This window comes from Zingiber officinale, chromosome 1B (genome assembly GCF_018446385.1).
Source record: "Zingiber officinale cultivar Zhangliang chromosome 1B, Zo_v1.1, whole genome shotgun sequence".
NCBI classification, from domain to species: Eukaryota; Viridiplantae; Streptophyta; class Magnoliopsida; order Zingiberales; family Zingiberaceae; genus Zingiber; species Zingiber officinale.
The window spans coordinates 56,122,878-56,194,966 of NC_055986.1; the positions used below are offsets into that span (position 1 = coordinate 56,122,878).

The following is a 72,089-nucleotide window of genomic DNA, read 5'->3' on the forward strand; positions in this document are numbered from 1 at the left end:
AGTTCATGATTTATAACCTTAGGTTAATTAAATCAATTAACTCTCAGTTAAATCATATTCCAAATAAGCTTCCTCCAAGCCTAATAGATTTATCCCTTTAAACATATCATACGAATTCGGTTTAAATTCTGAAAAAATTTAAAAAATCCCAAAAATTGTACAAGATAATTTCTTAATTAATACTTATCATTTTGTTATTATTTATTTGTCGTATCTTACATAAGTTCTCTATCATCTTCACCTTCTCCCTTACCCATTTATCCCTTATAAATATAAAATATTAATTTTTTCCTAATCATTATATTTGCTATCTCTATTTTTTTTGGTCTATAAGTGTTTTTATGTTTCATATTCTAAATATAAAATAATATCTAGTATTTTTATAATGTTTGTTCTTATTCAACTTGGGATATGAAAACTATGGTAAATTTAACACAAGGTCAAGTTCTCATGTAGTCCTTATTAAGACGTTGCAATATTCCTTCCAAAGAATAATCTAATTAATATATAATATTTATCTATATTTTAATTATAACTGACCACCTAATACAATTCGAAGGAAAACTAAAAATGCAAGCGCTTATTTTGAGAGAATGCTTTGGATGTCTTAATAATTCCAACTTATCCTCCAAACCCTTCCAAATTCATATTTATTAAAAGAATGAAAAAATGATAAGAAAAAAAAGGTAAGAAAATGAGTCGATAAAATTTCTATAATTTTATATTATTGTTATGATTATTATTGATGAAGTCACACATGACGTTCCTTCTTAAATTTCCCTTCAAAAACTCAGCACCATAATCAAGCCTAATCACACAATTCAGCAATGATTGGACATTAATATTATAAAATGACCATAATATTAGCACCATAATCTAGAAATAGGATTACAACCCAAGAGCTCAAAATGAAGATTACGCAGTGTATTATTGATGAAACATTGGATAAAAAAATTCTCTTATCTAAATTCTCTCTTAATTTGTGCATCCTTTTGCACATATGAATTATCATGTATAAAGTACTGTCGTTGGCTAAAGCATTTACACTGCTAGTTATCCTAATATCCTTCAATTAGGGATCAATATATAATTGTCAAATATAAGTCATTTGATGTTTATAAATATTTTGCTACATTAAAAGAGAATTTGAAACAAGATTAATGTAAAGGTGGAAATAAGATGGGAGTTTGGGATTTTGAGTCTACTAGAGGCCTCGGCCTACGCCCCGGCCAAACAATATATTTGTTTATTGTTTCAAAGATATATAATATTTGACTTTTGGGCTGCTAAGGATATTTTTAATATTTTAGCTTTATTTAATTTGATGTAGTCAGATTTCTTAAGGATTTTGAAAATTTATAGATGCTCCTTCATTAAAATAATAATAATAATAATAAATAAATAAATAAAAATCTCTTAACTGGCCTGTGGGCTAAGTTGTGCATTAATTCATGAAGCTTATGACTTAGACGAGGTCAAGTGTGGATTAATGACTTAGCACGAACAAGGAGACATGCTTCGTTGCTCAAGGCCCATTGAAGATTGGAGAAGGATGTTACGAGACATCTAAGGGACTACAAGATGAAAAGTATTGGGGTGTAATAATGAATGCAGTTGGAAGTAGGTGAACCATATAGATAAGAAGTGATGGATGACATATAAAGTAAGTCATAGGGTGCAATCAAGGGATATAAGATCTGACGAGAGATGACCTCGGTAGTAAAGTCAATCTGCAAAAAGCATGTTTCTAAATGAGCTGTGATAGTTGAGCGACCTATACTTCGGATGAGGGCATAGAGAAAGATTGGATCATTAGGATGATTATAACCAAGACTTATATCAACTAAAAGGTTGACATGTCAGCTGAGCCAACTAGGTAGTCGACTCAGGCTTAGTGTCTTGTTAATAGAATATTTTTATTTAGAAACCAGTCTATTAAATAGTCTTGTCTCTAGTGATAATCTAGATCACCAATTGCACTTATATGGGCTATCTGTTAGCTAGAGTCCTAGAGACAATCATTTGATGATTGTATTATGGACTTGTTGTATTATATTCTATATAAATAAAAGCATTTGGTTTTTGGTTATTATACTTACTTGTATTGGTGCCAAATAAACTAAGTATAATAACATCCTTGAGTAGAAGGTTCTTACCTATATCAATCGGTTAGCTGAACCGATAGTGAGATGATATAGGGAACACTATTCTTAATCATTCCTAGTCGAGTATTAACATTCAGGGATAATGTTAATGCAATAAGACTAGCATGTAGGTCAACTCGATGACTTGATCTCACAAGTCATGAATATAGAGATATCAAGTTGACACATGGGTATACATTAGAGAATGTATACTGAATGACCCGCCATGAGAAAGTATCATGGATCGTTATATGAGTGTCATATACTTTCTCATGTGGCTATTAGTATTACTACTAGTCCTTAGACCTGAAGTCACCATGGATCCCTACATAAGGAGTTATGTACTTTGGTTTCGTCAAACATCACCCGTAACTGGGTGGACTATAAAGGCGATTACTGGGTATGTAACGAATTATGCAGAGGGATGTAAGTGATGTAGATGGGATCTATCCCTCCTATATGACGGGAGTGACATCGATATTCTTGATAGAGTGAGACTACGAAGTGCATGGCCATGCCCAAATGAGTCAACATAGGATATTGAGCTCATTTGATTTAGTGAGTCTACTTGGAGTTCAAGATTTAGATTGATTAGAGGATGACACGGTCTATGCCTCATATTGATCAATCTAGATGTCTAGGATAAAAGGGCACTTGTCATATTTTGTGAGGAGTCACAATTAGTAGTCACAAGGTGATGTTGGATCTCAACATTCTTATAACTTGGGTAGTAATGATGTGTTGCTAGATACCGCTCATTACTTATGCTCCTAAATAGGTTTAGGTGTTGATGCGGGGAGCATCCGACGATCGAACCTGAGTTTTGATAATGGCAAAGGATTCAAAGTTAAGGTTTGTGGTGATCTAACGTGCTGAATAAGTATTTCAGGAAAGTCCTAGCTGCAGTTAGGCAAAGGGAAAATCCTAAGGGGTGGTAACCTTAGGTCCTAGGGGGCGGTAACCCTAGGTGGAGGAAAACCCTAAGGGACGGCAACCTTAGGTCCTAGGGGGCGGTAACCCTAGGTGGAGGAAAACCCTAAGGGGCGGCAACCTTAGGTCCTAGGGGGTGGTAACCCTAGGTGGAGAAAAACCCTAGGAGGCAGTAACCCTAGGTCCTAGGGGGTGGTAACCCTAGGCAGAAAGTCCAGTCGGTCTGGAGGACCGGACTGGCATCAGGTAATCTCTCCTGAGGGAAGTAGGTGAGGACGCGTTCCCCGTAGAGGGAACAATAGGCGTCGGGTCGACCTAGGGTTTCCGGTTGGGAATCCGAAGTCAGACTCGGACAGTCCGAAGACTGTCAGTTATTCCTTACTGTGTTTTATCAGATTCTAACACTGTCTTGCAGGGGATTTTGCTCGGACTAACCTGGTTTTGCAGGTGAGGAACCTGCTGGAAAAAGGTGGTCCGGGCGCCCGGGATGGATCCGGGCGCCCGGAGGTCCAGGCGCCCGGAACAGGTCCGGGCGCTCGGGATTTATCCGGGCGCCCGGAGGTTGGCCACGTCACACTCCAGGCGCCCGGAAGGGATCCAGGCGCCCGGAATGTCATATAAAAAGAGGGTCGAGGGTGCAGCCAAAGTACATCGAATTCCAAGCTGTCTTTTGTGAAGTGCTGCCAACGAGATGACCTTGAAGTGCTACTACTCGACATCGACAACCCGAAGCTCAGACTCTTCGATCTTTTGTTGTCGCTATTAATTTACTTATTGCTTTAATTGTAACTCAAATTGTAATCTTTCCGATATATAGTTGTTGCCCACCGAAAGCGGTCAAGGACCGCGGGCCTTCGAGTAGGAGTCGCCATAGGCTCCGAACGAAGTAAAACACCTGTGTCTCTGTGTTTGATTTTACTTTCCGCTGCGTTTCTATTCTGTGTTTTAAATCGCTAAAATAGCCACGAGCGCTATTCACCCCCCCCCCTCTAGCGCTTTCGATCCATCAATTGGTATCAGAGCCCTAAGGTCCAAGAATAAGTCAAGATTTGGTTTTGGTATTCTGTGTTTGTTTTTCAATTGGTTTTGAAAAATCTCTTCAAAATCAGTTCAAAATCTTCTAAAAATTCTTTTCAAAATTATTTGAAAAATATCTTCAAAATCAGTTCAAAATCTTTTAAAACTTCTTTTCAAAATTATTTGAAAAATCTTTTCAAAATCTTTTAAAACTTCTTTTCAAAATTATTTGAAAAATCTCTTCAAAATCAGTTCAAAATCTTTTAAAACTTCTTTTCAAAATTAATTTGAAAACCCTTTTCAGAAGTTATTAAATTCTTTGAAATTCTAAACTCAATTAATTTTTTAAATTTTCAAAATAATGGTCACCTATTTGGAATTCTAACTGATATTTTCAATGTTGTAAATTAAAGTAAACTCCATCTCACACTCACTCATATGCTAAACATGCTTGTTAATCTAGAATGAGTGAGATGGAAAATTAGGAAAATAATTTTTTAACCTCTCATGCTTGAACTCCTGAACTCAAAAATTTATTAAGGCATTAATTAAGGGGGAGTAATTTTGAATCGGTTTTAAAATTAGTTTTTCTTTAAATTTTGACTTGACCTCAAAATTAAAAACTATTTTTGACATATTTCGAAAATTCAAGCTGTTTTTTTTTAAATTACTTTATAACCTGACCTTTAAAACTAAGCCCTTATGTAAAACCCCTTTAAGCTAAGTACCCAATCAAATCCTCTTTAACTAAACTCAATTAAATTACACTCTAGACTTAGCTATTTGGCAAGATGTTCCCTAGAGGCAATATTAAAGTTTAAGGATGCTTGTACTTAAGGGCTCTGATACCTTACTAAAACAAAATTTGTAAACTATTAAACACTAAAGTTAACGCTTCTCCTTTGCCTTAAGTATCTTTGAAATTCATTTCTCTTAAGCAGTTTTTCAAACTTAAAACTTTTTCAAACTTAAAACTTTCAAATCTCTTCTATTTGAAAATTCTTTTTGGAATTTTGTTAGAAAATTATTTAAGTTGAAACTTTTTCGAAAATTCGTTAAGTTGAAATTCTCTTTAAGATGCAATTAACTTCTTTAAGTTGAAAATTTTCCTTGAAAATTTTTTAAGCTAGAAAAATTTTGAAATCGGAAAATTTCTGAAGTTGATTGAAATTTTTTTTTGGAAACTCCTCAAAATTCACTAAGTTAAAAAGAGTTGAATTCTTATTTAACATAGCACAAAGAATAATCTCCTCAAGCAAAATCAAAGGTTTAAAGTTTTTTTTAAACTATTTTCCTTAGCAAATTTTCAAAAATGTTGCTATTAAAAACCAATTCTAAGATGTTGCTTTTCTCTTAACCTTTTATTTGCCTCGTACCTAAGTTTTTCAAACAAACTCTGCTAAGTTTTGTCTTGAAAAGTTAAGTCTATTTTCAAAACTAGCTTATTTTTTATATATGGCAAAGGGGGAAAGTAGAGAAATTCAAAAGAGAACCCTAAATCCAAAGGGGAGGTTATATTAAGGGGGAGTTTGTAATGCCATGTCTTTCTTTACATCTTACTGCATATTATTACTTAACTTTGAATTTCGATTGCCATAATCAAAAAGGGGGAGATTGTTGGTGCGGGGAGCATCCGACGATCGAACCTGAGTTTTGATAATGGCAAAGGATTCAAAGTTAAGGTTTGTGGTGATCTAACGTGCTGAATAAGTGTTTCAGGAAAGTCCTAGCTGCAGTTAGGCAAAGGGAAAATCCTAAGGGGGCAGTAACCCTAGGTGGCGGAAAACCCTAAGGGGCGGCAACCTTAGGTCCTAGGGGGTGATAACCCTAGGTGGAGGAAAACCCTAAGGGGCGGCAACCTTAGGTCCAAGGGGGCGGTAACCCTAGGTGGAGGAAAACCCTAAGGGGCGGCAACCTTAGGTCCTAGGGGGTGGTAACCCTAGGTGGAGAAAAACCCTAAGGGGCGGTAACCCTAGGTCCTAGGGGTGGTAACCCTAGGCAGAAAGTCCAGTCGGTCTGGAGGACCGGACTGGCATCAGGTAATCTCTCCTGAGGAGAGTAGGTGAGGACGCGTTCCCCGTAGAGGGAACAATAGGCGTTGGGTCGACCTAGGGTTTCCGGTTGGGAATCCGAAGTCAGACTCGGACAGTCCGAAGACTGTCAGTTATTCCTTACTGTGTTTTATCAGATTCTAACACAGTCTTGCAGGGGATTTTGCTCGGACTAACCTGGTTTTGCAGGTGAGGAACCTGCTGGAAAAAGGTGGTCCGGGCGCCCTGGATGGATCCGGGCGCCCGGGACCAACATTTATCCCTACCGCGACTTCGCCACGTGGAGCATCCTGGTTGGTTGGCCACGTCACACTCCAGGCGCCCGGAAGGGATCCAGGCGCCCGGAATGTCATATAAAAAGAGGGTCGAGGGTGCAGCCAAAGTACATCGAATTCCAAGCTGTCTTTTGTGAAGTGCTGCCAACGAGACGACCTTGAAGTGCTACTACTCGACATCGACAACCCGAAGCTCAGACTCTTCGATCTTTTGTTGTCGGTATTAATTTACTTATTGCTTTAATTGTAACTCAAATTGTAATCTTTCCGATATATAGTTGTTGTCCACCGAAAGCGGTCAAGGACCGCGAGCCTTCGAGTAGGAGTCGCCATAGGCTCCGAACGAAGTAAAACACCTGTGTCTCTGTGTTTGATTTTACTTTCCGCTGCATTTCTATTCTGTGTTTTAAATCGCTAAAATAGCCACGAGCGCTATTCACCCCCCCCCCCTCTAGCGCTTTCGATCCATCATTAGGGGCATCGCCAACGTTACAAGAACCTATAGGGTCACACACTAAGGACAATTAGATGAAGATTAGGTTCATATGATGAACCAAGAGGATTAGATTCATTTGATGAATCAAATTGGATTAAGAGTAATCCTAATTGGGCTAACTTTAGTTGGACTCAAGTTGATTCATGTGTTCAATGAGTCTAATTTAGATTATGACTCATTGAATCAATTTAATTAAATGAATTAGATTCATTATATTAAATTGGCTTGAATTAAATGGTTGGATTAGTTCAACCATGAAAGAGATTAAGTCAAGTTTGACTTGACTTGAGAGGAAGAGAAAGAGTCAAGTTTGACTTGACTTTTTGCCACATCATTAGTGAATTGGCAAGATGTGAACCAATGATGATGCTCTACATCATCATGATTAATTAAGTGAGATGTCACCTCATGGAGGTTACAATTCTTCACTTTAATGGCTACACATTAATTGCACTTAATGCAAAATGGGAGTTACATTCTTTTGAATGTGGCCGGCCACTATGGTGTGGTGTGGAATGAATTTTTCATTCATGTGTGCATTCACTCTCTCTTCTTCCTCTCAAGCTCTCCCTCTCCCCCTTCTCCTCTCTTGCCGTGACCTATCAAGGTGCTATCACACCTTCGTTTAGGTCTTCTCCACCTAATTAGTTCGTGTGGATACTTCTAGAGGAGTATCTATTTTGATACTCTTGAGATCCGACACCGTTTGGACGAGCGGGAACGCGAAGGGCTTCGCTTCAAAGGTATAACCCTTTTCCATGTAGATATAGGAGTAGATCTCGGTAGAAACTCGTATTCATATTTTTTCGAAATTTTTCTTTGCACGGATCCGTTGGCTTTGGGGCTTTGGGGCTTTAGGGCTTTCGGGATTTCCGCGACGCGAAAACGCGGTTTTCGCGGCCCAAAAAACCCAGCAGTGGTAGGAGCCACGTGCGAAGAGGAATACGAGTTTATTTCGTGTTTTATGAAAATTTTTCAGTTCTGTAATATTCTGTAAATTTATGTTTTTTATAGTTTTTATGGGTATTTTTCTCGTAGAAGAGAAGCACAAGTGTTTCGATACTTGTAGGCTTCGACTACCAAGAAGAATTTTCCAAAACGGCCAAGTTTCGCCCCAAAACTTTTTGGGACAGCGGGCTAAGGCACTGTTAGATCGCAATGGAACCCTCGCGATGGTTAGATCGCGGGTAGGGGCGCTGCCCCTGGCCCCGCAAGGGGATTTGTTCCGTGATTGCGCCCGAAAATCGCTAAACGGAACCGCCGGGAAATTGTACTTGTAAAAATTGTAAAATTATAGAAAAATTAAAGAAAATTATAGAAATATATAATTTTGAATTATATATTATTTTTGTGATAGTCATGGCCCAAAGACCCAATTCGATTGGATAATTCGTGTTGTAATTCATAATACGGTCTGCGTGCCATGATGTGATGTGCGTGTTATATTTTTTTTTTTTTTCGCGACCTGCGCGTCGTGCCTTTCTCTTTTATTCTTGTTGTAAATTAGATTTAGACTCGAATGTAACTCAAGTTTCAAAATGTAATGTAAATTTTGAGGCGGTGGAAGGTCCACTCGAGAGGGAGTTACGAGGAGGGCGCGAGCAACACGAGGTGGTCAAAGGAAGGTGCTTGAGAAGCTGTTGACCTTAGGTTGACCATCCGATCTTCTCATTGGCTTGAGAAGATAGTAGTAGGGCCATGACATAATCACAAAATTATTTAATTAATTGCTTTTGTGTGTATGTGATGCATGCTAGTTAATTAAGTAATTAATTAGTGCTTAACGATTAGATTAGATCTAAGTCGTGCACATGATGCACCCTTCGATTAGATTAGATCTATCGAGTATATGATACGCATCATCGTTTAGATTAGATCTAAATCGTGTCAACTCGTAATGCCTACCATGCCGTGATACCTACCACTACCTCGATCGCATGTTGTTGTTGAATCTGCCAAAGCAGAGCAACACATACTATCTTGGTAGGGTACGGAGGGACAATTTTGGTCCCGCCTATCAACGCATGGGTGAGTACAACTCAATTAGATTGAGTAACTAGTGAGCTCAATTGGATCGAGTTTAACTATAGGCATTATCCAATGGTTGGTAGATACGTCAAAATCACGTTTATATTAACTCTTGGGCGTATTAGCCAAAGCTAACTCGAGTTTTAATATAAATGCGGATTTTGATCCTATAAACAAGAGTTGCATAGAGATGTAATTGGTAATCGTTACCTACCGATCATACTAAGTCTTGGGCGTATTAGCCAAAGCTAACTCAAGGCGTAGTATGATGTGAATCTTGTCCCACATGAATTATAGAATTCAGTGGGAGCATCATTTAGTTAAAGGCCTAATTAAATGATTTAAAAGGAATATGATATTTATTTCTGCATTTATTTCTGTTGTAGAATTTTCATGACGTCAAACACGAACAACTTCTCTCTGCGTTCTGTCCTTAAGAAGGACAAGCTCAACGGAGCAAATTTCCTGGACTGGTACAGGAACCTGAGAATAGTTCTCACCCAAGAATGTAAACTGTACGTTCTGGAGCAGCCCATTCCGGAGGCTCCTCGTGCCACTGCCACGCGAGCAGCCCGAGATGCTTACAAGAAACATTAAGATGACGCATTAGATGTGTCCTGTCTTATGCTCGCGACCATGAACTCTGAGCTTCAGAAGCAACATGAGTTGATGGGCGCTTACGATATGGTTGAACATCTTTGTCACCTATATCAAGGACAAGCAAGGCACTGGAAGAGGAACTCCAAAGAATACCTGGAAGATCTTAAGAAGAAGAGAAATAAGATTTCTACTTCAGGTATACATGTTATAGAAGTCAACCTCTCTATTTTTTCATCGTGGGTATTAGATACCGGATGTGCTTCGCACATTTGTACTAATGTACAAGCACTGAGAAATAGCAGGGCATTGACGAAGGGTGAGATAGACCTACAAGTAGGCAATGGAGCACGGGTTGCTGTTGTTGCTGTAGGAACTTATCATCTATCTCTGCCCTCTGGGCTTGTACTAGAATTAGATGATTGTTGTTATGTGTCTGCATTAACTAAGAACATTATATCAGTTTCTTATTTGGACAAGAAAGGTTTCTCGTTTACAATAAAGAACAAATGTTGTTCCTTCTATTTAAACGATATATTTTATTGTAGTGCACCTCTGATAAACGGACTCTATATTCTAGACCTTGAGAGCCCTATCTATAACATAAATACCAAGAGGTTCAAGTCAAATGACATGAACCAAACCTACCTCTTGCACTGTCGCATAGGTCATATAAATGACAAGCGCTTATCCCAGCTCCATAAGGATGGTTTGCTGGACTCATTTGATTTTTAATCATATGAGATATGCGAGTCATGCCTACGGCAAGATGACCAAGACTCCCTTTAGTGGGCACAGCGAAAGAGCGACTGATTTGTTAGGACTCATACATAGTGATGTATGTGGCCCTTTCAATGTCGCTGCTAGATGCGGTTATAGATACTTCATCACATTTACTGATGACTTCAGTAGATATGGTTATGTGTACTTGATGACACATAAGTCTGAATCCTTTGAAAAGTTCAAAGAATTCAAGAATGAAGTACAGAACCAGCTTGGCAAGAGTATTAAGATACTTTGATCAGATCGAGGTGGTCAATACCTTAGCCATGAGTTTCGTGACTACCTAGCTGAGTGTGGGATTCTATCCCAACTCACTTCTCTTGGAACACCACAGTGGAATGGTGTATCCGAAAGGAGGAATCGTACCCTATTAGATATGGTATGATCTATGATGAGTCACACAGATCTTCCGACATACCTTTGGGGCTATGCTCTAGACACGGCAGCTTTTATACTCAACCGAGTTCCATCCAAGGCCGTGATAAAGACACCATATAGGATATGGACTGGGAGAGATGCCCAGGTGTCTTTCATGAGGATTTGGGGTTGTGAGGCTTATGTTCGACGTCAAGTCTCAGACAAGTTAGGACCCAAATCCGACAAGTGCTACTTTATTGGATATCCCAAGGAAACTAAGGGATATTACTTCTACATTCCCAGTCAGCACAAGGTAGTTGTGGCAAAGACTGGGGTCTTTCTAGAAAGGGACTTTGTTTCTAGAAAGACTAGTGGGAGCACGTTCGATCTTGAAGAAGTTCAAGAAGCGAACAATAGTACTGATGCCTCAATGGAAGTTGAACTGGAACCACAAAGTGTTGTGGATGATGTTGTTCCACAAAGAGTTGAGGAACAACAACCAGTTCAAGTAGACATACCTCTTCGCAGGTCTGATAGGGTACGACGTCAGCCTGAGAGATACTCATTTCTCTTGTCTGACCATGATGACGTTGTGCTCATAGAGGATGAGCCTACCACTTATCAGGAAGCTGTGATGAGACCAGATTCACTACAAGAAAACAAGGCTTCAGAGACGAAAAATTCCGTCTCTGATAGTCATTTTTCCGTCTCTAAAGAATATTTGAGACGGAATATTCCGTTTCCAATATCCGTTAGTGAAACCCCCGTGGCTAAATTTGATACGGAAATATTCCGTCTCAAATTTCATAAACAAATTAAAAATGTGTTTGTGAATCTTTTTTTATTTGACCAAATGAAATTAATTGAAAATATAAATTCTGTTTCTAATTTTGTTTTAAATCCGTCATTAGTCTGTCTCAAATTACCTAAAAAATATAATTTTAATTTGTTTATAAATTCATTTATAAATTCTGTCTCAAATTTTGTTTTAAACTCATTATTAATTTGTCTCAAATAACATATTAAATATAATTTTAATCGGTTTATAAATCCGTTTATAATTTTATTTATAAATCTATATATAGCTCCATTTTTAAATTTATCATTAAATTTATATTATTATTTATATTTATCATCTACATGATACTTTTAACATGCACACATTTCAAATAAATTTAAAATTTTTAAAAAAAATAATTTCTAATACAAAAGTATCATAAAATTAATATTGAAATAAGTAAATATTCACATCATCTAAATACATTTAACCATTAATCAAAGATAACATCAATATTTAATCTTTATTTCACTTATCACGGCGCTCACGGGGACCAGATCCTCCTGGATATAAATGATTTGTATATCCCACCTCTTAAATCATTTTACGAACCATCTCTTTTAGATTTTCTTCTCTTTGCCTACCTTCCTCGATAAGTTGTTCTTCCCTCTATCTATTTTCTTTGATAACGAGTTCCAATTTATTTTTGCTTTCAGTAATTTCTTCCTCCATCCTCTTGCTAATAGCACACATGTCTTCAATTTCTTGAGATAATTCCTTGTTCTTCTCATGAGAGCACATTTCATTGGAATTTCCATTCTATGATCTTCTAAAATGTTGATTGCGTCCAAATCCATACACCCTCCCCTTACATGGGTCGCCCACCATATCACACCATGATTTGAGATTGAATGAAGGTCGAGTAGACTGATCATCAACATTTTGTCTCTCTTTATATTGTTCCTGTCCATATTACAAGAGCTTATATTAGTTTAACAAATATAAAAACCAACAAGTAAGAATTAATATAAGCTAATAGAAAATTAATGAATAATTAATTATGTTGACTTACACTAACTCGAGCTGATTTGTTATCCACAAACTCTCCAATACCTTGCTTTCTTTTATGCATTCGTTCAAAAACCTCAAATTCATCCACATTTCGTCCCAAATCTTTTTTCTACAATCATACATAATACATGTCAATATAAAATAAAACAAATGAGATACATTGAATTTATATCTAAATGTCAAATATATAATAAATTTATCGAATGTGTAAATTAATGGAATAAACATGTTAGAAAAGGAGAGTTACCATTCTCTCATGGTGTGATCCAAAAGAAATTGAATCCCCAGTATGCTTGGTAATAGACTCATCCTTCGCTGTCATTTTATTCTTCCGTGCAATTTCACATTTGATCTTGTGATCTTCTTTATTCCAATGAATTTTAACCAAGTCATTCCATATATTAGCTTCCATCCAATCAGGTCCTCTACCTATCATATCTAATATGTCTGGTTTCCTTCCTAAATCTTCTTGTGCAGATGATAATGCTACTTTCTTAGCCAAATGAATGGATGCCCTGTATCTCACTTGAATTTTCATTCCATACCTTTTTCATTTCTCTGTCGGTAAAATTATCTCAATTATATCTCAACTGCATCAAAACAAATAAATAATCAATGATTATATATAATATCATATGTGAATAAATAATCAATGGCTGCTCTAATTAAAAAATGTATTACTTACCTTAAAAAATTTCCAAAGTAAATCTTTAATATCATTAGGCACCTTTTTCCACGTTGGCCATACTCCTTTAATCACTCCTTTTATATCATTTGTAATTTCACGAGGAACCTCATTTTCGACAAATCTAAAGATAACAAAATTAAGAATATTATAACAACAAAATTAATTTAATACAAAAGTATCAAAACTTAATAAATTTAAAAGGTTATATGACTTACTTATTCATAACCACATTTATTTGAGTCCGTTCATCAATATTGGTTGGAATTTGAGACCCGTGATTAGGTCCTCTTCGTCGAACTACTGATGAACTATCTTCTTCGCATCTTGCATCATTAATCACGTTATCATCTGAAATTTGTCTTCCCACCTCATCCTATGACCAAGGAGAACCAGGAGAACATGAGTGGAGACAATGGACTTGTGATAGACTTTGTTGGTGAAGCAATTAACTCATACTTTCTCTACGATTGAATAACATCAAACAATCAGACAGATTGCGATAAATTAGAAGCATATTGCTGCATAACCATACCTTTGTTCCACACATGTTAATAGCGCCTCCAGATAAGCTTCCACTACCAACTATACTTTCACTGTCATTAACAAACATTCGCTCATCTAGCTAAGGATTGCATCTTCATAATCTTTCTCTAAGATAAATATACTTGACTTTAATGACTTTTCCTCCAAGAGGTTATCAAAATAAGTCAAGCCATCTATAACATAGAAATAACTATTATGACACAAATATTAGAAAGTGTATGAGGTAAAAGAGCAGTAAAGATGGCTTAAGACCTGTGTCGATATAAGCCAGACATTCATTCCTTGCATTTGAAGCTTCTTGTGGTTTTTTTTTCAATATGCCCACTATCAAGTTATTTGTCATTTCCATTACTCCTCGCAGTTTGCCCTCTGAGGCATCATATTTTCTAGCATAGAGAAGCTAAAAGGTTGACTCCCTTATCTGACCGTTTAGCTGAAAATGGAATGCCATATTAGCAATCACAACTAAGATGAGAAACAGTATACAAATAATTGACTCACAATACTGGAAACAAAAAAAAAGGTACAGGATGTAATTACCAAAGATTGGTGAGTCTTGAATACTAAATTTCCTGATATGCTTGGGCTAATGGAGAATAAGTATAGCCTACATGGGAAAAAACAGTAATAAGGAGCTTTGGAAGTGAAGAAAATGTTTCTACAATAAAATACACTGGCATAGAAGTTTGAAATATATGTTCCACAGACTAACCAGTATAGAAACTAGTCCATTAGTACATGCCACAAGATCCTTGAAGCGTCCAAGTGCATGTATAAGAGAGCTAAAAATCATAGCCATCCAAATCGATGGTAATCAGAAATATAACCCTTTTCACAAGCAGAAATTGTTGAATCATGACCACTGCTTGTATTAGTTTGCATGAATAACTCTTGGTATGATGGTTTATACTTTATAGTACCTGATCCATCTCATCATGATAAGTTTACTTGAGATTATATAGTTAACATACAATAATTACAACTATGACAATCTCAATCTAGAATTAGATTATATAAGAAACAAGAACATAAAAAAATCAAGTTTTGTTACTGCTTCAATTGATGACAACTTGTATGCACAGCAAGAAAACAACAATATTAAAACATTGTTATAGTAATATCTTGTTGAAAAAACAATTTTATTAATAAAACAATAAATAAAAAAAACATGACCAAGGCCACGGCAGGGGAAAGACAGCAGCCAAGACGACCAAGGCAACCAATGTGGTGGCTGCGGTAGTGCCAAGGTAGCAACCAATTAGGTCGTGCAAGCGACTAGCTTCGTGTGCAACAGCCACCGCGCGATTAGGTCACACGAATGACCTCGATCGCATGAGTAGGACACAACTGGTGTTGCACGTTCTAGAACAGAGAAGAAGGCTGGAAAAGAAGAAAATGAGATACCTGAGCTTAAGCTTGTTCGGTGGATCGTAGAAAGAACACCGGAGAAGAAGATCGCGTGCGCCTTAAGCCGGAGGGTTGTGCGTGCGTGATTTGGAGACAGAGAAGAAGATCGCTTGCCCCTTAAGTCAGAGTCATGCCTGTCTTAAAGCCGTGCTTGATTTGGGACCGGAGAAGAAGATTGCGTGCAAGCCGGAGGAGAAATCGTGTGCGTGAAGCCGGAGGAGAAATCGTGTGCGTGAAGCCGGAGGAGAAATCGTGTGCGTGCGCCGACGAAGTAGAAAACGCGAGTGTGGGATTTAGGAGAGAAACGCTCAAATAGGTTTAGGCTTTTTTATTATTTAAAATAAAATATATTCATAATTACTTAATAATTTATTTCTCATATTATATACTTTATAAACAGATTTATTTTCTGTTTAAAACAACTTTAAACAGATTTACAAACAAAAACTAGTTTCGTATCAAATTTCGTTGCTAATTCGTATTTATTTTTGTTTATAAAAATTAATTTATAAATTTTGTTTCTAATTTATTTTAAAATCCGTTTTAAAATTTTTTTCTATATTATTTTTTTTTAAGTTAAACGAAATAATATTTCCGTAGCAAATCCGTTTATAATTTATTAAAATTTAAAACAGATTTTTGTTCCGTTTTAAAATTCTGTTTCTGATATCCTATTTTCTTGTAGTGATTCTGAGAAATGGCTAGAGGCCATGAGATCCGAGATGGAATCCATGTACACCAACCAAGTATGGACTTTGGTTGATCCACCTGAAAGGGTAAAACCCATTAGGTGTAAGTGGGTCTTTAAGAGAAAGACTGACATGGATGGACTTATATATAAGGGTCGCTTGGTAGCTAAAGGTTTCAAGCAGATTCATGGTATTGACTATGATGAAACCTTTTCTCCAGTAGTGATGTTTAAGTCCATTCGGATCATGCTTGCTATTGCAGCTTACCACGATTACGAGATCTGGCAGATGGATGTCAAAACCGCGTTTCTGAATGGAAACCTACTCGAGGATGTGTACATGACACAACCTGAGGGTTTTGTAGATCCACGGCATACTAGTAGAGTATGCAAGCTGCATAGGTCCATTTATGGACTAAAGCAAACTTCTCGGAGCTGGAATCTTCGATTCGATGATGCAATCAAACAGTTTGGTTTCATCAAGAACGAAGATGAGTCTTGTGTCTACAAGAAGGTTGTAGGGGATATAGTTGTCTTCCTCATATTGTATGTGGATGACATACACTCATTGGGAAGGACATCCCTATACTTCAGTCTGTCAAGACCTGGCTAGGGAGTTGCTTCTCGATGAAGGACTTAGGTGAGGCATCCCGCATTCTAGGGATACAGATCTATAGAGATAGATCTAAGAGATTGCTTGGCCTAAGTCAGAGTACATACATTGACAAGGTACTCCTACGGTTTGCCATGCAGAACTCCAAGAAGGGATTTCTGCCGATGTCACATGGCGTGAGTCTTTCGAAGACTCAAGGTCCCTCTTCTAGAGAGGAGAGAGACCGCATGGATCAGATCCCTTATTCCTCAGCCATAGGATCGATCATATACATCATGCTATGTACTCGACCTGATGTCTCGTATGCTTTGAGCATGACGAGCAGATACCAGTCAGATCTAGGTGAAAGTCACTGGATAGCGGTCAAGAATATTCTTAAGTAGTTAAGAAGGACTAAAGAATATTTCTTGATATATAGAGGCGATGATGAGCTAGCTGTAAAGGGTTACAGTGATGCTAGCTTCCAGACCGACTAGGATGACTATAGATCGCAGTCGGGGTTCGTATTTTGCATTAATGGTGGTGCTGTCAGCTGGAAGAGTTCGAAGCATGACACAGTAGCTGATTCTACAACAGAAGCCGAGTACATTGCTGTATCAGAGGCAGCAAAGGAGGCAGTTTGGATTCGCAAGTTCATCACTGAACTTGGGGTGGTTCCTAGCATTGCTGACCCCATTGAGCTCTATTGTGACAACAATGGAGCTATAGCACAGGCGAAGGAACCTCGCTCACACCAGCGGACCAAACACATACTACGGCGCTTCCATCTCATTCGAGAGATCATCGAGAGAGGAGATGTGAAGATTTGCAGAGTACCTATAGAGGCTAACATCGCAGATCCCTTGACCAAGGCTTTGGCACAGAGGAAGCATGAAGGTCACACTAGGTCATTGGGGCTTAGAGCCTACACTGATTGGCACTAGTGCTAGTGGGAGATTGTTAGCTAGAGCCCTGGAGCCAATCATTTGATGATTGTATTATGGACTTGTTGTATCATATTCTATATAAATAAAGGCATTTGGTTTTTGGTTATTATACTTACTTGTATTGGTGCCAAATAAACTAAGTATAATAACGTCCTTGAGTAAAAGATTCTTACCTATATCAATGGGTTAGCTGAACCGATAGTGAGATGATATAGGGAACACTACTCTTAATCATTCCTAGTCGAGTATTAACATTCAGGGACAATGTTTATGCAATAAAACTAGCATGTAGGTCAACTCGATGACTTGATCTCACAAGTCATGGATATAGAGATATCAAGTTGACACATGGGTATACATTAGAGAATGTATACTGAATGACCCGCCATGAGAAAGTATCATGGATCGTTATATGAGTGTCATATACTTTCTCATGTGGCTATTAATATGACTACTAGTCCTTAGACCTGAAGTCACCATGGATCCCTACATAAGGAGTTATGTACTTTGGTTTCGTCAAACGTCACCCGTAACTAGGTGGACTATAAAGGCGATTACTGGGTATGTAACGAATTATGCAGAGGGATGTGAGTGATGTAGATGAGATCTACCCCTCCTATATAACGGGAGTGACATCGATATTCTTAATAGAGTGAGACCACGAAGTGCATGGCCATGCCCAAATGAGTCAATATAGGATATTGAGCTCATTTGATTTAGTGAGTCTACTTGGAGTTCAAGATTTAGATTGATTAGAGGATGACACAGTCTATGCCTCATATTGATCAATCTAGATGTCTAGGATAGAAGGACACTTGTCATATTTTGTGAGGAGTCACAATTAGTAGTCACAAGGTGATGTTGGATCTCAACATTCTTGTAACTTGGGTAGTAATGATGTGTTGCTAGATACCGCTCATTACTTATGCTCCTAAATAGGTTTACGGGCATTGCCAACGTTACAAGAACCTATAGGGTCACACACTAAGGACAATTAGATGGAGATTAGGTTCATATGATGAACCAAGAGGATTAGATTCATTTGATGAATCAAATTGGATTAAGAGTAATCCTAATTGGGCTAACTTTAGTTGGACTCAAGTTGATTCATGTGTTCAATGAGTCTAATTTAGATTATGACTCATTGAATCAATTTAATTAAATGAATTAGATTCATTATATTAAATTGGCTTGAATTAAATGGTTGGATTAGATCAACTATGAGAGAGATTAAGTCAAGTTTGACTTGACTTGAGAGGAAGAGAAAGAGTCAAGTTTGACTTGACTTTTTGCCACATCATTAGTGAGTTGGCAAGATGTGAACCAATGATGATGCTCCACATCATCATGATTAATTAAGTAAGATGCCACCTCATGGAGGTTACAATTCTTCACTTTAATGGCTACACATTAATTGCACTTAATGCAAAATGGGAGTTACATTCTTTTGAATGTAGCCGGCCACTATGGTGTGGTGTGGAATGAATTTTTCATTCATGTGTGCATTCACTCTCTCTTCTTCCTCTCAAGCTCTCCCTCTCCCTCTTCTCCTCTCTTGCCGTGACCTATCAAGGTGCTAGCACACCTTCGTTTAGGTCTTCTCCACCTAATTAGTTCGTGTGGATACTTCTAAAGGAGTATCTATTTTGATACTCTTGAGATCCGGCACCGTTTGGACGAGCGGGAACGCGAAGGGCTTCGCTTCAAAGGTATAACCCTTTTTCATGTAGATCTAAGAGTAGATCTCGATAGAAACTCGTATTCGTTATTTTTCGAAATTTTTCTTTGCTCGGATCCGTTGGCTTTGGGGCTTTCGGGGTTTCCGCGATCCGAAAACACGATTTTTGCGGCCCGAAAAACCCAACACTATCAACAAATTGCTAAGATCTAGTATTATTTGGTGACAATATTCTTATCAGAATGATGGTACCAAAACACACACTCAATTTCACGTATTTTTTTGGTTTTCTTAATTTTATACAGTCTCTTTCTATGCATTTTGGCATATTGAGATTGCATCAGACCGTTTCTAGCCTATTTCTATAATTTAATGTGGTTGTGTTATACTCAATTTTGTTAATCTGACAGAAAGATTTGTTCAATCTGATCAAAGCCCATTGATTGTATCAGATTATTTTTTGACATTTTTTTTTATGACATGTGATACGGCGCATGATAATGGGGTCGGATAGTGGACGTGGTCGAAAATCAAGCTCACGGGGCGGTCAGAAGTCAAACTCATGAGGCAGTCAAAAGTCAAGCTCACGTGGCGGTCAGAAGTCAAGCATACGTGGTGGTCAAAAGTCCGACCTACGTGGAGGTCAAAAGTCCAGCCTACGTGGAGTTCAAAGGGTCAGGTCACAAGATGGTCCTACTCGGGCACAAGTGGCATTCCGGAGTTAGGCCTACGTGTCGGGTAGGAACTCGGAAGCCAAGGATTATAGGGCAGGATTTATAAACTTACAGCGCAAGATACACATACCAAAGCATACAGGTCGGAATATGCAAGCCAAGGATTACAAATCAGGAATTATAGACTTACGGCGCAAGATACACAGACCAAAGCGTACAGGTCGGAATATGCAAGCCAAGGATTACAGGTCAGGAATTATAGACTTGCGACGCAGAATACATGGACCAAAGCGTACAGGTCGGAATATGCAAGCCAAGGATTACAGGTCAGGAATTATAGACTTGCGACGCAGGATACATGGACCAAAGTGTACAGGTTGGAATATGCAAGCCAAGGATTACAGGTCAGAAATTATAGACTTGCGGCGTAGGACAGTCGGACCAAAGCGTACAGGTCTGGATATGCAAGCCAAGGATTACAGGTCAGGATTTATAGACTTGCGGCGCAGGATAGTCGGACCAAAGTGTACATGTCAGGATATGCAAACCAAAGATTACAGGTCAGGATTTATAGATTTGCGGAGCAGGATACACTGACCAAAGCGTACAGGTCGGGATATGCAAACCAAGGGTTACAGGTCAGGACTTATAGATTTACGGAATAGGATACAGGGACCCAGGCGTGCAGGTCGGGACACGCAAACCAAGGACAAAACACGCAGAACATGATACACGGACCAGAGACCTACAGGTCAGGATATGTGGACAAAGGCTTACAGGTCAGGGTAAGATACGGAACAGGGTCGTGCATAACAGGCAGGACTTAAGGAACGATAAGCAAAGGCCTTGATTGGCAAGGCGGTAGGCGCAGGTCTGGATTTACTGAAATAGACCGAATAGCAAATGCAGGACGGGGCGTACAGATTTGGATTTATGAGACAACAAACACAAACCGGGGATTGCGCCAGGGAATGCAGGTCTGGGCCTACAGGTCAAGATTTACAGGTACGAAGACCTAGTCTAAGGTTAACAGACCAGTGCGGACAGGCACTACACGACAATCAAGCCAGAGAATCGTAACAACCCGTTAGAGAATAATCACCACCTGTCAGGGAATATGCTAACGGTCTGTAGCTCGTTGCCTCCTGATCCCTCCTCAGACAGAAGCATCCACTGCCATACAAAAAGGGAGGCTTTGTCTCTACGCAGGTACGTTCACTCGTCTTTTCATTATCGTCTTTTACTTTTCGTCTGTTCACTGTCCTTCTGGGGAAAAAGTACCTGACTTGAGCGTCGGAGGGTCTGACCCGGGGACTTTTTCCCTGGTTCTTGGTCTCTAACGTGAGGGCAACTTGTCTGAGTGTGCGCAAAACCCTCGCGTTGTTGTCCCCGTCATCACCCTCCGTCATCCACTCGTGGGAACCCTTCCAAGAGGTACCCGGTCACCTAGGTATCTCAACGACTTTCCGTCAACACCAATGACAATATGACTAATTTCTATCCGACTCAATTTCCGGACGAGATCAATATATTTTGTTGCATATAAAATCTGCTGTTTCTGTGGTTCTTTCTTACGGGTACTTTTTGTTTGTGTTTATCCGTTTCAATTTATGAATTATTGAATCTAAACTTTATCTAATCTAATGGCCTACGGATCACTATTTGTGTTTATTTTTCATATTCCAAAATCAGCTTCTCAAATTCACTAAAAAAATACATATTGATGATATAAAAAAAACTATTAGTAAAATGTGATCATTTATCACCTTAATAGCAATAAATTTATATTTGAATCCATCATCTTAGTTTCATAGCTACGGAGCCAATCCATCTATCTCTTTCAAAGTAAACCTGAAACTCGCTAGTACTTATACTCTATAAAGTCAATTTCTTAATCCTGTTACCGACGGATCTTACCTGCCTAAAATAGGCACGGACCGAGAACTCAGATCTTATGAATCCAATCCATTTTTTTCTTCTCTTCCGAAGCCCTCCAGTTACTCTACTCCCGGTCCGATGCTCTGTCTTTCTCTACCAGACATCTGCTTCCCTTTCGGGCTCAACTAAGAAAAGAGGGGCGCTGTTATTTGGGTCAGGATATTAAGTATGGAAGGGAGGAGCGGTATCTAAGGGAGAGAGTCTCTTATCACAAGAGACTCTACTCTACTCTACTTTCTGTATTGAGCGAAGCAAAGCCCGAAATTACATTACAAACCGTACATAGAATCGTCTTCCTCCGTTCATACCTCAGTTGTGAATGAAGGGTAGAGTGAATGGCCCGTGCCATTCACGACTGTTAACGATGAAATTAGCTGTATCCATCATTAGATGTTACATTGCTAATATTTTTCTTCATTATTAATTGACACTAAATGCATTAGTTTTAAAGCATCATCATTAAAGTACCGTCACTGAATTAAGCTAAATAATTTATGTTGTTCCTCAAAAGGACTATAATTGTTACTTTCAAAACGAAAATATATCGAGCAATAGATTTATATTATCAAAAAACACGACGGTTCAATTGGATGGTGGTGGGAAGAGCGAATAACGTTCATACTAATACATATGCCACGGCAGGCAAAGAACTTAAGCCAAACATACGGAAAGATTTAGGTAGACTCCAAATCAGGTCTCTGAAGCTACATTTCTGCTGTACTTGGAGAAGACACCAGTTAGTACAGTCCTCTCCTTGATTTTTAACCTGAAACACATTTCCAGAAACGGCTCATGCATTCATTCAAGCAAAAGGAACACGGACTAAAGAGACGTACCTGGCCATGGAACCTGGCAAGCTCGGTTTGTTACCCTGGACTTGATAAGTCTTGGTGGCCTTCTTACTTGAAGATGTTCTTTCACGCTGTTTACGAATTTGAGGCATAGATTCCTTTTGGGCCAAATCATTCCCATGTTCCAGACAACCAAGAACAGGGATGGTAACATGTCCAGGACTATTTTCTTTGTCCTCAAGGTTTGTTGAAGTACCGTCACAAGTTCTCTTGGATAACATGTCTTCAACATCAGACTTCTCTGTTATACCTATACAAACAGACCCATCTTCAATTGTTCTTCCATCTGAATCTTGTGAGACAATATCAACGTCAGATGCTCCAGACAACCCAATTCCCCCTTTTAAGGATTTTGATAGAGAAAACCTGACAGAAACATCTTCCTGAGGCTCAGACGAGTCACGAATACCACGTGTGTTTATGACGGCACATGCAATCTGCTTCTCCACTTTACCAAAGCACAGAGTTTTCCTTGAATATGCTTGTACGAACCTGAAGTGAAAGAAAGATGAATATACTTGACGACGGTGAAAAGACGTACAAACAGTGTTAAACATATTGAAATGTATGAATAGCAAAAGGTGATTATGCTCACTCCAAGCATTCCTCATAGCCCGTCTTTAGATTATGTGAAGGGAGATAAATCAAGGAGGGGTTAGCTTATAACCAACCGCCAAGTTGACTAGGAGGCAGGAGGAATTTTTTTTCCCAAGAGCATGTATCCGTTAAGAATTGATACTTTGATTGAAATGTATGAACATGAAACAAAGGAAAAGAACACAAATACGTTACTCATTAACTTGTTTACCAAGCTAAATAAAAAATTCCGTGTACTCAAGTAAATAAAAATAGTTCTAAATACCCCGGTAAAAAACAAGTACACATTATTCGATAAATAAATAGTTCTGCAAAATCTGAAAAGAAAAATAATAGTTCTGCATGATATGAAAAATAAACAATTCCACAATACTAAAAATAAACATTTTCACTTAATCTAGAAAATACACAGCTCCAAATAATCTGAAAAATAGATAGTTCCACATAATCTAAGTAGACAGTTTCAACGTAATTGGATAAATAAACGGTTCACATAATCGGAAATATATTTAGGTTTAAAAAAATGACTGTCTTATTCTATTCAATGGTTCATTTTTAACATTCACCAGTCATTTCGTGTTTTACCTTTTGCTCACCAAATATTGCTTCTTTGGTAGTAGTACATTGTCTAAAACCCTTCACTCATCAAAGATAGCTTCTTTATCGACAGCTCGTCATCCACAAGAATCATTGATTATCTCTTGGACAAACGAGCTCATCTAAGGCTTTGGTGGCTTCTTCCTCATGTGTCTTCAACCAAAGGATTATCTCTTGGAACTTATCCTAAGCAACTGTTTGTCCACCAAAGAATATTGTTGACATTTGTATTTTAGAGTGTCCTCAGTAATAAATGTTGACTAAAGTTCCTTACCCTCATCCTTAGTAACCCTTGTGTGTTTCTCAAGCTTCTTCAACTAAAAGTCGTTGATATCTCCACTCCTCGTTCTCAGCAACCAACATCAGTGACTTAATATGTTGACCAAGACTTTATGGCTTCTTCCCTTAATAGGTAGTATTTATTAATGAAGAAGCTGAAAAGGAAAAAAGAAGAAAAGTTTATGCTAGATTAAGATAATGATGAGGATAATGGCATTTTAAGTGGAGAGAATATGGAGTGATTGTGATACAATATAGATGCCTTTATATATATATATATATATATTTTAGTAATTCAAAAGATGAAAATTTTCAAAAAATTTAAAGGTATTAATTTAATAAAACGATCATTAGACACTTTAGTTATATAATGCATTTTATTATTTATAGCAATGTGTTTTATAAACTTAAGATTGATACAACTCAGCAAAATCACCAAAATAAATCATGATTTGAACCTCGATTTAACAATCTTAGTTGAGACTAACTCAGACCTTGCATTTATATAAGATTACGCTCATGAGGAGATTTTAGAAGATTAATTTTCTAGCTCAGGAATACAATATACAATCTAGATGTGGAAGGACAAGATAATTTTCAAGAATAGGAAAAGATACATGGAACACTTAAACAATCATCTCTTTTATTACAAAAATAGATTGTCAGAATCTTATTAGTTCTTCTCACATGATGGAAACTTTCTAGTTTATAGGCAGTGAAACCATAACTTCTTTGTCACATGAATCATGGGCTTTGCAAAAGCATCTAGATGGAAAGCAGTCGTATAGGTTGTTCCAATGCAGATTGATGGTGTGATTATATTCAATAGACTAACAGTATGAATACAAACTTTTGTTTGGAAGTACAACTTTCTTCATTTAAGATTCTAAGAATTAATGACATCTTTGACATGCATGTTGCAACGCCTGTCTTTATTTTCAAGCATAATGATTGATATAATGAGGAGCAAGTAACAGATTACTCAGGAACTGGAAGACTAGGAATATGAGAGTATGAAAGCTAAAAAAAGTAGGAATCCGGTGGGAACAATACTTACAAAATAATCTATCATGTTGAAAGATATTTACATGGACATGAATTAGCCAGACTTCCAGCATAAGAATAATATACTATTTTTCATACGAAAGGTTGAAATGATAAAGAAGAAAATTGTTGGGAGTTAATTATTGATAGTAATAGTTTCTAGTACCATGAGCAAAAGTTGCAGTATTGAAAAAGTTGAAACCAGGAAGGAGAACTTAGACAAGATATTCCAAGAGAAACAGAGCACCATCCCATAAATGAGCAGAAAAAGCAAGATCACCTTACTAATAGTAGATTTCCATCTTTGGTTAGGCCCTTTTGTAATTTGTGATATTGTAACATAATAAAGATATAAAAAGGAGAGAGTACCTATTAGCAGCTTCCTTAGAAGCAAGACATACAAATGCAAAACCCCTGCAGACAGGCTCGCGAGTCTTTTCATTCCCGATAACAGCAGGGCTTATACTAACAAGCCCAGGGAAGCCTCTAAAAGCATGATGCAGGTCTCTGTGAATGTTCTTCTTCCTGGGGAGGTTCCATATACGCACACGGGTACCAGGTTCAGCTTCATCTGCTGCTGCAAATCCCCATAAAGAATCAATATAAGCTTTAAAGGTTTTTAGCAATAGGATGGCATAAAGGTTTGAAATGTCAAACAGAGTAAGGGTTTTGATTCTATGTCAGAATGAGAATTGGTTTAGTGATGTTGAATTTGCACAAAGTTGAACTTATTATTTAAGCTTAAAGAACATGAAAAGCTGCCTATGAAGCCCTCTGACCAGTGCTATCAGAAAGTAAATTCTGAGTACTCTTTACAAGCAATCCAAAGAAAGTGTTATTTAAATAATAGGCCATGATAAAAGAAAGTTACACAGACCAAAACATACACAGGTATTAACAGCAGTCACAAACATAGAAGATATCATGGTTAAAAGGGTGACATTTATTGGTGAAATCATGTTACAAGTGATCAAGTTTGACAAAGTGGTTTTGATGTATTTGGCCTAGAGTTTAAGTTAGCTTAATGTTGTGTTTGCTGATGAGGTTTTGTTAAATGTGCAGGTGAAAAATTCTTAATAGGTGAGTTGGAAAAGTCCAAATAGATCAAGGTTGATCGGACAGTTGACACATAAAGTTCAGTGAGCACCAATAGAAAAGGAAGTCTAATAGGAGTTGATTAATGAAGTCCAAGTCACTTGACAAATGGTGAAGTCTAATAGAAGTTGGCTAACAATAAATCTAGATAGGTTAAGATTGATCACATACTCAGCAAACAGAAGAAGTACAGGAGGCAAAACTCTTAGCAAACTAAAGAAGACCCGGAAATAAGTGAACCTGGCATGTGAGTTGACAGATTATGAGAGAACCTGAAACCTTGATTTTGGATAGTCTTTTTTCTAGGTTGTTATTAATGTTGGCATGCAAATTCTAGCTTTAACTTCAATTGATTGAACAATTGAACCGACTCAATAGGCAACTAAAGATGTTCTGCTCGCAACCAATAGCTCTCTGTTTCACGTTGATTTAAGTGAGTTTAGTCGACTAATTAAAATAACTTGCTCTATATTTATTTTGAGTCAACAGGGCAATCAACTAAAGTGTTGTTTGAATTCAAAAATAAGATTGTTCATGTGAATCTGATCCATTGGAGTCTATGTGACAGGAAATGTGTTTTTGTCACTAAAGATCTATTCTAGTTGAGTTGACAAATAGGTGTTGAATAGACATAAATGGATTTGAGTCGACTTGATAGGTTTTGAATAGACTAAAGACAACAAATGAAAGAATATTATTCCACTACTCATTTGTCAATTTACAGCCTTTTATCTTTGTTTGACCTTTAAGCTCTATTCTTTTTACAAGCTTCAATTTTATCTTATTGTAAAAGTTTTTACATGAGATTTCTCCACCTCTGTTAAGGAGAAAATATAGTGATTTTTCTAGGGGTGACTCACAAGTCCATAGCCATTGAGTAGAAACGTATGGGTTTCGAACCACATTAAAAGAATCATGTTATCATTACTGATTTGTTTTAGCTTTTATTGTTCCACCACATAATCTAAACATTTGTACTCGAGTTTTAATTGTCCATTTTAGATTTCTAGCTATTACCCATCTAGCACCCACACATTATCCTACATTTGATATTAGAGTCTACCTACTCTCAAAGGACGCACCAATAAGACGAAACCTACATATACTGACACAAGAGGAATTCAACACCACACAAGTTTTGTAAAAACGTCATGAGACAGTTCGGTCCATATCCGGTGCGGGCGTTAGAGCATTGAGAGAACCTTTCCCTAGTACGAGAGGATAGGACAATAATCTTGATCCAAAATATTAGTTATGATGCATTTATGTAGGCCAAATATCATCAACATATAAAATCGATGAAAAGGACCAATCATGAAGAAGACTAATGTACAAAACTATGTAGATGTAGCTCATATAATGATGACTAGAAATTTCCTTTTGCGCTTAGTTAAAAAATTCAAATATTTTAAAAAAATTGAAAAACAATACATAATTGTTGTTAGAAATAGTTGTCAAGAAAATGGATAAAAACACAACTGAAACCATTTCCAAGTTTGTTCTATCTTTCAAAAGTATAAAGATTTTACATCAAAAATTATCTTTTCATGTTAAATTTAACAATGCTACATATTTTCGCAAAATTTCATGGTTTTTCGACTTATGTGATTTTTTTTATGAATTCTAGAAACTCAAATTGCAAAATTTCTTCACATTTGACGGCCTTAATTCAAACAACTAATCTTAACTGAAAGTTCATAAATCAAAATTTTTATTGATTTTTATATTTTTACCTCCCCAGAAGTTAGACCATATTTTAGAACTTTTAAATTTTTTTTTTTTAATTTGTAATGCTTTAATGACATTTTTAAAGGGGAGGGGCACAAAGTAAAGGGAGGGACAATTTGCCTTAAGGGGTAGCAAATTCAAAATCATTTTTTATGTTCATACCCTAAATTTTTATGTACTTTCTTGTCTAGACTATAAGTTCAAACTCTTTCGATATTTCAATTTTTGTTTTTGATGTAAGTCAAAAGGGAGAAAATAAGAAGTTTTTGGTAGAAACTTTAATATTACCCCGAATGACTTGGGAATGTATTTTATTTTTTATTCATACTTAAATGGGTTATCAAACATCAAAAAATGAAGATTGTTGATGTAATCTATTAAATGGTCGAGTTCAACCAAGTGGTTTTGATGAGTTAGCTTTATACCATAGTGATTTTCATTCATTTTAGAACCAAACACAACTTTTAAAATTTTCTAGAAATTTCTGAGAGTAAATAAATGATGTTTAAACTTGTAATTTTAACAAAAAATATATCTATTTAAATTTTCATCTAAAAAAGAGGTAATTTCCTATATTAAAACAACATAACACTTTCAAAAGTATTTGAAACTAATGTTATATAAGTTATAATTTTAAAAAAAAATGAATATACATTTTAAACAAGTTATGGCATAAAAATTGATACTATTTTAAAAGATTAGATAAATATTTTTTAAGCATAAAACTATCCAAATGTTCCAACTAACTATAGTTGAGCTTTCTACTTTTTCTAAACTTGTTAACACACCCAAAACTAGTTTAATATGATAAGGTCATTCTTTAATATCCAAAATGTATTACTTGTAACCGGTTTTATTAGGTTTTTCCTTCGATACCTTTCTAACATTTTAGTCCTAAAGGGTTCATGATGATTTTATATTGAGTTTGAAATCATGTGATTTTGTATTGTGCTTGAAGTGAACCCCCTTATAGGTAGGTACTAGCCTTAGACATCGATTTGTAATCCAAACCAATTTTGTTTAAAGACCTTACACATTGGTTTGTAACCAAAAATCAATTTGTATACCCAGTTGTGAATTTTTCTAAGGTCTATTTATGTCATCAAGTTTTAATCTCCTAATTTTATGGTTCACATGCCCTACGACTCAAACACACATGTTTCTTATTTGATTTCACACCTAGTTAAGAAACAATCCAAAATTATAAGTTTTTGAAATCTCATATCGCTCATGTTATAAATCCTTACGTCTGAGTCTTCTTCCATTTGCCTGGAGTATCGCTTCTATGGTTTCTTCCACTTGCCAAGACGCCTCACCTAGGAAGACCCTTCTCTGGCAAGAAGTATAACTTTCGGGTCTTCTTTATCTATCAACTACTATTGGACTACTTCTATCAAATATTTGATCACCCTTGATTTATTTGGACTTCTCCTTCTACAAACTCCACCCTTAACCTATTTGGACTTCTCTTCTGCCAACTCTTATTGAACTTTTCCTTCCGCTAAGTATCCAATCAACTATAAGCTACTTGGATTTATTCTTCTACCAACTACTATTGAACTTCCACATTTGCTAACACCTGTTTAACTTCTGCCAATTATCCAATCACTATTAACCTACTTAGACTTATCCATCTGCCAAGACCTTGAGTTTTACCTGTTGGATCGAGAAAGCGCGCGTACACGTTCCGAATTTACTCGAAAACCCAAAGTCGTGCAACGGAAATTAAATAACAGGAAGTAAAGAACACTTTGGTTTTACCGGTTCGCAGCCTCGTGGCTACTACTCCAAAGCCCGTAGTCAGTTTGACCACTTTCAATAAGCAATCACCATCAATCCATTTCTTTTACAAAAAATTTTGTTCGATAACAATCTTACTGACCCTCAGGATAAAGCATACAAAGAAACGAATAAGCAAAGTAAGCAAACAACTAGCGTTACCAAGATGCTAGGCTAGTTTGAACACGTAGAGGCGTCGTGACTTTGTTGCATCATTATAGCTTGAGCGCGGCGGCTTTTCATAGTTGTAGAAGTGTAGAATTCAGCGTGCATGAACCATATGAAGCCTCTGGTCATGACCTTCTTTTATAGCACTATCCGAATGCCTAGATTGACATAGGACGCCTCTAGCAACCCCTATCCGATCCTACTTCGATGTTGACTCGACCAATCCAGGCACATGAATGCCTTCCGAGCGCCTAGCTAGCTGACGTGGCAACACTTGGTCAAAACTTTATCTGCACTGTGTTTATCCTTACTCAAGCCCTGGATTTGATAGGGGCACCCGGACCTTCGATCGCCTAAAACCGATTGGTGCGCCTGGACCTCCTTTTTCTCGCCAACTCCCATAGTTAGCTTCCTGTATCACAATGTTAGCACAGATATAATAAGATTATGATTGACAGCTCTCTGAGTTGTCTCATTTCAACTTCAAGTCTCCCATGAAACCATAAGTTGGACCAACGTCTACTGCTCTTTCTGAGAGTGCGTCCTCACCACTCCACTCGGGAGAGTTTACCTGCAACTAAACCTTTGGTCCACCCGACCTGTTTGGACTTTTGCTCAATAGATCTTCTTTCTGCTAGACCTCCGACCCTTGACCCATCTAGACTTTCCGCCTTCCCGCTTAGTGTCCTCAACCCCAGGGCTTCTCGTCCGATGTCCTCGATCTGTCAAGACTTCCTGTCCAGTCCCACTAACCAAGACTTCCTTGCCTAGCCTCAACTAGGACTTTCTTTACCTAGCCTCAACTAGGACTTTACAAATAAGTGCATCTTGTTACTTCCCCTTAATTTGACCTCTCACCCTAAATTTTTGCATGGGGTATTTTATAATTTTTAGTCCTTTTTCTCCCCCTCTAGCACTCATAAAAAAAAAGTAGGAGTTAAGTTTAAATTCTTCCCAAAGTTTAGAAAAATGAGGTATAAGGTAAAAAAAATGAAAAAATTTTGTTCATGAGAAGAATGTTTTTTAAAAAAATGTTATATTGCTAAAGAAGAAAAATTAGAAAGACATTAAGGGAAAAAATTTGAAAAGATTCTAAGTAATATTTTTTTATGACTTAAGATAAATTTGAAAAGATTTTAAGGGGAAAAAATTGAAAAGATTTTAAGGGGAAAAAATTGAAAAGATTTTACAGAAAAAATTGAAAAGATTTTACGGAAAAAATTGAAAATATTTTAAGGAATACAAAAATTTGTAAAGATTTTGAAAATATTTGTAAATATGTAAGGAAAAAAAATTTGAAGAGATTTTAAGGGAAAAAAATTTGAAAAAGATTTAAAGAAAAACAAAACAAATTTTTGGGAAAGCATTTTTTTTAAAAGCAATTTTAAGAAAATAGTATATAAAAAAATGTGCCCTTTTAATTCGGTGGTGAAGGGCGCCCGGATTGGGTAAGGGTGCCTCGATCATTTATGTTTTATTGATTTATATTTAATTTATGTTTAACTAAAAGGTTTAAAGTTAATTTTAGATTTAGTTAAGGTTAATCAAGTTAAATTATAAAAAATTAACTTAGGTTATACCTTTTACATTAGATTTCAAATTTATCTTATATTTGATTATTTAGATTAAGATATTAATTTAATTGAATTTTAATTTGATTGGGTTGTTTAGGTTTAAGATAAGATTGTATTAATTATTTAAAGTTTTTTAATTAAGTTTTATTATTATTGATTAAGTTTAATTTAGAATTAAGTTAAGATTTATTAAATTAAGGCTAAAATTATTCATTAAGTTAAATAAAATTTGAATTAAATCAAAATTAAGTTTAAGTTAAATTAGAGTTAATTAGATGGTTGAATTATGTTTACATTAATTTTGGATTTAACTGAGTTTTGAAATTAGATTAACTTGAATTAAATTAATTAGTTTTGAATTAGTTTTTTTATTAAGTTATATTAATTAAGTGAATTAGATTAATTCAGTTTTTATTTATTTTTGGAATTTTGTTTTAGATTCGAATTTATCTTAATTTTGAATTTATTAATTAATGTTAAACAATTTAATTGGGCTTAGATTTAGGAAATTAATTTTATCAAGTTTTAATTAGATTAACTTTAGAGAGTTATCAAATTATGTTTAATCTTAATGGGTTAATTAAGTAGATTCATTAAATTAATTAGATTATTAGATTTGGATTATTGATTTAGATTAATTCGGATGTTTATTAAATTAGGTTGATTAATTGAGCGTTAATTATTCAACATTACGTAAATTAATTAAGATTAATTAGTCAAGGTTTTTAATTTCATATTAATTTAATTAGATTAATTAAACTTGATTAAATTAGATTATTAGAGTGAATTAAATTAATTAATCTTAAATTAAGTCTTAGATTCATCTCACCAATTTCTAGATTTTCGAATAAGGAAACCTTATAGAATTTGTGAGATGATTTATCTTTTTCAATTTGAGTTCTAAGGATTGTTTGACCTTGTGTTAGATTCAAGTTTAACCGTTAACTAACTAGGTGCACATTTCAGGTTTCATCTTCCAGGTTATGGCGAGACACAAAGGCCTTTTTGAATATCGGAGGAACGACCACTTTCTAGACAAAGTTGATTCGTGAAATTGAACACTTAGCTAATCAATTGAAAAACTCTGGTCTAACTAATGTAGGATGTGGTGAGATAGTTTCAATTAGTTCAACTTATCTAAGCAAACCAAGTAAAGTACATCTTACCTTACTTAACTACCTAGACCAAGCTTCCTGAGGTACTATCATCTCGTCCCACCTTGGTACTAGGTTAGGCAAGTATCAATCAAGCCTATGACCTTATCTAACCGTTCTACAATAAACAAAAACTAAAAACCAAGCATGCATTTAAAGAAATAAACAAGCAATTTATCTAACAATGAAAATATTTTTCCAATTGGCTCCCCCTCGATCATGCCTTAGATGAGGTCTATCCAAAATATGTATATGATCTTGAGGAACCCAATAGTTATTCGTTTCAACTTGTTTAACCAAATTGATTTTACGAACCCATGCTTAGACTCTAGGTTTGTTTCGATTAACTAAAGACATGAAAGATCTATTTTTAGTGTGTTTTGTCTTGAATCCCAGTCTAGTTCGATTGTATCGGCTCGCTAAAATCCAAGAAGCATATCTAGGCCCTTAGATCCGATAACAAACTTTTCCAATGAACCTCTAAGTTCGGTAACCTGATCTTTCATATTAGAATTCTCTTCCTCAAGTTGTTGGACTTAAGTTGATCAATTATCAAATTCGGGTTGGTCTGCCCCTTGAGGAGTTTGACCCCCCTTGAGGAGTGATTTAACCCCGGCATTGGATTTTTCTAGTTTATTATTCAAGAAATAACTTCAACAATTATAACTTTGCACTAGTACTTACATTGGGGTTTGATCCTTCATAAACTGATACAGATCTGTGGTTTCTTTCGGATTCAGCTTCAGACTTGAACTCTGTCTCGAACTTGGTGTTGGTTCTAGTCATCATTGCCAAGTGGTTGTGGTGATCTTCTTACTTTTCTAGTTTATTATTCTTCAAGGGAGGATGAAAATTCGTCCCATGTTGCTTTGAGTGCTTTCTTCATCTTTTGATATTTCTTCTTCAACTTGGGACACTCAGCTTTAAAGTGCTCCTTTTGTTTGCACTCGTAGCAAATTGAGTTGGACTTCTAAGTAACAGTTCGACTTGTTCCGTCCCTCTTGCTTCGAGTTACCCTTTCTTCTTCTTTACCAGTCTCCGAACGAGGTTGATCAATTCAACGGTAGTCTCGTCATCGTCATCGTCGGATTCAAACTCATCGGATTGCGGTTCTACTTGTGCCTTTTGCTTGTTCCCCTTTACTTGTCCTGCAAAAAGAATCATAGCTTTCTCGGCATGGCTTGTGTTAGTCTGCTCATGGAATTCAAGTTCAGAAAACAATTGATCTAATTTAATTTTTGAGAGATCTCGAGAAACTTTGTAAGCATCGACAATCAATGCCCACAAGGAAGGTGTTTTTCGGGAAAGCTCTCAACACGTGCCTTATGACGTCCCAATTCTCCATTGTTTGTTCGATTACATGTAATCCGTTGAGGATGTTCTAGAGTCGAGCGTGGAGTTGACTAGCGGACTCTCCTTCTTGCATGGTTATGTTATATAAATTATTTTAAAATAAATCCCTTTTGCTTACTTTTTGTCGAACGTCCTTCGTGGAGCTTGATTAGCTTGTTCCACAGTTCTTGCGCACTTATGAAGGGGTCGACCCGACTAAGTTCCTCCTTGGTCAAGTCGCATTGGAAGGTTTGGGTTGCTTTGACGTCGGCTCTTATTTGTTTCTTTACAATTGGATCCCAATCCTCGCACCCCATTGGACTTCCGTCTGATTTGGTAGGTAGGGTGAACCCGGTTTGAATTGTGATCCATATGCTCACATGCGTCTTTAGGTGATACTCCATATGGCTCTTCCAGTAACCAAAGTCATCTCCAATGAAGAGCGAGGGATGGGTTGTGTTGTAACCCTCTTGATGTGTCATTTAGAATTGAGCACACAATTAGTAAAAGCAACGATGTTCCAAGACTTGGTCTTGGATTAGTAGTGTGGAAAGAATGAAGTAATAGAAAACAATACTCGAGTGGTGTTGCTCCAACTTCGAGTAGTTTTGAAAAACAAAAAAAAATTGTAAGAAGAGGTGATTGCACCAATTCTAACCAAGAACAAAAAAATTAAAAATGTACGCAGAAAAATAGCTTGGCTGGTGGTTGCACCAATTTCAAGCATCGTGCTCTGATACCAATTGTTGAACGAGAAAGCGCAAGAGGGGGTTGAATAACGTGCTTCGTACACGTTCAGAATTTACTCGAAAAACTAAAGTTGTGCAACGGAAATTAAATAATAGGAAGTAAAGAATACTTTGGTTTTACTTAGTTCGCAGCCTCGTGGCTACTACTCCAAGGCCCATAGTCAGTTTGACCACTTTCATTGGGTAATCACTATCAATCCGTTTCTTTTACAAAAATCGGGTTCGATAACAATCTTACTAACCCTCAAGATAAAGCGTTCAAAGAAACAAATAAGCAAAGTAAGCAAACAACTAGTGTTACCAAGATGCTAGGTTCATTTAAGCTCGTAGCGACATCGCAACATTGTTGCGTCGTTGTAGCATGAGCACAATAGCTTTTCGTAGTTGTAGAAGTGTAGAATTCAGCACAAATGAACCATATGAAGCCTTTGATTATGAGCTCCTTTTATAGCACTATCCGGGCGCCTAGATCGGCATAAGGCGCCTTAGCAACCCCTATCTGATCCTACTTCGATGTTGATTCAGCCAATCTAGGCGCCTAGTCGGCTAATGTGGCAGCACTTGGTCGAAGCTCTATCCACGCCGTGTTTATCCTTACCTAGGCGTTGGACCTGATAATGGAGCCTGGACCTCCAATCGCCTGAAATCGATTAGGGAGCCTGGACCTCCTTTTTTTTATCAGCTCTCATAGTTAGCTTCCTGCATAACAATGTTAGCACAGATATAATAAAATTATAATTGACAACTCTCCAAGTTGGTCTCAACTTTTGGTCTCTCGTGAAATCTTAGATTGGACCAACGTCTACTGCTCTCTTTCTGAGAGCGCGTTCTCACCACTCCACTTGGGAGAGTTTACCTACTGCCAAACCTTTCATGCACCCTATTTGGACTTTTGCTCAACCGATCTTAACCCTTGAAACTTTTCGCTAGACCTCCGACCCTCGACCCGTCTAGATTTTCTATCTATGTCCACGACCCCCGAGCTTCCCCCTTGGAGTCCTAGACCCCAAGGCTTCCCGCCCGATGTCCTTGATTTGCTGAGTCTCACTAACCAGGACTTCCTTGTCTAGCCTCAGTTAAGACTTTCCTTGTCTAGCCTCACATAGGACTTTCCTTCAAGCTTGATCAGCATGTTAGAATACCATAAGACTTTACTTTGGCCCTTTGCCAACATCAAAACTTAAGTTCGATCGTATAGTGCTTCTTGCACCAACATCACCAACTATCAACATCTATTATACTTTTTCATCTATTAGGTATTCAATCAACTTTACCTATTTGGATTTCCAATTTCAACACTTGTTCATTCATGATTGGACTTCCAATTTTAACACTTGTTGAGTCATGATTGCATTTATAGTAACCTCTAAACCTATATACTTGACAAATATATTAATAAATATAATATTAACTTAAACCTTTTGCAAAACACATAAAGACCATTTAGTCAAAATCAACCACATGGGATATAATTGCACCAACAAAATGGTAAAATTCAATGTTTTTATAGTTATACAGAGATGAAAATGATGAGTCATCTTAAAAAAAAAGTGAATGAGAGATAAATAAGAGATCAAAACAAAAGTTTCAAGGGTCTTGGCTAATTGTTTCGGACTCGCTAGGTAATAAAAATGTTATAGTTATAGTATACCTGGTCAAACTTGTAATAGTGAGAGTATTGAGGCAATTAAGAAATAAACATAAAATGTCAATGAAAGAACAATGAGAAATGTCAAGATAGATGCGTATGATAATTAGAATATATTTACAAATATGTGGTCTAATAAATAATAAAAATGAGGGGAAAAAATGCTAAGATGGTACAATGATATTCAAAGAGAACCAATTGATTATTGAGTCAAAGAAGTTGAATAGATTGAAAAGGGAGGATAGAGAAAAATCAAATATTTCTATTTTACAAAATAAAAAGTAATTTAAAAGATTTTGAATAAGAACATCCACAATGGGAGATATCTGGAGGGAATATTTCTCTAAATATCCCTAATCTCAAATATCCCCCATTTGAAGATGATATTATGGAGGAGATTTGAAATCACCGGGCATAGAGTTATGCATAGTGATTTCTCTCTCTCTTTGTTTTTTTAACAAAAAAAAAATTTTAAAATATGTATTTAATATTGGAATTTGGAATATTTAATAGTGGGGTATGTAATAGATAGACTCCATAAATATTTGGTTTGTGGGATATTTGATTGTGAGATTTGGGATATTTAAGGAATGAGATATTTCATTGATGATGTGGATGTGGGGACCACAAATATTTAAGAAAAATATTCTATCTTATTGTGGATGCTCTAATATTAGTAATTTTCTGAAAATACTCCTTTTCTCCAAATCTAATGATACTAATATTTTAAAGTTGAAAATTATTCTTTTGCTTTCTCCCTATTCAACAAGAAAAATAAATAACCTTACTAAATCTTCCTTCACATACCTTAACCAGCCTCTGAACCTAGGGCAGCCAACTTACTCCCCTTTTCAAATGTGTGAAACCAGAGCTACCCATTCCTTATTTGGGTTTCAGAGTGTTAAGCAACCTCCAAAATCCTGTTAGTGTTCCATCATAAACAAGATTGCTAGAAGGCTAGATCCATGGCAAGGAAGATTCCTATCCTTAGGTGAAAGGTTAGTCCTCATCAACAATGTTCTTTCTTCCAAGATGGTGTGCTAATGAACCAATGATTATCTTCCAGCATGGTTTATTCAAACTACTAACCTCTTCTTAGGGATTTTTTTGAAAATTTAGCATAACTAAACTCTTCGCAATGAGACCCTTGTTTCTTAGGACATTGTGTAGAAGCCCAGGATGGTGAAGGCCTAGCATGCTTGAGCAAATGATGATTGAAAAAGAAAATGACTGATATTCAGTGGTGCAAGATAAGAATTGCCGCTATTTTGGTCAAATGGGATTGGTTTGAAACTTAAGTTCCAAGTAAATGCACTTTTGACTTTTGTTTGGAGGGGTCATATTCTAAGTTTCAGACTTCTATGGTAAGCATTTAGAGAAAATTGATCATTTAAATTCTCAAGACATCTACCCATAAATTCAAATATCGTGACGAGCTCATCAGCCTAGGCGAAAGTTTCCATTCCACACATGGACTAGCACAGCGTCGTGGGTGTCACAGATGGAGTCACGACCTCGCAACGTTCACCGCGAGGTTGCGGAGGCAGCCATGACTTCGCGGCTGCCTCCAATTTTTTTAAAAATAAATTTATTTATTTAATTATTTTCCATATCTTTTTTATTTTAAATTTTAAAAAAATCCATTTCTTTTTTATTTTTAATTTTTAAAATTTATTTATTTACTATTTTTAATTTCTAACCATTAATTTAAATTCCTTCACTTATTTTTTCCTTTAATTTTTTTCTCCACGATCCTTTCACTTTTGTCTTTTTCCTCCTTTTTAATTTTTTTTCTCCTTCATCCATCCCAAGGGGTAAAATCTCTTTTAAATGATGGTAAACCTTTTCCCCTCTGTCTATCAACAAGGTAAACAAAAAAAAACCTTTTAGGATAAAGGAAACAAATTGTTAGAAAAAATAAAAAATAAATAAATATAATATAATTTCTAACCTTGTAAAATATATACTATGAATTAAATTATTTGTTTGATGGATCCATTCATAGAATATTTATTTGTGTTTGACGCTGACCAGTAATTTAATGCAACTCCAGCCTTTTTCATCTAGGTTTGGGATCGACATTGACAGTTTTACTATGAATTAAATTATTATTATTATTATTATTATTATTATTATTATTATTATATATATATATATAAATTTAGTATAATTTTAAATTTATCAAAATAAATTTAAATTAAATTAAATTTGAATCTACTGGATCCTGCCATGTCTGTTTGGTGGACTTCGACTAATTTTAAATTAATTTTTACTCAATAAGAATTAATCATTGTACAAGATAATATCAAAATTTAAGCTCAACTTTTAACATCTCAAATATAACTCAATAATAAGTGATCCTGTCCGAATGCTGAATCAACGGACGCTGGGCACGTGGCGCTCTCCGGGTTGCTGATGTAGATCTCCGGCTAGTCTCACGAAACTCCGGCGAACCTGCACAGAAGTCGGGCCGGGAAGGGGTTCCCGGCGACGACCCTCCGACGCTCAAGTCAGGTAAGCAAGTGGTGGAAAAAGTAGCTCCAAAGCTTGAAGAACGCGTACCTCCGGCGAAGTCTGCGGCTCTTTATATAGAGCAGTGAAAGAGCTTCTACACGCCCACCGAGGCGCGTACGTGTCCGCAGCCCATACCTCGGTATGGGTTTGTCAGAAAGTTTACCTGACGCCATACTGCAACAGTCCCATCGCGCCTTCGATGGGACAACAGGACACCCCGTTGTCAGACTAGGAGTATGGCCTAGCCATACGACTTGACGGCTGTCAGCAGATGTTCCTGTCCCTATTTACCCACCGCCGGCCAGGACGTCCGTCCGGACGGCCCTAATTCCCTGCGCCGGCCGGGTGGCACACCCATTACGTCCTGCCTTCTCTTAGGCCTTTCGCTCGGTCATTATTTACTGTTTCATTGAGCGTCGGAACCCCGATCCCTGTCAGGGCGCCTTTTACTATCAGATGTTTACTGGCAGACCGATCGGCCTGCCCTTTTCTCATAAGTCCGGTCGGCTCACCCTTCTTCGACAGACCACCTGGCCCTTTGACCTCCACGGGGCGTTGACCCCTCCTTTGACCCCCACGGGACGCTGACCCCTCGTTAGGGGGTCCCGGGCTCTTACCACCGGATCACTTGCCTTCCCCTCGAGTCTAGTCGAAGGAGGCGAAGTCCGACTGACTGGACTGCCGATCTGACTGAGCAATGATCACTGCATTAGGCCGCTCGGCCAGGTATAGGGATACTCGTCCGTTCGGCGGTATCTTGTCCGTGCCTTGTGTTCTCTTGGAATCCATGTCCGATGCTTTCCCCTACTACCCATCACGTGCGCTTCGCACGGTAAGGGGAGCTCATTAAATGCGGCCAGTATCCTGCTGACACGTGGCGATCGCGCGTATTATCGGCGACCTGGATCGGGCGGCTGAAATTAATAGCGGCCGCCCTTATAAAGCTCCGACTTCCGCTTTCCGCCGCATTTCGGCCTCCTCTCCTCCCGACGTTTCGCTGCTCCTTTCTTCTCCGGCGACCTTGCGTTCCGGCTCTCCGGCGACCCTACAGCTTCTTTCGATCATCTCCTTTGCCCGTAAGGCTTCCTTTTCCTTGCTGCCTCTCCTTTCTTCTCTCTATTAGCTATTTCTATTATCATCCCGCACTCTTTCCTAGCTTTATTTCTCATTTCTTCCATCACGCGTCCATCCCTGGCCTTATACCATGACCAGTACCTCACAGCCGACCGGCGATGCTCCTGGTCTTTGGTATTCGACCATGGAAAGTCGGTTCGATGAGGAGGACGCCTTGCGCCTCACTCGAACCTATGATATTCCTCCTGACCATCACATAGTGTTAGCCACACCGGCCGATCGGCCACATGAACCGCCGCCTGGCACTGTTCTTTTCTTCCGAGACCAATTTTTGGCCGAGCTGCGTTTTCCACCTCACAAGTTCTTCTTACAAGTCTGCAATTATTTTCGCATTCCGCTCGGCCAGGTAGTCCCCAACTCCATTAGGCTGCTGAGCGGAGTGATAATCCTTTTTAAACTGAACAACATTCCCCTCGACCCTAAGATTTTTCACTACTTTTTTTATCCCAAGCAAGCCGAGTGGGGCACCTTTGTTTTCCAGTCTATGATAGGTTTCGTCTTCTTCGATAACATGCCGAGCTCCAACAAACATTGGAAGGAGCACTTTTCTACGTCGAGCGGCCAACTTTTTGTACCAAGTGGCAGACGATGGCCGAGCTCAGCAATTTAGAGGCGACGCGATACCTTCACGCACCAACGGCATGGTCGGTCAACATCATATCGACAATTTGCTCCTCCGGGAGTAACGCATATTTGCCTTACCCCACCGATCGCCTGCAGCATGAGTGCGATTCTCATCCCTCCTTTTCTTTGTTCAATTGATTTAATCTTTGTTTGCATTTCGAGTTATGTGGCGCAAGGCGACCAGAAGCTCAATCAAAGCCGCATCAGTTAGGCGGTGAAGAACAAGGAGGTCGCCGAGCGGGGCCTTGATCCAGCCGATCCGACCAGGCGAGGGGACTCAAGATGCCCCTGAAGCCTTAGTAGCTACTACCTCTCACGACGAGGCAGCGGGCGGCACAGAACCTTCTACCCAAGCCGAGGTGGAGGGTCGTTCGGCCGATGATGTTCCGCTACTCACTCGGAAGCGCCGACGACCGGAATCCGCATCTGCCTCAACTCCACTTGATGAGCCACAGCCCGAGCGGGGCGCGGATGCTCCGGTGTTGTCCGGGACGGTTTCCCTAAAGAGTACCCCGACCCCACATGGCTCTCCGAGGGCAAGCTCTGAGGTGCCGCCGTCCAGCCCTTCAAGAACTCTGCGCCGTATCAGGCGTTTGGGCGAGCTTCCACCGGTGGGCCATCCGGTAAGGCCGATGCTTCTCAGAGCGAGCCGAGCGGCCCGAATTTAATTAAAACCGTCCTGCGCCTCCCCTCAGAGGAATACATGGCTGCTGCTGATCGGCCAGTGGTCCCCGAGCAGCAGATCACCTTGACGGGCCCTCTTGCAAAAGCTTGGGAGTACGCTCGGCGCCGAATAAAAGCGATGACTCCCGGGCAGCTCGGCGACAGCAACCTTCAACAGGCCACCGGAGTATGCTCTTTTTCTCTGTTCGTGTATTTGAATTAAGTTTTTAACCTGTTCACTCCTGCTCGTAGAACTGGGTGGAGCAGATTGCCGTTAGCAATCGGTTGGCCGAGCTGGAGGATGAATTGAAAAAACTCAAGGCCGCAGGAGACAGCCGACAGTCGACGGCCGCTCTGGAGAAGGCCAAAAAATTACTGGAAGCCGAACGGAAACGAGCTTCCGATCTAGCGAGCAAGGTCGTTCGGCTCGAAGCGATGGTCAAACAACAAGATAAGGAGATCAAGACGGCGATCACTCGGAAGCGCCAGGCCATCGATGACATGGACCGAATGAAGGTGGAGATCAGAGGGCTGGAGCAACGAATCAAGGATCTGGATGCTCTTTTGACCACCGAGAAGGAGAGCCGCTCGGCTGATTTGCTCAAATTCGAAGGGGATTTAAAGGATCTCCAGGCTGCCAATGATGCTGCCCAGGCCACGCTTAAAGAATATCAGGACGGGGAGTCGGCTCGTTCTGACGAAGTGAGGAAGGCGTTTGTCCGCTCGGACGAATTCGGAGAGAAATTTACCGACAAAATTTCCCTCACTTTCGAAGAGGCGATTAAGGCGGCTGTGGATTACTTGAAGACCAAAGGCCACCTTCTCGCCGAGCTGACCATCCCATCAGAAGACCTGGCAACCGTGATGGGCGTCATTCCTGATGCTCTTTTTGAATTTGATGCGTGAGGAGGGTTTTTTACCAACTTTTTTTTTTTATCTTCGCCGCTCGGCCAAACTTATTTTTTGCTGTAACTTTTTTCGTTTGCCCAATGCTTGGCGTAAATAGATCATCTTCCCTTCCTTGCAATTTTTGTTTTGGCAAGACCTTTTTCTTTCTCCATGCGATTGCGCAGCCGCTCGGCGCGCGAATGTCACTCGTTCACGTGCTCACGTCTTTAATTCTAATTAACCATCTTTTGCTTTGCGCCTTACCTCAAAGGGGTTTTCCACAGATTTTGCTATGCGAGCCGCTCGGCTGCTCAGGGGTCTTAAAGAACTTGCTTTGTCGTCGATCGACTTCTTACCGCCAGAATATATTACATGGATGGCTCTTCCGCTCGGACGTTTATAGACGCCGGCTCGTCTCTCAATATTTAACGTCGGAGCTCGACGGCCTTCCGCTCGGACGTTTATAGACGCCGGCTCGTCTCTCGATATTTAACGTCGGAGCTCGACGGTCTTCCGCTCGGACGTTTATAGACGCCGGCTCGTCTCTCGATATTTAACGTCGGAGCTCGACGGCCTTCCGCTCGGACGTTTATAGACGCCGGCTCGTCTCTCGATATTTAACGTCGGAGCTCGGCGGTCTTCGGCTCAGACGCCGGTTCGTCTCGATATTTAACGTCGGAGCTCGGCGGTCTTCCGCTCGGACGTTTATAAACGCCGGTTCGTCTCTCGATATTTAACGCCGGAGCTCGGCGGTCTTCCGCCCGGAGCGTTTATAGACGCCTGCCGGCGCGTTTATAGACGCGGCTCGTCTCGATATTTAATGCCGGAGCTCGGCGATCTTCCGCTCGGAGCGTATAGACGCCGGCTCGTCTCGATATTTAATGTCGGAGCTCGACGGTCTTCCGCTCGGACGTTTATAGACGCCGGCTCGTCTCTCGATATTTAACGTCGGAGCTCGACGGTCTTCCGCTCGGACGTTTATAGACGCCGGCTCGTCTCTCGATATTTAACGTCGGAGCTCGACGGCCTTCCGCTCGGACGTTTATAGACGTCGGCTCGTCTCTCGATATTTAACGTCGGAGCTCGACGGTCTTCCGCTCGGACGTTTATAGACGCCGGCTCCAAGCTAAATCCCCTTCGGAGCGAAAGGAGGGCGTTTTCTGGGGTACATAGTGACAGAGCGGGGAATCGAAGCAAATCCCAGCAAGGTGAAAGCTCTCCAAGACATGCCGTGGTGCGCAGAGCGGACGCACCCAGTGCAGGAAACGGGACACCCAGTGCAGGAAACGGGGCACCCAGTGCAGTGCCATGTTGGTGCGCAGAGCGGACGCACCCAGTGCAGTGCCATGTTGGTGCGCAGAGCGGACCCACCCAGTGCAGGAAACGGGGCACCCTGTGCCTTGGTGGTGCGCAGAGCGGAGGCACCCAGTGCAGTGCCATGGTGGTGCGCAGAGCGGACGCACCTAGTGCAGGAAACGGAGGCACCCTGTGCCTTGGTGGTGCGCAGAGCGGAGGCACCCAGTGCAGTGCGTTGGGGGTGCGCAGAGCGGACGCACCCAGTGCAGTGCCTTGGTGGTGCGCAGAGCGGACGCACCCAGTGCAGACACCCAGTGCAGAAAACGGAGGCACCCAGTGCCTTGGTGGTGCGCAGAGCGGAGGCACCCAGTGCAGTAGCCAATCGGGAAATTCTTCGCATTCTACGCACTCGGCTCGACCATTTGGGAGGGAGTTGGGTAGATGAAGTGCCGGTCGTCTTATGGGCCATCCGAACGGCTCCAAAGGAAGGGACGGGCGTCACGCCTTTCCACCTGGTGTATGGCGGCGAAGCGGTCATTCCTGTTGAAGTTGGAGTCGAATCCGCTCGGATCCAAAGCTATGATGAGGGCAACGCCGAGCGGAGGAACATGGAGCTGGATCTGGTCGAAGAAGAAAGAGCCAAGGGTTGAAATTATGGTACTTCTGGCATGAAAGGCACGTCGACACGATCCGAGCGGCGTCTGCTTGTAAAGTCGGCCAAAAGTATCCAGCTAGCAGGATCTTCTTAGCTAGTGCTCGTCCGCCCGGATGTCCTCCGCACGATCCTGGATGCACTTCTTGGAGGATGTAAGCCGAGTCCTCCGAGCTCACGCATTTCAACAACGGGCGTGAGAAAGCCTTTTTGTAAAGCTGATCGCCGATGAGTGTGAACCGACCGGCTCTCCTCCTTAGTAGCTGGGCTTCATACTCCTTGGATGGTGTGGCGCCCGAGCGGAGGAATTCTATGATGGGTGTTCGCCAATCGCTTGGAAATGTGAGGCCTTCCATCCGGTCGACGTGCGCCACCAACAGTACTTTTTTAATTGGCTGCGTTATTGAGCTCATGAGTTTGGCTAACTCATCATTGCTTGATTTTCTGCTCTGGGTATCTTCCGGACAATAACTTCTCTAAAATCGGCTTTGAGCTTCTCGAAGGCTTCAAAGCTTGAGCCGAGCACTATTGATTCAAGGTACAGGAGGCGAGGCGGCAGTGCGAATCCGAGTGGGCGTTGCCCGGCTCACAGCGCAAGCTGAAACCATTATGGCCTCATACTGCCTTCATTGTTGGTAGCTTTATAATCCAGTAGGACGGATAAGTGCATCTTTTCTTCTTGAGGAGAGCTAATATTCGATCCGCTTAGAGGCAGTGGACGACCCATCCACATATATTCTCCACATAGCTTAGGCCTTTGCCTCGATCCTTAAAATCGGCCAAGGATTGCGCTTTGATCACGAGCGGGATGGTATTGGATGTCAATTCACTTAACTCCGTCCACTGATGAGCCGACGCTTCCGGGTTTAGTAACACACGACGGCGGGCTATTTGTTTTGACAATGATGGTATCGCCGGAAGTATTTGAGAGAAAGCCGACTTTCGAGCCAGTGTAGCGAGATTCAGCATCTTTGACTAAGGAAATACACAGGCTCTTCTCCGCTCGCCCTTACTAAAGCCGAGCCGATTGCATGCTCGGTTGAAGACAAGTCATATAAAGTGGCTCACCCGCCGTCGGCAATACTGGGAGAGAGTTCAGATATGCCTTGAGTCTTGAGGTCGCATTCTTCATCCCAGTGAAACTTAGTGGCCTTCTTGAATTTTGAAGAAAGGAAGCTCGGTCGGCGGTTTGGAGATGAATCGACAAAGTAGCTATCCGAGGCCAAATTGCACTTCCTTGTATTTCTTGGCGGCATGTCTTGGAGAGCTTTCACCTTCTTTGGGATTTGCTTGATTCCCCGCCGATCACATGTACCCGAAACGCCCTCCTTTCGCTCGAACAAGCACCGGGATTTAGCTTGAATCCGTATTTCTTGCGATGTCGGAAGGTTTCCTCATGCTCTTTGAAGAGATTGGCGCTCGGACGGATTGATGAGAATGTCGTCCACATACACTTCCAGATTTGATCTGCTCTCTGAATACTTTATTCATCATGACGATATGTGGCTCCGCGTTCTTGATCCGAACAGCATCGCATTATAGCAATAGGTGTCGTCGTGGTGACTTTTTTATCTTCACGGCGGTGCGATGATAGCCTTAGTAGCGTCGGCGTCATATTAATTCATTAGTAGAGTCCACCGGTGATCTATCAGGCGGGGATAAAAGTCTTCGAGCTGAGCTTTGTTGAGATCACGAAATCTATGTACTCTCCATTTGTTGTCGGCTTGGAGACTAATACTACGTTCGCACCATGATCAGTGCACGATATGGTGGCTTCGAAGCTTCTCCACCTCCGGATGATGGCATTACGCTCGATGAAATCTCTTTTCTACGCTTTGCGGCGTCCGGTCGGACATCGACTCGTCTTCTTGTTATGCTCAGCGAAATTCGGGCAGCTCGTATGTCGACAGACGAAGACATCACGATTTCTTGGAGGCATTGGATCAGCTCCTCCTTCGCTTCTCCTCTAGATCGGATTGATAAAAGTCGTGGCCTCCGATCGGGTTGGGTGAATCTGCACTTCCTCTTTTCTTCATAAATTAAAGAGGGTGGCTTTTCGGTGATGGCGTTTACCTCGATCGCGGAATTGGCTTCAGCTCGGACCATCTCGATGTAGCATCGCCGAGCTGCTAGCTGATCTCCCCGTGCTTCTCCCACTTTGTCCTCCACGGGGAACTTGATCTTCTGATGGAAGGTTGACACGGCCGCTCGGAATTCGCCGAGCGTCGGTCGTCCCAAAATGACGTTGTAGGGCGAGGGAGAGTCGACCACAACGAAGTCTTCTCCTAGCGAGGTAGCCAGTAGGATCTGTCCGACCGGTGAACTTCGTTACCCGTAAACCCGTAGAGCGGAGTTGTCATGAGTAACAGTTCGGCTCGATCAATTTGCGGTGATCGAGCGCCTTCTTGAATATGATGTTGGTGAGCTCCCTGTGTCAATATATGATGAATAGTGTAATTGGCTATTACCACCTTTGATGAGCAAAGCATCGTCGTGGGGTACTTGACTCCTTCCAGTCCGGGCCGAAACTAATTTGGGTCCTTCCGCTCGTTCTCGCTCTGCATTGCGTGAATATGGGAGGGACGCTTCGCCTTTCTAGCTCGGTTGGAGTCTCCTCCGGTCGGCCCGCCACAATAACGTTGATCTCGCCTCGGGAAGTATTGCTTATTTTTTTCCCGAGCGGACGGTCGGGATCGTTCCAGACTCGGCGATTCTCCGCCTTGAGAACGATGCCGATCGAGTCTGGTGGCCTGTCACCGCGTCCGTCGGCTTCACGAGTTCTCTGTCGCTGTCGTGAGGGAGACCGTCGCCCGGCATTCCGGGGCACGGGATACGAAGGAAGACTTGACAATCCCTTGTGTTGTGCGTGTCGTCGGTGGAAGGAGCGAACATCGGTCCATCTCTTCTTTGGCTTGGTGGGGAGCCTCTGCGTGGGACTGGCGTGGGAGATCGGATTGCTTGACCCTCGGTCCTCTGGCGGTGATGAGCGGCGTCTTCCGCTTCGGCGGGGAGCCCGCTCGGTTGGAGTTTCTTTTTCCTGGCTTGCGCTTCTTCCGCGTTGATGTATTCGTTGGCCGGTGCAGCATGTGATCGTAATCTCGGGCGGCTTTCGGATGAGTGATCGGAAAAATCCCCATCCACTAGGCCTTGTGTGAAGGCGTTCATCATGGTTTCCGAAGTGGCGGTTGGAATATCCATTGTCACTTTGTTGAACCGTTGGATGTAAGCTCGGAGCGATTCACGGGCTTCTTGCTTGATGGCGAACAGGCTCGCTCGTTTTACGTAGCGTCGACTGCTTGCAAAATGGTGGAGGAAGGCCGTTCGGAAGTCCTTGAAGCTTGTGATGGATCCGTCCGGAACCTCGAAACCACCGTTGAGCCGATCCCGAGAGAGTGGTAAGAAAAACTCGGCACTTTACTCCATCGTGTATTGATGGAGAGTAGCTGTGTTATCGAACTTACCCAGATGATCATCCGGGTCGGTTGTCCCATTATACTCGCCGATCGTCGGAGGCACGTAGTGCTTGTGCAGAGGATCTCAGAATAGCCTCGAAAATTGGTGATTAATCCTCTCGGGTGATGCGTCCGCTCGGGGCTTTCCCCTTCCATCCTCTCGTCTGGCATTTCGTCAGAAGATCCCCTATCTCTATGAAATGGTGCGGCTGGTGCGGAATAGGGCTCGATGAAATGCAGCGGTGGCGGTGGTGCTTAGCTCGACCACCGGGACCGATGTTGCTTCTTTGCTCCGGCGGTGTGGCTTCTATTTTGCTCACGAGCTTGGCGGCCCTTATCTCGATCGAGGCGTCGAGTTCCTCGTTCAAGGCGTCACGTATGTTGTCGCCGGCCTCGTCCATTGTTTCCGATCGGATGCGGAGCGTTCCCACAGACGGCGCAATTGATCTGTCGAATGTTGAATTAACTGCGGGCACGTGGCGCTCTCGGGTTCTTGATGTAGATCTCGGCTAGTCTCACGAAACTCCGTGAACTGCAAGTCGGTCGGGAAGGGTTCCGTGGCGACCCTCGGCCTTCAAGTCGGTGCAGTGGTGGAAAAAGTAGCTCAAAGCTTGAAGCGCGTACCTCCGTGAAGTCTGCGGCTCTTTATATAAGCGGTGAAAAAGCTTCTACATGCGCGTGCGTGTCATGACCCGTACCTCGGTATGGGTTTGTCGAAACTTACCCGACGCCATCGCACGTCCCATCGTGCCTTGATGGGACGACAGGACACCCCGTTGTCGGACTAGGGTATGGCCTAGCCATACGACTTGGCGTCGGCGGATGTTCATCCTTTACCCATGCGGCGGGGCGTCAAGAGCGCCGTCGGACGGCCCTAATTCCTACGTAGGCGGCACACCCATTCGTCGCCTTCTCTTGGGCCTTTCGCTCGATCGTTATTCTTTCGTTTCATTGGCGAACCCGATCCTTGTCGAGCGCCTTTTACTATCGGATGTTCTTCGGTGGCCGATCGGCCTGCCCTTTTCTCATGAGTCCGGTCGGCTCACCCTTCTTCGACGGACCACCTGGCCCTTTGACCTCCACGGGGCGTTGACCCCTCCTTTGACCCCCACGGGGCGCTGACCCCTCGTTAGGGCGTCCCGGGCTCTTACCACCGGATCAATAAGTATTTATAATAATCAAATATAAAAAATAATATATTTATATTTTAAAAAGTACCGAAATCATATCAGCACAACATGATATGGTATTGAAACTATATCATTCTGGTCATAAACCGAAACTTCGACATGGATCAAAATTTTAAACCTTGCATATACCCAGAATTGGAGAATAGATAGTCTATTCATCTCATTTGGTATTCCTTCTCTCTAAGAAAAAATTAGTTTTTGTGGAGTCAAGCGACATTCTCTATTAAAAGTTTATAAACGTAAAAACAGAGATTCTAAAGACCAACTTTTAATTTAGCATACTTTGGAAAATGATGAGCCTATTTGGGAAATGATATAAAGTTCCACAATTCCAAAGGTTTGAAAACAAAGGTTGAAAGTCAAAAGTCCTCTATAAATTTCCAGAAATTACAATGTGTTTTAACTTTCAATGTTTGAAAAATAAAGTGTCGATTAAGAGTCTTTATGAGGCCTTTACATTTCCTATATGTGTCTTGATGAGTCTTTAATATATTTTCTATCTGAGTCTCTATGAGTACTTTACGTTTCCTATGTGAGTCCTTTATGATTTTTATGAATTCATCTACTAGTATAAATATGTATGTTGCTATACTACTAGAATATAGAAAAGAAATTGAGTTTTTAAGAATTCTTCTGTGTGATGTTCTACAATCCTTTTACACTTCTTTACACCTAATTTCAGATTCCGACTACACAAACATTCCAACACTCTATCTCTCTTCTTGTGTTGCATCACTTTGCTTGATTGGTGGTTCATCGTAGGTCAACACAAAGTATAGACTAAGGGTTGAGACAGCTAGATGATGACCCAAAGTGTGCACTATGTAAAGCACACAAGGAAGCAATTTCTAACCTGTTTTTTGGTTGCCCTTTGCCTTGCTAGGTTGGAGAAAAATGGCTCAAATCTGGGAATGGACCTTGACTCACCCAATCGTTCAGAAACTTGGGAGGCTTTTGAGACCCAACTTAGCTTGGTAGCTTGTTGCTTGCTAAGCACAGCAATACAAGACTGACTTTCGATGGTGTGGGAGACCCCAAAATGGCACGATGTTCATGTCTTGAACCTGGACCGAACAGGAGTTGATACAGGTTGTGAGCTATTCAACCCAAACAAAAGGAGCATATGAACTTGGAAGTGGAGTATCAATAACTGTTGTAGCCCTGAGAAGTTATGGATATTCTGATTCTTTAATTGACTTGTTTGTTTGATAAATCAGTCCTGATGTTGTATTGTTTTTTCTGAACTGCAGACCTCGTATTTGTTGGTAGTATGGTCTGCATACATTTGATCTGATTTTTCAGGGTCCTGGCTGCTACTAACATGGACACCGAGCGATGTAGCTTTAGGGTTTGAATCTATGTTCTTACTCGCGTGAGCTACAGTTCACCCTAATATTTTTCGTTTTTTGAAACAAAAAACGAGAAGAAAATATTGCTAATGTGGCCTTAATTAAAGTTCAACGACTAAATAAGACCCCTATAGTCCTCTCAAACAGTTGAGACTTGAGACTCATGGATTATTGTTTGTTGTTTCATTAAGTTCCATAAATTGTGTAAAACAAAGGGCTTAATAGAGATCAATGAACATGTTGGGAATTCACCTTTATGTGGCGCTTTTTCCTTCGTCTTGGGTCTGTCATCACTCATGTTAGGCTTGTTCTTGAGCTTATTAAGGTTCTCCATTTGTGTTTTCCTGCTCCTTTCAATCTCCCCCCAGAGGTCATCCTCCAGCCTGGTATCGTAGTTCTTCCCCTCTCCGAATCCGGACGGTTTGCTGCGCAGCCACTGCCTCATTTCCTGGAAAGGCAAAGTCGATTCGTCCACGTCCTCATCTTCATCGTCCTCGTCTGATACTTGTGACCAGCCAGCATCTTCGTCCCCTTCTCCCAGCTTCCGGCTCCGATGTCCCCTTCTCAAAGCGGTAAGCGGGATGAGCCGGCGGCGTCCTGGCCGCGGAATCGAAACCGTAGCGGCGACGCGGCTACCAAAGGGGAGAAGGATGCAAGGCGAAGGGCGCTGGCGGCGGATGAGATGGGGAAGGGCTGCAGGGGAAGGAGGGGCACCTACGCTAAGCATCTTATTTTGTCTGGAGTAGAATGTTTCGGTTGCGCCGCCTCCTATTGGAGATATCTAAACTAAGCTTTCAGAATTTTATTAATATTGAAATATAATATTCATATTTTAAATTCCCTTTTTCTAGGTAAAAAATAAATCAAAAAAGTCTCACATTTAACAACTGCTCAAATGAGCTACTTTTTATAAAAATTATCAAATAAATATTCCATCATATTTTTTAAATTACTATTTCATTTTAAACAAACTATTATAGTAAAATATTTTTACCAATTTAGTCCAAATTGCTTAAACTCTATCAAAATTATATTAATTTAATCAGAGTCATTTTAAAATTTTTTAGGAGCCACTTAACCGTTACTACAATATTGTATAAGTTATTCCATTTGTAGCAACTACCTTGATGTTTCTTACACCATTATATTATATTAATTGTTATATGTAGCACTTGTTAACAGTTACTATGTAGATGATAGAATTAATATTATAAACACATGTAGGTGTTCAATGTCACTTAAAGCTAGATTAAATAACTCACACTTGTGTTGTTTAATCAACAACAATTAAATTTTTAGTTATATTGATCTTCCTATTTTATTCGAAGTAGAAAATTTTAAATAAGATAGAGGGACAAACATTACCATTGATATCACTATCGTCACCAATATCATTCCCAATATCATTGTCAATATCACCACTAGCAACCTAATTTTACAGAAAAATTATAATAACTAATATTGCCATAATATAATTTCACCCATGAGAACATAACAAATCAAAATAATTAAGACAAAATGCATGTGTCATATAATGTTACCATAATATAGCAATTGTTACTAACAATAACACAAAAAAAAATAAAGTAATTTTGATAAATTTTATGTAATGTCATCATAAGTTAACTTAAACTTATATTATTTAATTACTAACTTGTTCTTGTTCATTTTGTTATCTTATATTTTGAAAAACATAGACCTCATTTTCTGTATTTGAAGGTTATGCACTATACTTTCAAGATGTTTAATGATTTCCTTTATTACATAGAAACTCTAACTTTTGATGGTGTAACTCTAAAGCTCATTCCGTGCATTCTAGTTATGAGTAAAAACTAGAATGAAAGGAAATTGTAAAACCTAAGTCATATGATTTCTAGAAACCAAATAAGAACTTGACATAGGAAATACAATAGTAAGCATGGATCTTTGTTTCAACATAGAACATGGCATAACAACAAGAAAGCATAAACCAACGACAAAGAACCTGATTGAAGAATCATGGTTCTTATCCATTAGCATCATCTAAGCGATCCTTATGAAAGAAGATGAAGCAGAAGTGAGAGGAAGGTCTTCCAAGAGAATTAGAGTGATAACACCCCAAATCTTCGTTAATGGAGAATAAAGGAAGATGTTAAGATGTCCTAACCCCTTAGGGACCTCTCCCTTATATAGGCACTCTGATATGTTATCATCCCATAAATGATAACGGGTCGAGCTAAAGGGTTCTACACATTAAACTTGCATCTAATAACCTAAAACCTAATAAACATAAGTTAAATTACTTTAATGGGTTCAGATCATATTCTTTTATAAAATTTACAATTAAACCCACCTTAAGAGATTAAATCTAATAATCTCCCACTTGGACTTCATGTGATGTGTATATGATATACAAATAAAATTTTAGTTGATATCAAACTTTTTGGATATATAATACCCCTAAACAATTTGATCAATCAACTTCATTGGTATAGGACAAAGAGGTCTTAGCTACTATATATGTCTGTAACAAGTTCCAACAGTAATCATAATATCAATGTCATTAATTACATACATTAAGATGCCAATGTATAATATAGAAATTACATGAAATATGATCAATACATATCAATTTTCAACTAGGTCTAAAGTAACCCAAAAGGGTCCAATCATATTTGTAAATACTTTATGCTAAACTGCAAAAGTAAATCATGATCTAAGCCTTACGATTCCAAAAGAAATCCATATCATATTTACAAACACTAAATATTAACCAACAATAGTAAATCATGATACTTTATTTAGAGAGTCAAACAAACAAATAGAATTTTGATTAATGTTTTGAACTTTAAGTACGTACTATAATCAAAACAAAATGTTTGTCTTTATTAATATAGAGTAATAAATACAAACTCTCACTAGATGAGTTCTTCTTTCATAAGAAGAACTCCTATATCCATAACATACGCATGAAACACCTTAGACACCAAGCCTTTGATAAGTGGATTAATCAACATGGAATTTGTGTTAATGTGCTCTATCATGACCTGATGACTCTAAACTCTTTTTTTAACCTCCAGAAACTTGATGTCGATGTGCTTAAACTTCGACAAATTGGGTTATTCTTGACATACAATTTTGTGACTTTACTATCACCATTGATCCTCAATGACCTATTAATGCCATTAACAATATGTAATGTTGTGATGAAGTTCCGCAACTAAATACCTTGATTAGATACTTTTGGTACAGAAAATACCAGACAATCGAACCTAAGTTTTGATTATGGTAAAGAGTTCAAAGTTAAGTTGTATTGTTGTCTAACAAGTTGAACTAGTGTATAGGAAAGTCCTAAGTAGTCTTAGATAAAAGTCCTAGTGAATTCTAGGCAGGTGGAAAATCTTGGATGTGGCTAGGCAGTGAAGTCCTAGTCCAGGGGACCGGGTAAAGCATTGGCGGGTTGAGCATGTTGGGCAAAATCCTAGTGTCGAGGACACTAGGTAAAAATCCTGGGGGTCGCACCAGGTGGAAGATTGGGCTGGTTGGGATCGGACGTTTAACATGAAGTCCTGACATCTTGACACTGAGCAAAAGTCCAGACGGTTTGAAGGACTGGTATAGCAAAAGGTAAATTCTCCTGAGAGGAGTAGGTGATGACGCATTCCCCGTTGAGGGAATAGTAGACATCGGTTCGACCTAGGGTTTTTAGAAAATTTGAAAGTCAGAATCGGATAGTCGGGAGACTATTGAATAAATTATTATTCATATTTTATTATGCTAACTTTGTCTTGTATGATATACTTTGTATTTAGACTAATATGTCTTGCAGAAAGTGAGATGCACAAAGAAAAACTCAGAGGAACAGTGTGCCAAAGGCCCGTGTGGAAGAGGCACAGAGGCACCTTCGAAGCACCTAAAGGCACCTCGAATCTGTAAGGAACTAGGGTGCTAAACATGCGAAAGCGCAACGAAAAACATCTAGTTCCTTTCCAGAAGATCCATGCGAAAGGAAATCATATACTAAGTACTAATTTTTATACATGAGAAAGTTATACCTTTGTTGTGTACACTTCGCAATCCCGACAGCAACATTTCTTTAGATGCGGATCTTAGCGCGATCAAGTGGTCCTGCCTCTATGGTATCCACACGAACAAGTCTCGTTTGTCTCACAAACTCACCAAGTGGAGAATGAAACAACCAAAGGTTGTGCTAGCAACCCTTCTTGGAAGTTTCGGCCAAGTGGAAGAGAGGAGGAAGAAGAGCAAGAACACCAAAAACTCATCATGAAAATGAATCCAAAAACTCTCTTTTATAGATTCATGAAATTGCCTCATGCCTTAATGTCAATTGTCTTGATTGACATTAATATTTGTCTTCATCCAATGAATCCAATGCATCCTATGCATGAGCAATTTAAATGGTTCACTCTTCATCCAATGCATCCAATGCATCCAATGCATGCAATGCATGAGCAATTCAAATGGTTCACTCTTCATCCAATGCATCCAATGCATGCAATGCATGAGCAATTCAAATTGTTCACTCTTCATCCAATGCATGAGTAATTCAAGTTGTACACTCCTCTTTCTTCATGAATTCAAATTCATGAAATCATATAATGAGTCCAACTCATTAATCATCAAATAATTCATGGAATCATATAATGAGTTCAACTCATTAATCATCAATCCAATTGATTCAATGAGTCTAATTTGAATTGGACTCAATCCAATAGTTGGATTTAATTGAGTCTTACTCAATGCGTCCAATTTGAATTAGACTTAATTCAATAATTCATCATATGAATCCATCTCCATTGACTTGTTCTTTGTGTGTGACCCAATAGGTTCTCGTAACATTGCAATGTATCCAAATCAACATTTAAATACTTAAACAATGAGTGACATCTAACAAGGCATCATTGCAACCCAAGTAACGAGAATGTCGAGATCCGACTTAACCTTTCTGTGGCTATTATCTTGTATGACTCAATCCTTCTATCCTCGATATCTAGATTGATCAATGAGGCATAGACCGTGTCATCCTCTTATTAATCTTTATGTTTCTTGATCTCTAAGTAGACACACTCAATTAAATAAGCTCAATATCGTATATTAACTCATTTAAGCATGGACATGCATTCTTGTGTTCTACTAATCAAGGGGCCCATAGATATCACTTCCATCATATGGAAGGGATAGATCCCATCTACATCACTCACATCCCTCCGCATAACTTATTGCATACCCAGTGATCGACTTTATGGTCCATCCTGTTACGGGTGACATTTATCGATACCAAAGTATACAACTTCTTATGTAGGGAACTACAGTGACTTCAGATCTAAGGACTATTCATACCAATAATCACATGAGTATGTTTATGACACTCATATAACGATCTATGAAATATTCTCATGGGGGGTCATTTAGTATATATTCTCTAATATATACTCATGTGTCAACCTGATATCTCATATCCATGACTTGTGAGATTAAGTTATCCGTTGACCTACATGCTAGTCTCAACGCATTAATATTGTCCTTGCATATTAATGTTTGATTAGGAATAGTTAAGAGTAGTGTTCTATGTATATCTACAATATCTCACTATCAATTCAACCAATTGATATGTTGTAGATTAGAACCTCATACTTAAGGACATTATTATACTTATTCATTCGACACTGAATTGAAGTAAATATAATAACCAATTTTGCCTTTATTAATAATGAAATATGATACAAAAGAAGCTCTTTACAATCATCTCATAATTGGTACTAGGGCTAATACTAACAATCTCCCACTAGCACTAGTGTCAATCACTGAAATATCTAATACCCAGTGACCTAGTATGATCATCATGCTTCCTCTGTGCCAAAGTCTTGGTCAAGGGATCCGCAATGTTAGCATCGGTCGGTACTCTACATATATTCACATCTTCTCTATCGATGATCTCTCGAATGAGATGAAATCGCCGTAGTATATGTTTAGATCTTTGATGAGAGCGAGGTTCCTTAGCCTGTGCAATAACCCCATTATTATCACAATAGAGGTCTATTGGGTTTGCTATACTAGGAATAACATCAAGCTCGGTAATAAACTTCCTAATCCAAACAGCCTCCTTTGCTGCAGCTAAAGCAGTAATATACTCGGCCTCTGTTGTAGAATCAGCAACTGTATCTTGCTTTGAACTCTTCCCACTCATAACACCACTATTTAAGCAAAATACATATCCTGACTGCGATCTATAATCATCCTTGTCAGTTTGGAAGTTAGCATCGGTGTAACCCTTTACAACAAGCTCTTCATCGCCTCCAAAGATCAAGAAATAATCTTGAGTCCTTCTCAAGTACTTAAGAACGTTCTTGACTGTTGTCCAGTGACCTTCACCTGGATCTGACTGGTATCTGCTCGTCATACTTAACGCATACGAGACATCTGGGTAAGTACAAATCATGGCATACATGATAGACCCTATTGCAGATGCATAAGAAATCTGATCCACGAAGTCCATTTCTTCCTTAGAAGAGGAGCATTGAGTCTTCGAAAGACTCACACCATGTGACATAGGTAGGAATCCCTTCTTCGAATTCTCCATGGTAAAACGTTTAAGCACCTTGTCAATATATGTACTCTGATTTAGACCAAGCAATCTTTTAGATCTATCTCTATAGATCTTAAGGCCTAAAATGTAGGCTGTTTCACCTAAGTCTTTCATTGAAAAATATTCTCAAGCCAAATCTTCACTGATTGAAGAGTAGGGATATCATTTCCAATGAGAAGTATGTCATCTACATACAATATGAGAAAGATGACTGTGCTCCCACTAACCTTCTTGTAGACACAAGGTTCATCTTCATTCTTAATGAAACCAAACGTTTTGATTACATCATCGAATCGAAGATTCCAGCTTCTAGAAGCTTGCTTTAATCCATAAATAGATCTTTGCAACTTACACACCTTTTCAATATTCTTTGGATCTACAAAACCCTCAGGTTGTGTCATATACACATCCTCGAGTAGATTTCCATTAAGAAATGCAGTTTTGACATCCATCTACCAGATCTTGTAATCATAATAAGCTGCAATAGCAAGCATGATCCGAATGGACTTGAGCATCACAACTGGTGAAAAGGTTTCATCATAGTGTATACCATGAATCTGCTTGAATCCTTTAGCCACCAATCTACCTTTATAGGTATGCATATAACCATCCATGTCTGTCTTCACTTTGAAGACCCACTTATACCTAATGGGTTTGATCCCTTCAGGTGGATCAACCAAAGTCCATACTTGGTTAGTGTACATGAATTCCATTTCGGATCTCATGGCCTCTAGCTATTTCTCAGAATCTGGGCCCTGTACAACTTCCTGATAAGATGTAGGCTCATTGAGACCAATAAACTCTACATCACCATAGTCAGACAAGAGAAAACAATATCTCTTCGGTTGACGACGAGTCCTATCAAATCTGCGTAGAGCTTGTTCTACTTGAACAGGTTGTTGCTCCACAACTTCTTGTGGGATAACAAAATTATGATCCACAACATCTTGTGGTACCTATTCAGTTTCCATCAAGGCGTCGGTGCTAGTTTGTGTATCTTGAATTTCTTCAAGATCGACAATACTCCCACTAGTTCTTCTAGAAATAAATTTCTTTTCTAGAAAGACATCAGTTCTGACAACAAACACTTTGCCTTGCATGGGATTATAGAAGTAATATCCCTTTGTTTCCTTGGGATATCATGTTGGTGCAATCATGCCCTGGAAGTTTCAATGTGTTAACAATTGTTTAAGTTTAGGTTAATATGTTGGATCTAACATGCATTGTGAGTTTGTAGGAGAAGTCCTTGCAGGTCGGAAGATCGGATGCAAGGCAAGAGAACTCCAAGAAGGTCGAGGACCAGATTCTTGGCAAAAGAGTCCTTGTAGGTCAGAAGATCGGATGCAAGGCAAGAGAAGTCCAAGAAGGTTGAGGATCAGATTCTTGGCAAAAGAAGTTCCTGCAGGTCAGAAGGTTGGATGCATGTAAATTCATTTATCAAAAATCGATTGGTAAATCAATTTAGACATGGCTGTGAGGTAGAATGCCTATGAATCGATCAGTCGATCGATTGGAAGAAAGCCAATCGATTGGCCGATCGATCGGGAAGCATCTGCGCGAAGCACAGAATGCTTCTGGATCGATCATCCGATCGATTGGGGTAAACCAATCGATCGAGCGATCGATCCAAGAAGTTTCTGTGTGAAGCACAGAATGCTTCTGGATCGATCATCCGATCGATTGGGGTAAACCAATCGATCGAGTGATCAATCCAGGAAGTTTCTGTGCGAAGCACAGAAACCTCCTGAATCGATCAGCCGATCGATTGAAGTCACTCAATCGATCGGCCGATCGATTCACAGAGACATTGCGATTCTACGATTCCACGCGCGAAGGTCTGAATCGATTCAAACACTGCCCCAATCGATTGAAGCTCAACGAAATAATCTACATTGATCTTGACGCGATGACTTCCAACGGATACTTGTGAATCGATTGAGATATAAACCCAATCGATTCACGGTGACGATTATGTGTGAAACGGCTAGTTTTCACGACATTTAAAAAGATGGAAGAAAAAGGAACAATATCATCTCAAAGAAAAACACTGTTCTATTGCTCTAATGTGATCAATCTTTGAAGTGCTCAAGATCTCTCGAGGGTTTGAAGTTAAGCTCTCGATCTCGCCACGTTTTCAAGTTCTACGCTGCAAGGAAGAAGTATTTCAAGTTTGCAATCTTTTCTTTCTTCTTCATTATAGTGGGTGTGATCTTTTTCTCTTGGAGAGGGAGAGTTGTAAGTCTTGTAAGGTTTCTCCACCTTCGGTGTCATTCTGAGAAGGAGAAGTTTGATAGTGGAAGGGTGACTGTGGTGTGGATCCTTGGACTAGTCACCTCCTTGAGGAGGTGGCTACCAAGTAAATACAAGAGTTAGCATTGTTTTCAAGTGTCCGCTGCGAAAGATTAAATTGATCAAGAAAACGAAGTGAGTCATTCACCCCCCCCCTCGAGCTCAACCGATCCTAACAAGTGGTATCAGAGCATTGGTTTGCTTTTGAGGATTCACCACCAAGAAAGTACAAGTTAAAGAACTACAAGATATCATTGAAGGAGGGACATAGTACTTCACGACCACCATTCTATGAAGATAGTAATTTCGCTTATTGGAAGAGACGCATGGAGCATTGTTTCATGATTGAAATTGACATGTGGTTCTCAATCACGGAGGGATTCACGACGCCAACCGAAAATGGAAAGATGCTTGAATCATCAAGGTGGACCGCTGAACAAAAATTGAAGGCTCAAGCAAATGCTAAGGCAATCATGACTCTCCAGTGTGGATTGAGTTCGGAACAACTCAACATGGTTAAACCTTTCAAAAGCGCCAAGGATTTATGGGATAAGCTCATTGAGCTAAATGAAGGCACCAAGGATTCAAGAATTGCAAAGAGAGATCTCTTGATAAATCAACTTTAAAATTTCACAATGAAGGATGGAGAAACGGTAAGTTCACTACATGGGAGATTCAAGGAACTATTAAATGGTCTTCATTCAGTTGGAGAGAGTGTGGAGAACCGGGATCTCATAAGGTATGCCCTAAAATCTTTTCCAAGAAACTCATTATGGTCATCCATGGTGGATGCCTATAAGGTTTCAAGGGATTTGTCAATAATAAAATTGGATGAATTATTTTGTGAACTTGAATTGCATGAGCAAGCTAACACAAGCCACAAAGAGAAAGGTATAGCCTTAGTTGCAGGTGAAAAGAGCAAAAAGAAGCACAAAGAAAAGAAGAAGGAGTCATCTTCAGAATCTGAGCGAGATAGTGATAATGATAGTGATGAAGAGCTATCATCAAGTGAAATGACAAACTTTGTTCGAAGAATGATGAGACATTCAAGGAAGTTTGACAAGAAGGATGCCAAAAAGATTTTCAATGATGAAAAGAGAAAAGGTAAATCTCTTGTGGATTCTAAGATTAAGACTGATGTAATTTGCTATGAATGCAAGAAAAAGGGGCACTACAAAATGGAGTGTCCAAAGTTGAGGAAGCAAGAGGAAAAGAGCAAGGAAAAGAAGAAGGCTTTGAAAGCCACATGGGATGACTCATCGTCAAGCTCATCGGAAGAAGATGAAAGGAAGAGCTCAAAGCACATGGCTCTCATGGCCTTAAGCCATGTTGAAGATAGTGAAGACGAAGATAGTCATGGAGAGGATGTGGAGTCTTCAAGTGAGTCATTATCTAGTGATGATGAGGTAATTTCTCCCAAGCTTGATAAGATGTATGCCACCATTGCATGCTTAACCAATGCACTAGCTAAATCAAAAGGGAAGGTTAAAAAATTACAAAATGAATTGAAATCACTTAAAAATGAAATTGTGTCATGTGAAATTTGCATGCTTCATGAAAATGACAAAAATAATGTTGATGATCTTAAAAAGGAAAATGCATCGTTGAAATTACAAGTTGATGACCTTAGAGGTGTTGGAGTGTATACTAAAAGTCTAGCTTTTGTATAAACATTTATAAGAATCACATTGGTCAAGTGTCTACATTTATATACCAAATGTAGATGTTCAATTAATTTATATTGTAGATAACATGGTGTGTGGTGTCACACACAGAGGATCATGTTATCAGCACCTTATAAATTATAAACAGTAGCTCACAACCAAGATGGAAAGGAACAAACCATTGGAAGGTCGTAGTGTAATTAGGTATTAGTTTATCTTAACTATATAATTACACTAGTACACTTAGAGTGTATTGAGCAGGATCATTTAAGGTAAGTTCTTTTTATACTGATTTAATAAAAGAACTAGACCTTAGTTATTATGGAAGTGTGTGCTCTTAATCCTAATATAATAACAAGCACATATATTTAATATTTATTTCTTTGACTTATCAAAGGGTGAGATTTAGTTCGATAAATCAAAATGCCCGATAAGTTGGGAAATGATGTTACTTATAGTGTGACTTGTTGATTATAGAAGGAAACTGTGTCCTAGTAATCTAGGTTGATAATGTCCCCAAGAGGAGCTCATAAAGATTGTCATGTTAAACCCTGCAGGTGGACTTAGTCCGACATGACGATAAGGTTGAGTGGTACTACTCTTGGACTAAGATATTAAATAAATGAGTTGTCAGTAACTCACTTAATTAGTGGACATTCGACATCTTAAACACAGGGAGACTAGCACACTCATAATAAGAAGGAGCCCAAAATGTAATTTGGGATTGATGCGGTAGTTCAATAATAGTTCTTTAGTGAAATGAATTATTATTGATGGAATTAAGTTGTGTGTTCGGGGCGAACACGAGAAGCTTAATTTCATCAGGAGACCAAAACCAATTCCTCCTCTCGGTCCCTATCGTAGCCTCTTATATATAGAGATTTATACCCACCACATACCCACCTTCTTACCCAACCTATAGGGGTCGGCCAAGCTAAGCTTGAAGCTCAAGCTTAGGGCCGGCCAAGCCTAAAGGTTGAGCCTTAAGGTGGTCGGCCAATAGCCTGGAGCCCAAGCTTAGGTGGTCGGCCACATCATATTAAAAAGGGATTTTTATTAAAATTATTTCTTATGTGGATATCATGGTTTTAAAAGAGAGTTTGAAATTTAAATCTTTCCTTTTATAGCTTTCTACAAAAGTTTAAGAAAAGATTTAAAATCTTTCCTTATTTGTAGATTAAAAGGTGGATTTTAAATTTTAAGAAAACTTTCCTTTTTAACCATGTTCATGATTTAAAAGAGAGTTTAAAAATTAAATATTCTCTTTTATTAGTTTCTACAAAAGATTAAGAAAAGATTTGATATCTTTCCTTATTTGTAGATTGAAAAGAGATTTTAATTTTTAGAGATAACTTTCCTTTTTGGAAATTATCCACATGTTTAAAAGAAAGATTTTAATTTATAAAATTTCCTTTTTATAATCCACCATGAAGAGATAAATTATTGGAGAATTTTTTTTTATAAATTTCCGGAAACAAATTAGGAAGTTTTAATTTTTGTTAAAACTCTCCTTGTTTTGGGGAAATAAGTGGCCGACCATTGAAATTGAAAAAGGAATTGATTTTAAATCAATTAAAATTTATTTTTCATGACAAAGGAATTAAGGAAGTTTTTATTAAAATTTCCTTATTTGCCAAGACCAAGGAATATAAAAGAGGGGGTAGAGGTGCCTTCATGGCTAACAACTCTATTCTTTTCTTCCTCTCTTTTTCTCCTTGGTGTGGCCGGCCCTTAGAGGCTCTCCCTCTCCTTTTCTCTTCTTCTCTAGTGGCCGATTTTATCCCCTCTTGGAGCTCTTGATGGTGGTCGGTTCAAGCTAGGAGAAGAAGGAGAGAAAGGAGGTTTTGTTTCTTGCATCCCTTGGAGCTTGGTGGTGGTGGCCGGACCTCTACTTCTCATGGAGAATTCTTGGTGGCCGAATCTAGCTTGGAGAAGAAGGAGCTTGGTGGTTCTCGTCTCGGAAGATCGTTGCCCACACAACGCCCGAGATAAAAAGAGGAATACGGTAGAAGATCAAGAGGTTATTTTGCTTACAAAGAAAGGTATAACTAGTAATTGTTTTCCGCATCATACTAGTTTTCTTTTTATAGTTATTTATAGAAATACCAAACACAAGAGGCATATGATTCTAGAGTTTTCAAAATAGTTTTTTCGAGTTTGTGTTTTCTTCTTTTTCGAATTTGTGATTCGATTGTTCTTTTTGGTTAACCTAGAGTTATTTAAGGAAATAAATATTAGCTTTCCTTAAAAGGTTTTGCCTAGGCGGTGGTGGTTGCTCCCATATCCAAGAAGGCCATGTGCCTCGTCATGCAGTCCTGGAAGCCAATTTTGGAAATTAATATTTATGGAATTAATAACTTAGGTAGATTTGAATCAATAGTGTTAAGTTCCGCTTGCGATTCAAATTTAAACCATTAAGAACAGATAAGTTAAATTTGGAATCAATGATGTTAAGTTCCATCTGCGATTCCTAATTTAACTTCTAAAGAACACAATAGGTTATTTAAGGAAAGGTTCGACACTTGTACAAAAATTTTTGTACAGTGGAACCGGTACGATTTTCTTAGGACTAACCAACAATTGGTATCAGAGCTAGGGTTTGCCTCTGTGTGTTTGGTTTTCAAATAGGTTATGCACATGTCATACATAATTTAGGCAGGATAATAGTAGGATGTGCTAACTTTGTGGTTGCATGCTCCAACTATTATGGCATATTTTTATTGTGTGTGATTGGACCCTTGGACATGTCAAGGGCATTTAATTGTGTGTGCATGATTGTAAAATTAAATACAGCAGGAGCTGTATTAGTTATTAGGATTTTACATTTTTTTTGTTCGATCTAGAATACATGTACATTCCATTTATGGAATATAGGATCGATATATGTAAAATTCGATATTTGTCGTGGATCGGATTCTTGCGAGGCGTGGTACTTTTGGAGCACCATAGGCGCAGCGGAATAAGAAGCAAGATGGATGCGACGACTCGACCCGATGGCGATGGCTAAAGATGGAAGCAGCTAGAGTTGGAGCACACGGAAGATAGTGACAGAAAAGGCCATAATAGTTGGAAAAATAATTTCCATATTTATTGCTTTTATTTACTGTGATGTGTGTGTGCATGTAATGTATGCTAGCATAGGTTAAAATTCCTCACCTTAAATAACTAAGTGGGAGAGGGATTAGTATATTAATCCCACGGTCTCCATTACTAGTTTGTAAGTAATGCAACAAGCTTGCGTGTTGGCTCTGAGTGCCTCCCTCCACAACGGATGAGTTTGTTTGTGGATCACTAGATCAAACTTCCTTAATGGATGGTTATAGGAAGTTATTTAGGATGTGTGTGATCTTCTCTAACTGAAGGGGCACAATTCTATTTAATGGACTTAGTATCAAGTAATGGTATACACTTAGACACATTTAATAGTATCCTCCCCAACGGAGTCACTGCTATCACTTGTGTGACCAAAGGGAAACCAACTATTAATTTGTCATAAAACTAGGGTGACAAGATAATAAAATTAATGGGTTAAAATCCCTCTTACAAATAATTGATTTTGTATACGTCCACACTAACGTGGCATACAAGATTAACGGTGTTTGAGATAATTTTATTCGTCATAAAGTTAGGTTGACAAGATAGTTAATGGGTAAAATCCTCCTTTTACAAATGATGATTTTGTATACGTCCACACTAACGTGGCATGCAAAATTCACGGTGTTTTGAGGTGTTGGTAAATTTAAATAGTATTGTTAGAGGAATCAATATTATTTTAAATTTAGAGTCTTGACCTAATATTTGATCAAAGATAGATCAACTATTAATTTTATTTGTCATAGGTTGACAAGATAATAAAATTAATGGATAAAATCTCTTTTTAGAATTTGTATACGTCCACACTAACATGGCATACAAAATTCACGGGGATTTTGAAATGCTGGTCTTGACCAAATAATTTTGTGATTCTTAGGTTTTCAAATGTTAGTCAATCCCTTAGCTGTTATACTAGAAAATTCTGATCAGAGAATTCTGACTTTGTTAGAAAGAATTGTGGACCGATCAGAGAAGATCCTGATCGGTCCAGGGAAGTCTGGATCGGTCATTGGACCGATCCAGGGCAGTGTGGATCGGTCTGGTGACCGATCCAGTGGAGTCCTGATCGGTCTGGTGACCGATCAGAGCGTGCCAAAATGCTGATTTTCGACTGTTGTCTGAAATTTCAGCTATGGAAGTTGGTGCTTTAGATTTCTAAAGGGTTGAAACTCTCCAAGACATTGTTGGTGCAATGGTCAAGGAGGAGTTGACCTTTAGGGGGAGTTTTACCTAATGGTCAAGGAGGAGTTCACCTTTAGGGGGAGTTTTACCTAATGGTCAAGGGGGAGTTGACTTTTAGGGGGAATTTTTGCTCGTCAAGTTTTTTTTGATAAGTGATTATCACTAAGTTGATTGTTGATTTTATTATCAAGGGGGAAATTAAGGGTTTCAATGAAAGGTATGGGACTTTCATTAGGAAGAAACTCTTGACCTTGATTCACTCTTTTTGATGTGTGTCAAAAAGGGAGAGAATGTCCAGAGAATGTTCAAGGAAGAACATTGGAGTTTGGGGAGAATGTTCAGAGAATGTTCAAGGAAGAACATTGGAGTTTGGGGAGAATGTTCAGAGAATGTTCAAGGAAGAACATTGGAGAACTATTGGAAAACCTAAGTTAGGTTATCAGGTTAACCTAACTTGATTATAGTTTTTGTTAAACATCAAAAAGGGGGAAATTGTTGGTGCAACCTTAGGTCAAGGTTGACCTGGGTGACCCGACTCGAGTTGACCTGACTCGAGGTATATTTTGATGTTTGACAAGAATAGAGAAGTTATATTTTGATGTTTAGGAACTTGAGGGATTGTGGGTGCAACCTTTTGTCAAGGTTGACTTGGTTGACCCGACTTGAGTTGACCTGATTCGGGAAAAGTCCAAGTATGGAGACTTGGCACGGAAAAGTCCAAGCAGGGAGCTTGGCACGGGAAAAGTCCAAGCAGGGAGCTTGGCACGGGGAAAAGTCCAAGTATGGAAGCTTGGCATGGGAGGTCGGAGAGGGCTCGGTAGCTCGTTCTCTGGACTGGATGGAGTCGGAGAGGGCTTGGTAGCTCGTTCTCCAGACTAGGTCAGAGAGGGCTCGGTAGCTCGTTCTCCGGACTAGGTCAGAGAGGGCTCGGTAGCTCGTTCTCCGGACTAGGTCAGAGAGGGCTCAGTAGCTCGTTCTCCGGACTAGGTCAGAGAGGGCTCGGTAGCTCGTTCTCTGGATTGGATGGAGTCGGAGAGGGCTCGGTAGCTCGTTCTCTGGACTAGGTCAGAGAGGGCTCGGTAGCTCGTTCTCTGGACCGGACGAAGTCGGAGAGTGCTCGGTAGCTCGTTCTCCGGACTAGGTCAGAGAGGGCTCGGTAGCTCATTCTCTGGACCGGACGTGGAAGTCGGAGAGGGCTCGGTAGCTGGTTCTCTGGACTAGGTCAGAGAGGGCTCAGTAGCTTGTTCTCTGGACCGGACGTGGAAGTCGGAGAGGACTCGGTAGCTCGTTCTCCGGACTAGGTCAGAGAGGACTCTGGTAGGCTTCGCTTTAAGGTTGGGAAATTGGATCGGTCTGGCCGATCGGTGTCTATGGGTATCGGATCGGTCTGGCGACCGATCCGATGACTCTTGATTCTCCTTGTGGGTCATATGATCGGTCGATGACCGATCGGTAACAACAGTTTGGGGAAGGAATAGGAGGATCGGTGCGTGGACCGATCCACCTATCTTTGATTGGTCCTGAGACGATCGGGCTCTGCAACCAACTCTGTGAGAGTTGGGATTGTCTGAGGCCGATCGGCCTAGGGCCTGATCGGTCCACGACCGATCAGATCTATCTGGATCGATCGGGGTGGAGCCTGATCGGTCCAGCTAGCAGATGAGTCTGGCGGCTAGATTTCTGTGTCTGTGTCTTCTTCTTCGTAGGTTCATATAAATCAAGAGGTGGAGGGCCTCTACAGTGCGACTGACTTCTTCTTGCTCCTGCGATCTGAGCTTTGCTGAGCTCTCCACTGCTGAAGCTTCGTGTGAGCTTCCCTCGGCTGGACTCCAACTAACCAGTTGTTGCTGTTGTTGGCATCCGTGAAGTGGTTGCTTCATCACCAATCGACGAGAAGGCAAGCAAACTAGTGTTTTTACATTCATATTGTTCTTGGCTTCTTGCTTTATCTTTGTACTCCGATCTTGCTGTTGCAAGAGAGATTGTGGCGAGGTTTCTCTACCCTGAAGGAGTTTTTATTAGCCGGTTTTCCGGGGTCTCATCCACCGACGGATTGATAGGATTCGTCCATCTTATGGACACGCCGAGGAGTAGGAGTATCATCTCCGAACCTCGTTATATCATCGTGTTTGAGGTTTGATATTCTCCTGTTTCGTTTCTATCTTTTATTTTCGTTGCGCTAACTAAAATTGTAGGAAGAAACGTGAATTTGGGGTCGGCTATTCACACCCCCCTCTCTAGCCGCCTCCGAAGGTCTTAACAAGTGGTATCAGAGCGAGGTCGCTCTTCGTCGGATTAACACCCGGGGGAGCACGAGCTAGAGAATGGATCAACTTGGAGAAGACGTCACGATTCCACCCTTCTACGATCGCGACGACTTCGCGTATTGGAAGGTAAGAATGAAGTATTGTCTTATGACTAACCTAGTAAATTGGAATTGTGTACAAGTAGGTTTTATTCCTCCGGTGGATAAAGAAGGAGAACCTCTCGAGAAGAAGAAGTGGACGAAGGAACAAATCCACCAATCCATAATCAACGACGAGGTAACGAAAATCTTTGAATTTTCATTACCTAATGATATCTTGTGTAAGATAGGTGGATACAACAATGCCAAGGAGTTATGGAACAACTTGGCTAAGTTCCATGAGGAGAGTTCCAATTCAAGTCATGAAGAGGAGTCAAGTGAGTCAAGTAGCTCACATCATGGAGGTATGGAATTAGAAGTTGAGGGCTACTCAACATCTAAGGAAGAAGAGGAGGAGAGTTCTTCTTCAAGACTGGAGCAAGAAGAAGAAGCATCTACCTCCGAAAGGGATGATGGAGAGAGCTTATATCCATCCTTAACCCTAGGTAACTCAAGGAACTTAATTTCAAGTAAATTACATATAATGTGCTTTGAGTGTAGGGAATATGGGCATTACAAAAGTAAATGTCCAAAGAGGATTAGGAAGACTCCACCGGCACCAAAAGTCAAGGAAGCCGAAGTCCCGATACGCAAGGGCAAGGAGCACATGGTGTGCTTCCAATGCAAGCAAAGGGGACATTATAGGAGTCAATGTCTAAGGGGGAGGCAACCTCACAAGGACAAGAGACCAAGCACATCTATGGGGGGAGCTAAGGCAAACCCTAAGGTATCCTTTAAGGCACATTCTTGCAATTCTAATAGGACACATGCTAGTAGTTTTATTGCAATTGTCAATAATGATAAGCATGATAACCATAGAAACCGATACATGTGCTTAGGTGCCAAACATGTTAGCCTAGATAAGGACAATGCTAGAAATGCCAACCCTAGAGTTAACTCATCTAAGGTTAAGGAAAACCTAGATAGGAATCCCAAAACAACTAGACATATACCTAGGAATACCTCAAAGAAAAATGGAAAATTAAAGCTTGAGGTATTAAAGAAGGAAAATCAAGTCTTGAGGTCAAGACTTGACACTTTAGAAAAGGCTCTTAAAAATTTGGAGAAGTCAACTCTAGGGTCTAAGGGTCAAAAATCAAAGCCCAAGGACATGAGAGGTTTGGGTCACAAACCTAAGTCTCAAGTGGCCAAGCCCGCTTATCATAATGTTCCATTCGATTATGGAACAAGACCTAGGGCTAAGAAGACCATCACCAAGGTCACAAGGGGAGTCACCCCTAGAGTTGATCTTGATGAATCCCAAATGACCAAGGCTTTAAAGCCTAGGAGGGTCATTAGGAGGGTTGCTAGGGAAGTCATCCCTAATGAATATTTAGTGAACCCAATGAGCTCAAATAGGTATTGGGTTCCTAGGAGCGTGATTCCTACACGCTAGATGGTTTAGGGTGTGCCAACCTTAATTGGATAGGTAGTTAACATACTCATGGCAAAAGGTGGCATTTTAGGAATTTTCAAGGTGTAATCAAGCCTTGAAAATGAAATTAAAAATTATTCCTAAGGTGATTAGGATGTGCCAACCACATTTGAGGAGTTTTCTAGGGTCAATCTAATTGGCACATAGTGATCTAAAAATCTTTAGTATATGATTTTAGGTCTATTACACTTAGGAATATAGAATTTATGGTAAAATGATCAAAATTATCAAAAATGGCAACTAAGGCTAGAATTAGATATTTTCTATACCTTTATATGTTATTTGTCATACATTGTTTGTCATATGCCATGTCATGACATCATATTTAAGTTATTATCATTTGAAATGTCATGATAATACTTAGGTTAGTTATATGTCATGCCTTATTTAAGTTTCATACTTTATGTCATGACATCATGACATTGGTGTTAGGACCTTCGGATGCGGCTAGAGAGGGGGTGTGTGAATAGCCGACCTCAAATTTGCGTTTCTTTCTACAAATCAAGTTAGCGCAGCGGAAAAATAACAACAGAAACGTAAATGGAGAAATCAAACCTCAAGCACAGCGATATAACGAGGTTCGGAGATGATACTCCTACTCCTCGGTGTGTCCGTAAGGTGGACGAAGCCTATCAATCCGTCGGTGGATGAGACCCCGGATAACCGGCTAATATGAACTCCTTCTGGGTGGAGAAACCTCGCCACAATCTCTTGTAACAGCAAGATAGGAGTACAAGAAAGAAAGCAAGAAACAAAAAGCAATACGAATGTAAAACACTTTGCCTTCTCGTCGACGGGAGTCCGTTGATGAAGCAACAACTTCATGGATGCCCAACAGCAGCTGAACCAGCCGAAGGAAGCTCACTCGAAGCTTCAAGAAGTATGAGCTCAGCAAAGCTCAGTAAGAGCAGAAGGAACCAGGAAGAAGCAGTTATTCCACTGTAGAAGCCCTCGACCTCTTTATAACCTGCATCTGCTCACCTGGCGACAGAGTTCTGTGAAGAAGACGGAGATAGCCGTTGTGACTCAACGGCTATGCCTGGACCGATCACCTGATCGGTCCAGGAGATCCCTGATCGGTCCACAGACCGATCAGGCTAAGCCTGGACCATATCCTGATCGGTCCAGGAGGGATCTGATCGGTCCCTAGACCGATCGGTCCTCTCTCCTTTTCCTGCATGTTGCTTCGATCGGTCTCGGACCGATCAGATAACTCCTGATACCACCGATTGGTTCTGATCGGTGCGGCCGATCAGCGTATCGTGGATCGGTCACGGACCGATCCGGGTTTAAGCTACCGACCCTAAACGCTCACGGTCTGAGCGATACCTCTCGGCCTAGTCGGAGAACGAGCTCACAGGCCCTCTCCGGCCGTCCGGTCGGACCCGGCCCTCTCCCCTCGACCTAGTCCGGAGAACGAGCTACCAAGCCCTCTCCGACTTCGTGCGGTCCGGAGAGCAGCTCTGGGCCCTCTCGGCTTAGTCAGGAGGCAGTTGCCGAGCCCTCTCCGGCTTGTGGGTCCGGAGGCAGGCTCCGAGGCCCTCTCGACCTAGTCAGGAGGCAGTGCCGAGCCCTCTCCGGCTTGTCGGTCGGAGAGCAGGCTGGGCCCTCTCGACCTAGTCAGGAGGCAGGCTCTGGAGCCCTCTCGGGCCGTGGGTCCGGAGAGCGAGCTCCGGGCCTCTCTAACCTAGTCCGGAGAACGAGCTACCGAGCCCTCTCCGACTTCGTCCGGTCCAGAGAACGAGCTACCGAGCCCTCTCCGACTTCATATGCCAAGCTTCCATACTTGGACTTCTCCCGTGCCATGCTTCCTGCTTGGACTTTTCCGTGCCAAATCTCCATACTTGGACTTTTCTCGTGCCAAGCTCCCTGCTTGGACTTTTTCGTGCCAAGTCTCCATACTTGGACTTTTCCCGTGCCAAGTCTCCATACTTGGACTTTTCCGTGCCAAGTCTCCATACTTGGACTTTTCCCGTGCCAAGCTCCCTGCTTTGTCTTTTCCGTGCCAAGTCTCTATACTTGGACTTTTCTCGTGCCAAGCACCCTGCTTGGACTTTTCACCAGATGTTGACCTATCTGGATTTTCCTTGCCTGGCTTCACTCACCAGGACTTTCCAACTGCCTGGCTTCACTCACCAGGACTTTCCCTTGCCTGGCTTCACTCACCAGGACTTTCCAATCCGGCTTCACTCACGGGACTTTCCCTTGCAGCTTTACTCACGGGACTTTCACTGGCTTCACTCAGGATTTTCCAGATCAGGTCGACTCACCTCGGGTCAACCAGGTCAACCTTGACCAAAGATTGCACCCACAATCTCCCAAGTTTGTATTCTGTCAAACATCAGAATACAACTTTTCTATTCTCGTCAAACATCAGAATAGGACTTTTCTATTCTCGTCAAACATCAGAATAGAGCTTTTCTATTCTCGTCAAACATCAACCAGGTCAACCTTGACCTAAGGTTGCACCAACAATCTCTCCCTTTTTGATGTTTGACAAAACCATGAACAAGTTAGGTTAACCCGAAAACCTAACTTAAGTTTCCCAATATTCTTCCTTGAACATTCTCCCCAAACTCTAATGTTCTTCCTTGAACATTCTTTGGATATTCTCCCATTCTCCCCCTTTTTGACACACATCAAAAAGAGTGAATCAAAGTCAAGAGTTTCTTCCTAATGAAAGTCCCATACCTTTCATTGAAACCTTAATTTCCCCCTTGATACTAAAGTCAACAATCAACTTAGTGATAATCCCATATCACTCAAGTCTTTAGAGTAAAAACTCTCCCTTGACTAATATGTAAAACTCCCTCTTGACCATTGCACCAACAATGTCTTGGAGAGTTTCAAACCTTTAGAAATCCAAAACACAAACTGTGTTTTAACTTTCAGCTGAAATTTCAGATAACACAGTCGAAAATCAGCATTTTGGCACGCCCGATCGGTCACCAGACCGATCAGGAGCTCCCTGGATCAGTCCAGTGACCGATCCAGCATCCCCTGGACCGATCAGGGAACCTCCTGATCGGTCACACATCTGATTTCTGAATTTCTTCCTCCCGAAATTCAGAAACCCCTACAAAATTACAGAAAATTCCAAAAATTATAAAATTTTGAGGATACATTCCTCATAACATATACTATCATGGAAAAATAGTTTTCTATGAAAATAACTTCCATTTTCAAATCTTGATACAAAGTTTAAAAACTTTGAAATAGTTCAAGTTTACCTCAACTTTGTATCAACTTGCTCAATGATGCTATCACTAGAAAAGCTTCATCAAGGTTTTTCAAATCAATTTTGAAATGATTTTAAACCATTCAATTTTGGACCACAATCTTAGGGCTAAGTGTACATGACTTGTACACAAGCTTTCCCTATGATCCTCCATTTTGA

At 39.9% G+C, this 72,089-nt stretch overlaps 1 protein-coding gene and 2 long non-coding RNA genes across 4 annotated transcripts; all 3 read right to left on the minus strand.

Annotated features, from left to right (window-relative positions):
- Nucleotides 1-12,349: 12,349 nt before the first annotated feature.
- Nucleotides 12,350-12,830, minus strand: LOC121967659. Its single transcript, XR_006107826.1, has 3 exons — nucleotides 12,775-12,830; nucleotides 12,529-12,636; nucleotides 12,350-12,419 (listed from the first exon to the last, which is right to left on the minus strand). It is a non-coding gene; the product is annotated as an uncharacterized LOC121967659 (long non-coding RNA).
- Nucleotides 12,831-14,125: 1,295 nt separating this feature from the next.
- On the minus strand, nucleotides 14,126-14,533 carry LOC121967704. The gene is made up of 3 exons (XR_006107834.1): nucleotides 14,471-14,533; nucleotides 14,299-14,365; nucleotides 14,126-14,191 (listed from the first exon to the last, which is right to left on the minus strand). It is a non-coding gene; the product is annotated as an uncharacterized LOC121967704 (long non-coding RNA).
- Nucleotides 14,534-22,224: 7,691 nt separating this feature from the next.
- LOC121967225 lies at nucleotides 22,225-50,812 on the minus strand. 2 transcript variants are annotated; one of them, XM_042517329.1, is made up of 4 exons: nucleotides 50,292-50,812; nucleotides 25,420-25,624; nucleotides 22,519-23,025; nucleotides 22,225-22,448 (listed from the first exon to the last, which is right to left on the minus strand). In XM_042517329.1, the coding sequence occupies exons 1-4, from the start codon at nucleotides 50,764-50,766 to the stop codon at nucleotides 22,373-22,375; spliced, it is 1,263 nt and encodes a 420-aa protein (XP_042373263.1). In that variant the 5' UTR covers nucleotides 50,767-50,812; the 3' UTR covers nucleotides 22,225-22,372. The 2 variants fall into 2 exon arrangements, with proteins under 2 accessions (XP_042373263.1, XP_042373255.1); XM_042517321.1 differs by having other exon boundaries at nucleotides 25,420-25,627.
- Nucleotides 50,813-72,089: the final 21,277 nt, after the last annotated feature.

Coding starts and splice junctions, on each gene's coding strand:
- LOC121967225 (XM_042517321.1), bottom strand. CDS start 50,766: ATGCTTAGCGTAGGTGCCCCTCCTTCCCCTGCAGCCCTTCCCCATCTC. Junction 25,628..50,291: donor GGAAAAAGCGCCACATAAAG/GTGAATTCCCAA, acceptor GGGGATTTGCAG/CAGCAGATGAAGCTGAACCT. Junction 23,026..25,419: donor TCTAAGGAAGCTGCTAATAG/GTACTCTCTCCT, acceptor CTTTCACTTCAG/GTTCGTACAAGCATATTCAA.